Source organism: Haliotis cracherodii, unplaced genomic scaffold (assembly GCF_022045235.1).
Source record: "Haliotis cracherodii isolate W230 unplaced genomic scaffold, xgHalCrac1.p SCAF_11, whole genome shotgun sequence".
NCBI lineage: Eukaryota > Metazoa > Mollusca > Gastropoda > Lepetellida > Haliotidae > Haliotis > Haliotis cracherodii.
Window position 1 is genome coordinate 21,161,103 of NW_027266266.1, and position 72,089 is coordinate 21,233,191.

The 72,089-nt window shown below is 40.3% G+C and overlaps 4 protein-coding genes across 4 annotated transcripts; 1 reads left to right on the forward strand and 3 right to left on the reverse strand.

Moving 5' to 3' along the window:
• Positions 1–3,579: 3,579 nt before the first annotated feature.
• On the reverse strand, positions 3,580–4,495 carry LOC139455562 (uncharacterized). The gene is made up of 3 exons (XM_071237113.1): positions 4,471–4,495; positions 4,044–4,096; positions 3,580–3,837 (listed from the first exon to the last, which is right to left on the reverse strand). The coding sequence occupies exons 1-3, from the start codon at positions 4,493–4,495 to the stop codon at positions 3,580–3,582; spliced, it is 336 nt and encodes a 111-aa protein (XP_071093214.1).
• A 5,210-nt stretch (positions 4,496–9,705) lies between these two features.
• On the reverse strand, positions 9,706–10,631 carry LOC139455941 (uncharacterized). The gene is made up of 3 exons (XM_071237486.1): positions 10,607–10,631; positions 10,184–10,236; positions 9,706–9,963 (listed from the first exon to the last, which is right to left on the reverse strand). Exons 1-3 carry the CDS (start codon positions 10,629–10,631, stop codon positions 9,706–9,708), a joined length of 336 nt encoding a protein of 111 aa, XP_071093587.1.
• A 5,043-nt stretch (positions 10,632–15,674) lies between these two features.
• On the reverse strand, positions 15,675–16,635 carry LOC139455563 (uncharacterized). The gene is made up of 3 exons (XM_071237114.1): positions 16,611–16,635; positions 16,146–16,198; positions 15,675–15,932 (listed from the first exon to the last, which is right to left on the reverse strand). Exons 1-3 carry the CDS (start codon positions 16,633–16,635, stop codon positions 15,675–15,677), a joined length of 336 nt encoding a protein of 111 aa, XP_071093215.1.
• Positions 16,636–23,916: 7,281 nt separating this feature from the next.
• On the forward strand, positions 23,917–50,943 carry LOC139455564 (TLC domain-containing protein 2-like). Its single transcript, XM_071237115.1, has 4 exons — positions 23,917–24,208; positions 28,013–28,095; positions 42,254–42,336; positions 47,929–50,943. The coding sequence occupies exons 1-4, from the start codon at positions 23,991–23,993 to the stop codon at positions 48,361–48,363; spliced, it is 819 nt and encodes a 272-aa protein (XP_071093216.1). The 5' UTR covers positions 23,917–23,990; the 3' UTR covers positions 48,364–50,943.
• The last annotated feature ends 21,146 nt before the right edge of the window (positions 50,944–72,089 follow it).

Consider the following 72,089-nt stretch of genomic DNA (forward strand, 5'->3'; position numbering starts at 1 on the left):
GTGAGTAAACGCTTTATATTTTTCGTTCAATGACGTTACAATCTTTAATTTTATTTGTGTAGGCTAATAGACGGTCGGTGATTTCCCGGCGCTGTGATTTTGTCGTCTGGACAAGTGCGCGTGATTTGACCACGCGTGTTGTGACGTGTATGACGTCATGTCAAACAGCTGATGTAATGTTGTGGTTGTCTCATGGATACACGTGTTTTCGGTTTCCAAATAATAATATTTTCTTTGACTGAACTAGAAAGATCTAGTACATCACGAAAAGGAAGATTTCCACTGCGGTCGACGAGTGAAAGAGACGGTTTATCACTCGACTAACACTGTCAGAATATTTGGCACAATTTTCTAATGAGTGAGTGAGTGAGTAAGTGAGGTTTAACGCCGCTTTTAACAGTATTCCAGTTATATCGCGGCGTGTCAGCTTAGTGTGGGAGGAAAGCCCGAAGTGATGCAGGTCTTAGACGTTTACCACTTCGGTGAAACCCACGAGCACGGATATGGTGCTGACAAACCTAGAAACATAATCGGGGCGAACCGGGATTCGAACCCTAAATCATAGGTTTCTGGCGTGCCCAAGGGGTACAACTCTGCACAACGAATCGCGGCGCCTTAGACGACTGGGCCACCCGTGACCCCCTTTTAATAATGGTATATGTTGACATATGTGAACATAAGTAATGTGCATATCGTGGAGTAATGGAATGGAATGGAATGTTTTACAGTGTGAAAGCTGTCAAAATGGATCCAATATTAAACAACCGTTTTAATATTTTAGCCTCATATATTAGAATCTCGCACGGTTAAGTTTATAACACAAAGAGTAAAGTTAATTAATTAGATCTACACACAATAAATAAATAATCGACATAATTCTGAATGAATTTTTTTTTCAAGTTAAAAGTGATTTTAATTAAAAAAGATTATGTTTTGAATAGTTTTCATTATGTTTTCTTTTAACTGTGCAATATCTAAACTATCAAATACTGCAATCAGTGACATAAATATTTAGTAATAATTACTTTGTTTTGTATCCTTTGTAAGAAATAACATTTGTAAAAAGAAAATCGTGTCTAAGAGCAAAATGAATGCATTCTTGTGGGTCATTTTTCACAATTTTAAATTGTATATGTTCCCTCGAAGCTGTAGTTTAGCTAGGCCCAAAGAAAAAAAAGAAAGGCATTATAACTGAAAGCCCTTTATATTAAAATTTTTGCTAGTTATATTTTTTATGTTCAATGCAAGAATATATTTTCCTTTTATGACAAATAATTCCATTACTTTCATTGATCTACAATCATTTTCTATTTCAAACTTTTCCTTTTGTAGAATCTGATGAAATGGGAAACTGTACTGGTAATAAACTATCATGTATGTCCTTGAATGTACATGTGCATACCTAGGTGTAAATACACTTCTAAAGTCGTATCTATAAAACAATATGAAAGAAAACTTGTATTTCATGGACTGGCCATACAAGTATATATTTTTAGCAAAGGTGTGAGTGAGTGAGTTGGGTTTAACGCCGCTTTTAACAGTATTCCAGTTACATCGCGGCGTGTCAGCTTAATGTGGGAGGAAAGCTCGAAGTGATGCAGGTCTCAGACGTTTACCACTGACTGTACCGTAAGATCAATAATAATATATTGCCTTCGTTCGCCTGTGCAAGTTATCGTTTCCTTGTACGGTAAACTGACTAACGGGATCGGGTGATCAGATTCGCTGACTTGGATGATGCATGTCATCGATCCCAATTGCGTAGATCGATGCTCATGATATTAATCACTGGATTGTCTGGTCCAGACTCGAATATTTACAGACCGCCGTCATATAGCTGGAATATTGCTGAGTGCGGCGTTTAACAACAAACAAACAAACAAACAAACGATAAAAAACAATAACAACAATAATAGGTCTTTGAAAGGCATTTAGAAGTGATACACATAAGGAAGAGAATATATGGATGTTAACTTCTTTATTATGAGGAACACAACGTTTCGGAGTATATGCTTACTCCTTCATCAGCTGAAAGAATGCCATGAGGCAGAGAGCATATATATGTACATGTAAGGGCAACCAATTTCGAACATAAAGGCATTCCGATCGAACCATAAGGTCAACGACTGGTCAAATTGTGGAAGATGAACATTATCAGACTTTGGGCTTGCTATACTCTTACTATACTTCACTTTAGTGCCTATCCCTTCCTGGTGCCTGGCAGGGGGACTTTAGTTTAGTGGCTACCCCCTCCTGGTGCCTGGCAGGGGGACTTTAGTTTAGTGCCTATCCCCTCCTGGTGCCTGACAGGGGGACTTTAGTTTAGTGGCTATCCCTCCTGGTGCCTGGCAGGGGGACTTTAGTTTAGTGGCTATCCCTCCTGGTGCCTGGCAGGGGGAGTTTAGCTAAGTGGCTACTCCTACAGATGCCTGGCAGGGGCAGTTTAGCTAAGTGGCTACTCCTACTGGTGCCTGACAGGGGGACTTTAGTTTAGTGGCTATCCCTCCTGGTGCCTGGCAGGGGGACTTTAGTTTAGTGGCTATCCCTCCTGGTGCCTGGCAGGGGGACTTTAGCTTAGTGGCTACTCCTACAGATGCCTGGCAGGGGGAGTTTACCTTAGTGGCTACCCCTTCAGACTGGTCAGAAATATTATCTTTTCCCCACCGTACGGTTATCGGCATAAGACTTCTGACGTTTAGTCCGCAACAGAAGTGTTTTGTTCGAGTATTGCATATTTCTATCAACCGTGTGTCATGACGATTTAGCACTGCGCGAGAGACGAAACGACAGTGCAGATTGTCTTTCTGTTTATGATACTAATTTACAGATAATATTCAAATCTAAGATGTGGAAAGATAGCTATGATCGTTAATATTAAGACGTATAGTGTATATTTATGGGCAGGAAGTTTGTGATCAAAACAAGCCAAAAGTGATGGACAGGACACGTTCGCGTTCATAGCTGTGCCGCGATTTCTTGTCAACCAGTTCTCTTTCATGTTCGATGCATGTCATCGATCCGAATTGCGTGGATCGATGTTCATAATGTCAATCACTGGATTGTCTGGTCAAGTCTCGATTATTTACAGACCGCCGTCATATTGCTGAATACAAGCGAACCAACCAAATCCAAACATCGTGACTTGCAAAATTTCCAGGCTCTTTACCAATCTCGAATTAAATGATTATCTGCGTAAGTTAGTCCGTGTCTAAAGTCACACAGTAACATATTCAGTGGTCATTATTAATGTGTATTCGATATTTATTCGCCATGCTGTCACAGACCTAAGGAGATCTACAAACGTAGACTCCCGGACTGACAAATGAGCTTGCATAACTGTAATGTTACTGGAAGCTTTTGATTATTGGCTTGATGGCGATGATGGCGATGATGGCGTTTGATCCATGTGTAACCGGACATCTACATTTGATATAAAATACAGCAGCAAACAACCATTAGAACAACAACATGATTTACTAACGAAATAACAACCAAGTGGGAATGAAAAAAGGGAAGTTTGTTAATTCATGTGCCAAAATGTCCCCAAAAAGAAGAATTGTGAATGGTGTTAAATGTCACTTAAACGTTGTCTTTGTTGGATGTGAAGACTCTCTTGATCAGACGGATGAAGCGGGACAGCAAGGCTCTCAGGAAGGACTGGGGTGGGAGGGGTTGTGTGTCTTCCTCACTGCCAAGATCTATCTCCACAAAGTCAGTGTCAACCATAATAACGTGGCCGGTGATGTTGACAGAAACAGAGACAGGGGCTGGGTCGGGGACAGAGGTGTAGGAGGTGGGGAGGGTGGACAGGGGTTCAGGGCGGTAGACACAAGGACGCTGGAGAGGAGGTGGAAAGAGAGAAATGATGAGACAAGGGTGATAGGTAAGGTTAGTTGTGAGCTGGGTTAGGAAAGAGTGGTCAAACAGGAGAAGGATATGGAACAGCACTAGACTTAGATAGGAATCGGTTGCAAAAGCAAATACTGAGAAAATTAATGTCACGTTTTATTCTGTTTCTGTTTCTACAAGCCTAGCACACCTACTCGACGTGGGACAGGAGTGGCAGCTGGGGTGAAATCCTGGTGAAACATCCTGTCTGTATGGGGGAGAAACGAAGTGATAAGAATACGTTAAACAGTCATAATCAGGTACAAGTAAGCATGCAGACATACGTATACCATGTTTACTTGTGTGTATCGTGTTTATATTTGATACAATAAAGAATATAGTGGACATCTATCGGGGCAGAAAATGTTCATTACATTAAGTTAATTAGATATTACATAAAAACACAAGGAACACGTTTAGTACATCCAAAGAAACGTTTCAGTACGTTTATCAACGTAAAATTGTACGGGGGTGTATTCAGTTCGTTATGAACAAAAAGGACAATAAAACACATCGGCCCGTCACACCACATTAAAAAACAGATTGAAACAAAATCATCCTAAAACTGTGATATATTGGTACCTTGAACATAACTACTTGACTTCATGTTGAAAACTCAAGCGATGTTCAAAATCGAAGGTAGAAATTGATTGACAACAGAGAGATATAGCAGATGCAGTAGCAACAACAATGGCGTCGTTTTGCTGAGATCGGTAGCTAGGCAACGCTCGGCACTAACGGAAGGGCGATAACTCTCAGTTTCCTAGCATTCTTATACCGCTAGTGATGGTTGCGAGGTTGGTTACCGCAACAACAACTAACAAACAAATCTTTCATGTTCCCCCGTTTTGACAAATAACCGCTGCTTTTTTCATATGAAATGACTAAGAGTCATGTGTGATTGTTCAAACTACCTGACCGTGTGAATGAATTGTCCTAACCGTTTGACATTTTGTGGCAAAAGGAGATTTCAAAAGTGTGGCCACGACATCTAACGTGTGTCGACGCCATATTGTAAACAAATTGTGTCAAGGTCGGTTTCACATATGGTATCTCGACCCCCGTTTCTGTCGATGGTACACGCGATACAAACATAATACAATTATTGAAAACATCAGCATAACTTCTAAAATGATGAGGGGCGGTCGGGAGGCCTAGTGGTTACAGCGTTCGCTCGTCAAACGGAAGACCCGGGTTCGATCCCCGACATGGGTACAATGTGTGAAGCCCATTTCTGGTGTTCACCGCCGTGATATTGCTGGAATATTGCTAAAAGCGGCGTAAAACCATACTCACTCACTCGCTCACTCTAAAATGATTACAGCAATACCTTTTTGCATTTGGTTTAACCGCTTAAGGATACGATGTGCTGTAAAGTTCGATTTCTATTTATTTTTACTTTTATTGAATCTGTGATAATGGCGCTATGATTGGTTTGCTGAAATGGTATTATTATCCGTGAGTCTAATGTACATGGTACATGCTGTGATTGTACAAGATGGTTGACAACCAATTGTATATGTAAATATAATCAAATACACGACAGCTCGTATTTCCAACATTCTGCCATGGATATTAGATTTACAAATTATTGATGTAGAATGTACTCCCGATTGACGTATCATAATCTATTGCGAGTCTTCAACTCTTATTTGATATGTTTTCTGAAAAGTCAGCAGTGAGTAAACGCTTTATTTTTTTCGTTCAATGACGTTACAATCTTTAATTTTATTTGTGTAGGCTGATAGACGGTCGGTGATTTCCCGGCGCTGTGATTTTGTCGTCTGGACAAGTGCGCGTGATTTGACTACGCGTGTTGTGACGTGGATGACGTCATGTCAAACAGCTGATCTAATGTTGTGGTTGTCTTATGGATACACGTGTTTTCGGTTTCCAAATAATAATATTCTCTTTGACTGAACCAGAAAGATCTAGAACATCACGAAACGGAAGATTTCCACTGCGGTCGACGAGTGAAAGAGACGGTTTATCACTCGACTAACACTGTCAGATTATTTGGCACAATTTTCTAATGAGTGAGTGAGTGAGTTTGGTTTAACGCCGCTTTTAACAGTATTCCAGTTATATCGCGGCGTGTCAGCTTAATGTGGGAGGAAAGCCCGAAGTGATGCAGGTCTTAGACGTTTACCACTTCGGTGAAACCCACGAGCACGGATATGGTGCTGACAAACCTAGAAACATAATCGGGGCGAACCGGGATTCGAACCCTAAATCATAGGTTTCTGGCGTGCCCAAGGGGTACAACTCTGCACAACGAATCGCGGCGCCTTAGACGACTGGGCCACCCGTGCCTCCTTTTGGCAAAGGTCTAAAGTAGGCAGCCAAGTGAGAAATACAAGCTGAGACGAGGATGTATGTTTCCTGGTGGTCATAGCGAAGCAAATTTGTTTAGAGTTTTGAGCACATGAACTTTATATTATACATTGAACACTTCTTTAATCAAAGTAATTCATATTTTTGTAATTTTCTCTTTCACTTAATCAGGAAATTACTAATGATTGTACCGTAAGATTAATAATAATATATTGCCTTCGTTCGCCTGTGCAAGTTATCGTTTCCTTGTACGGTAAACTGACTAACGGGACCGGGTGATCAGATTTGCTGACTTGGTTGATGCATGTCATCGATCCCAATTGCGTAGATCGATGCTCATGATATTAATCACTGGATTGTCTGGTCCAGACTCGATTATTTACAGACCGCCGTCATATAGCTGGAATATTGCTGAGTGCGGCGTTAAACAACAAACAAACAAACGATAAATAACAATAACAACAATAATAGGTCTTTGAAAGGCATTTAGAAGTGATACACATAAGGAAGAGAATATATGGATGTCAACTTCTTTATTATGAGGAACACAACTTTTCGGAGTATATGCTTACTCCTTCATCAGGTGAAAGAATGCCATGAGGCAGAGAGCATATATATGTACATGTAAGGGCAACCGATTTCGAACATAAAGGCATTCCGATCGAACCATAAGGTCAACGACTGGTCAAATTGTGGAAGATGAACATTATCAGACTTTGGGCTTGCTATACTCTTACTATACCGCCTACCACTATGGGAACCAAAATCGCTAAAAATTTGAACTGGTGTTTTGCACTAATACTACTACTACTACTACTATTACTATTACTACTACTACTACTACTACTACTACTACTACAATAATAATAATAATGTGTGTACCGTTACTGCGCTAGACTCGAATTGGATCCATGTGCACTCTATTTTCATTATCCGCTACTACTATTACTACTACTACTACTACTACTACTAATAATAATGTGTGTACCGTTACTGCGCTAAACTCGAATTGGATCCATGTGCACTCGATTTTCATTATCCGCTCCCTGGGGAGTCTACAAATAATAAACGTTTACCACGGCTGTTCTGGATTATGGCCCGCTATCCTAGTTGTGTGCGGTTACAAGCAACATATCGCCACAAACATAATGTTTCGACAGTCTAAAATGAGTTAGGATGGACCATTTGATATGTAAAGAAGAATGATTGAAAAAGTTAATTTATAATGTAAAATAGGAATACTAATGTTTTGCCTTAAATTATTAATTGTTTGTTAACATGCAGGATGTCCTGAAATATCTTGTGAAAAGAGTGTTTGGTTTCTCCTTGTACAGGAATATATTACTTGTTTTGAAGCACAGATCGAAAATATATCCTGTCCCTCACACAAATCACAGCCTTCTAGAATATTTAGTGATGGGTCCTTCAGTCAGTATGGCATAAAACACAGTGCATCCATTTGGTGAAAAGAACTCTGGTTTACAGTTGACCCAGAGACTATATACCCATCGGGGTATGGTCAATGGCGCGACGAACGAAACACAGGATTAACAATAGGGGTATCCAAAGAGATTGCATGGGGTTGGGGTTGGGATTGGGATTGGGTTAGGGTTCAAGGGTACAAAACAGCTGTATCCGCTCTACTTATATTTGAATAATCAAAGGGATATTAATACGTATCCGTGATTCGATAATCTAGACATGTGTAAGGCCGGAAGCTTTCTCTTGAAACAGTACTGTGCGGACTGACGAGGTTCCCCTGTAGACGTCCTGTTGACTTTGAAATTAATGAATAATTTACTATTACCTGTTGTTAGCTTCCAGACAGTTGATGTGGCATCCCATCAAAGATAGAGAGTTGACGGGTGAGATACCCCAAATGGGTACAATATGTATATTGCTTTATTTTTGGTGGAATATTCATACAGGTAGTGGACGAGCAAACTCTCTCACTAAGGGAGTGGCTACCCCTGGCAGGGGGACTTTACCTTAGTGGCTACCCCTGGCAGGGGGAGTTTAGCTTAATGGCTACTCCTCCTGGTGCCTGGCAGGGGGAGTTTACCTTAGTGGCTATCACTCCTGGTGCCTGGCAGGGGGAGGTTAGCTAAGTGGCTACTCCTACTGGTGCCTGGCAGGGGGAGTTTACTTTAGTGGCTACCCCTCCTGGTGCCTGGCAGGGGGACTTTAGCTTAGTGGCTATCCCCTCCTGGTGCCTGGCAGGGGGACTTTAGCTTAGTGGCTATCCCCTCCTGGTGCTTGGCAGGGGGACTTTAGTTTAGTGGCTATCCCCTCCTGGTGCCAGGCAGGGGGACTTTAGTTTAGTGGCTATCCTTCCTGGTGCCTGGCAGGGGGACTTTAGCTTAGTGGCTACTCCTAAAGATGCCTGGCAGGGGGAGTTTAGCTAAGTGGCTATCCCTCCTGGTGCCTGACAGGGGGACTTTAGCTTAGTGGCTATCCCCTCCTGGTGCCTGGCAGGGGGACTTTAGCTTAGTGGCTACTCCTACAGATGCGTGGCAGGGGGAGTTTACCTTAGTGGCTACCCCTTCCGACTGGTCAGAAATATTATCTTTTCCCCACCGTACGGTTATTGGCATAAGACTTCTGACGTTTAGTCCGCAACAGAAGTGTTTTGTTCGAGTATTGCATATTTCTATCGACCGTGTGTCATGACGATTTAACACGGCGCGAGAGACGAAACGACAGTGCAGATTGTCTTTCTGTTTATGATACTGATTTACAGATAATATTCAAATCTAAGATGTGGAAAGAAAACTATGATCGGTAATATTAAGACGTATAGTGTATATTTATGGGCAGGAAGTTCATGATCAAAACAAGCCAAAAGTGATGGACAGGACACGTTCGCGTTCATAGCTGTGCCGTCATTTCTTGTCGACCAGTTCTCTTTTATGTTCGATGCATGTCATCGATCCGAATTGCGTGGATCGATGTTCATAATGTCAATCACTGGATTGTCTGGTCAAGTCTCGATTATTTACAGACCGCCGTCATATTGCTGAATACAAGCGAACCAACCAAATCCAAACATCGTGACTTGCAAAATTCCCAGGCTCTTTACCAATCTCGAATTAAATGATTATCTGCGTAAGTTAGTCCGTGTCTAAAGTCACACAGTAACATATTCAGTGGTCATTATTAATGTGTATTCGATATTTATTCGCCATGCTGTCACAGACCTAAGGAGATCTACAAATGTAGACCCCCGGACTGACAAATGAACTTGTATAACTGTAATGTCACTAGAAGCTTTTGATTATTGGCTTGATGGCGATGATGGTGTTTGATCCATGTGTAACCAGACATCTACATTTGATATAAAATACAGCAGCAAACAACCATTAGAACAATAACATGATTTACTAACGAAAGAACAACCAAGTGGGAATGAAAACAGGGAATATAGTTAATTCATGTGCCAAAATGTCCCCCAAAAGAAGAATGGTGAATGGTGTTAAATGTCACTTAAACGTTGTCTTTGTTGGAGGTGAAGACTCTCTTGATCAGACGGATGAAGCGGGACAGCAAGGCTCTCAGGAAGGACTGGGGTGGGAGGGGTTGTGTGTCTTCCTCACTGCCAAGATCTATCTCCACAAAGTCAGTGTCAACCATAATGACGTGGCCGGTGATGTTGACAGAAACACAGACAGGGGCTGGGTCGGGGACATAGGTGGAGGAGGTGGGGAGGGTGGACAGGGGTTCAGGGCGGTACACACAAGGACGCTGGAGAGGAGGTGGAAAGAGAGAAGTGATGAGACAGGGGTGATAGGTAAGGTTAGTAGTGAGCTGGATTAGGAAAGATTGGTTATACAGGAGAAGGATATGGAACAGCACTAGACTTAGACAGGAATCGGTTGCAAAAGCAAATACTGAGAAAATTAATGTCACGTGTTAAAATAGCAGTTTTATTCTGTTTCTGGTCCTACAACCCTAGCACACCTACTCGACGTGGGACAGGAGTGGAAGCAGGGGTGAAAGCCTGGTGAAACATCCTCTCTGTGTGGGGGAGAAAAGAAAGTGATAAGAATACGTTAAATAGAGAGTACATAGGAAGTCATAATCAGGTACAAGTAAGCATGTAGACATACGTATACCTATGCTTACTTGTGTGTTTTTGTATCGTGTTTATATTTGATACAATAAAGAATATAGTGGACATCTATCGGGGCAGAAAATTTACATAAAAACACAAGGAACACGTTTAGTACATCCAAAGAAATGTTTCAGTACGTTTATCAACGTAAAATTGTACGGGGTGTATTCAGTTCGTTATGAACAAAAAGGACAATAAAACACATCGGCCTGTCACACCACATTCAACAACAGATTGAAACAAAATCATCCTAAAGCTGTGATATATTGGTACCTTGATCATAACTACTTGACTGCATCTTGAAAACTCAAGCGATGTTCAAAATCGAAGGTAGAAATTGATTGACAACAGAGAGATACAGCAGATGCAGTAGCAACAACAATGGCGTCGTTTTGCTGAGATCGGTAGTTAGGCAACGCTCGGCACTAACGGAAGGGAGATAACTCTCAGTTTCCTAGCATTCTTATACCGCTAGTGATGGTTGCGAGGTTGGTTACCGCAACAACAACTAACAAACAAATCTGTCATGTTCCCCCGTTTTGACAAATAACCGCTGCTTTTTTCATATGAAATGACTAAGAGTCATGTGTGATTGCTCAAACTACCTGACCGTGTGAGTGAATTGTCCTAACCGTTTGACATTTTGTGGCAAAAGGAGATTTCAAAAGTGTGGCCACAACATCTAACGTGTGTCGACGCCATATTGTAAACAAATTGTGTCAAGGTCGGTTTCACATATGGTATCTCGACCCCCGTTTCTGTCGATGGTACACGCGATACAAACATAATACAATTATTGAAAACATCAGCATAACTTCTAAAATGATGAGGGGCGGTCGGGTAGCCTAGTGGTTACAGCGTTCGCTCGTCAAGCCGAAGACCCGGGTTTGATCCCCGACATGGGTACAATGGGTGAAGCCCATTTCTGGTGTCCCCCGCCGTGATATTGCTGGAATATTGCTTAAAGCGGCGTAAAACCATACTCACTCACTCGCTCACTCTAAAATGATTACAGCAATACCTTTTTGCATTTGGTTTAACCGCTTAAGGATACGATGTGCTGTAAAGTTCGATTTCTATTTATTTTTCCTTTTACTGAAACTGTGATAATGGCGCTATGATTGGTTTGCTGAAATGGTATTATCCGTGAGTCTAATGTACATGGTACATGCTGTGATTGTACAAGATGATTGACAACCAATTGTATATGTATATATAATCAAATACACGACAACTCGTATTTCCAACATTCTGCCATGAATATTAGATTTACAAATTATTGATGTAGAATGTACTCCCGATTAACGTATCATAATCTATTGCGAGTCTTCAACTCTTATTTGATATGTTTTCTGAAAAGTCAGCAGTGAGTAAACGCTTTATTTTTTTCGTTCAATGACGTTACAATCTTTAATTATATTTGTGTAGGCTAATAGACGGTCGGTGATTTCCCGGCGCTGTGATTTTGTCGTCTGAACAAGTGTTCGTGATTTGACCAAACAGCTGATCTAATGTTGTGGTTGTCTCATGGATACACGTGTTTTCGGTTTCCAAATAATAATATTCTCTTTGACTGAACTAGATCGATCTAGTACATCACGAAAAGGAAGATTTCCACTGCGGTCGACGAGTGAAAGAGACGGTTTATCACTCGACTAACACTGTCAGAATATTTGGCACAATTTTCTAATGAGTGAGTGAGTGAGTTCGGTTTAACGCCGCTTTTAACAATATTCCAGTTATATCGCGGCGTTTCAGCTTAATGTGGGAGGAAAGCCCGAAGTGATGCAGGTCTTAGACGTTAACCACTTCGGTGAAACCCACGAGCACGGATATGGTGCTGACAAACCTAGAAACATTATCTGGGTGAACCTGGATTCGAACCGACAATCATAGGTGACTGGCGTGCCCAAGGGACGCAACTCTGCACAGCGAATCACGGCGCCTTAGACGCCTGGGCCACCCGTGCCTCCTTTTGGCAAAGGTCTAAAGTAGGCAGCCAAGTGCGAAATACAAGCTGAGACGAGGATGTATGTTTCCTGGTGGTCACAGCGAAGCAAATTTGTTTAGAGTTTTGAGCACATGAACTTTATATTATACATTGGACACTTCTTTAATCGAAGTAATTCATATTTTTGTAATTTTCTCTTTCACTTTATCAGGAAATTACTAATGATTGTACCGTAAAATTAATAATAATATATTGCCTTCGTTCGCCTGTGCAAGTTATCGTTTCCTTGTACGGTAAACTGGCTAACGGGATCGGGTGATCATGTAGCTGACTTGGTTGATGCATGTCATCGATCCCAATTGCGTAGATCGATGCTCATGATATTAATCACTGGATTGTCTGGTCCAGACTCGAATATTTACAGACCGCCGTCATATAGCTGGAATATTGCTGAGTGCGGCGTTAAACAACAAACAAACAAACAAACAAACAAACGATAAATAACAATAACAACAATAATAGGTCTTTGAAAGGCATTTAGAAGTGATACACATAAGGAAGAGAATATATGGATGTCAACTTCTTTATTATGAGGAACACAACGTTTCGGAGTATATGCTTACTCCTTCATCAGCTGAAAGAATGCCATGAGGCAGAGAGCATATATATGTAAATGTAAGGGCAACCGATTTCGAACATAAAGGCATTCCGATCGAACCATAAGGTCAACGACTGGCCAAATTGTGGAAGATGAACATTATCAGACTTTGGGCTTGCTATACTCTTACTATACCGCCTACCACTATGGGAACCAAAATCGCTAAAAAATTGAACTGGTGATTTGCACTACTACTACTACTACTACTACTACTACTACTACAATAATAATAATAATGTGTGTACCGTTACTGCACTAGACTCGAATTGGATCCATGTGCACTCGATTTTCATTATCTGCTACTACTACTTCTACTACTACTACTACTACTACTAATAATAATAATAATAATAATGTGTGTAACGTTACTGCGCTAGACTCGAATTGGATACATGTGCACTCGATTTTCATTATCCGCTCACTGGGGAGTCTACAAATAATAAACGTTTACCACGGCTGTTCTGGATTATGGCCTGCTATCCTAGTCGTGTGCGGTTACAAGCAACATATCGCCACAAACATAATGTTTCGACAGTCTAAAATGAGTTAGGATGGACCATTTGATATGTAAAGAAGAATGATTGAAAAAGTTAATTTATAATGTAAAATAGGAATACTAATGTTTTGCCTAAAATTATTAATTGTTTGTTACCATGCAGGATGTCCTGAAATATCTTGTGAAAAGAGTGTTTGGTTTCTCCTTGTACAGGAATATATTACTTGTTTTGAAGCACAGACCGAAAATATATCCTGTCCCTCACACAAATCACAGCCTCCTAGAATATTTAGTGATGTGTCCGTCAGTATGGCATAAAACACAGTGCACCCATTTGGTGAAAAGAACTCTGGTTTACAGTTGACCCAGAGACTATATACCCATCGGGGTATGGTCAATGGCGCGACGAACGAAACACAGGATTAACAATAGGGGTATCCAAAGAGATTGCATGGGGTTGGGGTTGGGATTGGGTTAGGGTTCAAGGGTACAAAACAGCTGTATCCGCTCTACTTATATTTGAATAATCAAAGGGATATTAATACGTATCCGTGATTCGATAATCTAGACATTTGTTAGGCCGGAAGCTTTCTCTTGAAACAGTACTGTGCGGACTGACGAGGTTCCCCTGTAGACGTCCTGTTGACATTGAAATTAATGAATGATTTACTATTATCTGTAGTTAGCTTCCAGACAGTTGATGTGGCATCCCATCAAAGATAGAGAGTTGACGGGTGAGATACCCCAAATGGGTACAATATGTATATTGCTTTATGTTTGGTGGAATATTCATACAGGTAGTGGACGAGCAAACTCTCTCACTAAGGGAGTGGCTACCCCTGTCAGGGGGAGTTTACCTTAGTGGCTACCCCTGGCAGGGGGAGTTTAGCTTAGTGGCTACCCTTCCTGGTGCCTGGCAGGGGGGGGGGGGGGGGGTTTAGCTTAGTGGCTACCTCTCCTGGTGCCTGGCAGGAGGAGTTTAGCTTAGTGGCTATCACTCCTGGTGCCTGGCAGGGGGAGTTTACCTTGGTGGCTACCCCTCCTGGTGCCTGGCAGGGGGAGTTTAGCTTAGTGGCTATCACTCCTGGTGCCTGGCAGGGGGACTTTAGCTTAGTGGCTACTTCTACTGGTGCTCGCCATGGGGAGTTTACCTTAGTGGCTATCCCCTCCTGGTGCCTGGCAGGGAGACTTTAGCTTAGTGGCTACTCCTACAGATGCCTGGCAGGGGGAGTTTAGCTAAGTGGCTACTCCTACCGGTGCCTGGCAGGGGGAGTTTACCTTAGTGGCTACCCCTTCAGACTGGTCAGAAATATTTACTTTTCCCTACTGTACAGTTATCGGCATAAGACGTTTGACGTTTAGTCCGCAACGGAAGTGTTTTGTTCGAGTATTGCATATTTCTATCGACCGTGTGTCATGATGATTGAGCACGGCGCGAGAGACGAAACGACAGTGCAGATTCTCTTTCTGTTTATGATACTGATTTACAGATAATATTCAAATCTAAGATGTAGAAAGATAGCTATGATCGTTAATATTAAGACTTATAGTGTATATTTATGGGCAGGAAGTTCATGATCAAAACAAGCCAAAAGTGATGGACAGGACACGCTCGCATTCATAGCTGTGCCGTGATTTCTTGTCGACCAGTCCTCTTTCATTTTCGATGCATGTCATCGATCCCAATTGCGTGGATCGATGTTCATGATGTCAATCACCGGATTGTCTGGTCAATCCTTGATTATTTACAGACCGCCGTCATATTGCTGAATACAAGCAAACCAAACAAATCCAAACATCGTGACTGGCAAAATTCCCAGCTCTTTACCAATCTCGAATTAAATGATTATCTGCGTAAGAGTTAGTCCGTGTCTAAGTCACACAGTAACATATTCGGTGGTCATTATTGATGTGTATTCGATATTTATTCGCCATGCTGTCACAGACCTGAGGAGATCTACAAACATAGACTCCAGGACTGACAAATGAGCTTGCATAACTGTAATGTCACTGGAAGCTTTTGATTATTGGCTTGATGGCGATGATGGTGTTTGATCCATGTGTAACCAGACATCTACATTTGATATAAAATACAGCAGCAAACACCAATTAGAACAATAATATCATGATTTACTAACGAAAGAACAACCAAGTGGGAATGAAAACAGGGAATATTGTTAATTCATGTGCCAAAATGTCCCCAAAAAGAAGAATGGTGAATGGTGTTAAATGTCACTTAAACGTTGTCTTTGTTGGAGGTGAAGACTCTCTTGACCAGACGGATGAAACGGGACAGCAAGGCTCTCAGGAAGGACTGGGGTGGGAGGGGTTGTGTGTCTTCCTCACGGCCGAGATCTATCTCCACAAAGTCAATGTCAACCATAATGACGTGGCCGGTGATGTTGACAGAAACAGAGACAGGGGCTGGGTCGGGGACAGAGGTGTAGGAGGTGGGGAGGGCGGACAGGGGTTCAGGGCGATACACACAAGGACGCTGGAGGGGAGGTGGAAAGAGAGAAGTGATGAGACAAGGGTGATAGGTAAGGTTAGTTGTGAGCTAGGGGTTTTTTGTGGGTTAGGAAAGAGTGGTCATACAGGAGAAGGATATGGAACAGCACTAGACTTAGACAGGAATCGGTTGCAAAAGCAAATACTGAGAAAATTAATGTCACGTTTTATTCTGTTTCTACAAGCCTAGCACACCTACTCGACGTGGGACAGGAGTGGCAGCAGGGGTGAAATCCTGGTGAAACATCCTGTCTGTATGGGGAAGAAACGAAGAGATAAGAATACGTTAAACAGAGAGTACACAGGAAGTCATAATCAGGTACAAGTAATCATGCAGACATACGTATACCATGTTTACTTGGGTGTATTTGTATCGTGTTTATATTTGATACAATAAAGAATCTAGTGGACATCTATCGGGGCAGAAAATGTTCATTACATATGTGAGGATTAGCCATTTAAGTTAATCAGATATTACATAAAAACACAAGGATAACGTTTAGTACATCCAAAGAAACGTTTCAGTACGTTTATCAACGTAAAATTGTACGGGGTGTATTCAGTTCGTTATGAACAAAAAGGACAATAAAACACATCGGCCCGTCACACCACATTAAAAAACAGATTGAAACAAAATCATCCTAAAACTGTGATATATTGGTACCTTGAACATAACTACTTGACTTCATGTTGAAATCTCAAGCGATGTTCAAAATCGAAGGTAGAAATTGATTGACAACAGAGAGGTATAGCAGATGCAGTAGCAACAACAATGGCGTCGTTTTGCTGAGATCGGTAGCTAGGCAACGCTCGGCACTAACGGAAGGGCGATAACTCTCAGTTTCCTAGCATTCTTATACCGCTAGTGATGGTTGCAAGGTTGGTTACCGCAACAACAACTAACAAACAAATCTTTCATGTTTGCCCGTTTTGACAAATAACTGCTGCTTTTTTTTCATATGAAATGACTAAGAGTCATGTGTGATTGCTCAAACTACCTGACTGTGTGAATGAATTGCCCTAACCGTTTGACATTTTGTGGCAAAAGGAGATTTCAAAAGTGTGGCCACGACATCTAACGTGTGTCGACGCCGTATTCTAAACCAATTGTGTCAAGGTCGGTTTCACATATGGTATCTCGACCCCCGTTTCTGTCGATGGTACACGCGATACAAACATAATACAATTATTGAAAACATCAGCATAACTTCTAAAATGATGACAGCAATACCTTTTTGCATTTGGTTTAACCGCTTAAGGATACGATGTGCTGTAAAGTTCGATTTCCATTTGTTTTTCCTTTTATTGAAACTGTGATAATGGCGCTATGATTGGTTTGCTGAAATAGTATTATCCGTGAGTCTAATGAACATGACAGGCTGTGATTGTACAAGATGATTGATAACCAATTGTATATATATACATAATCAAATACACTTTATAAATCTCCTCAGAAAATTTAACATATTATCATAATATGACAACTCGTATTTCCAACATTCTGCCATGGATATTAAATGTAATTAATATTAGATTTACAAATTATTGATGTAGACTGTACTCTCGATTAACGTATGATAATCTATTGGGAGTCTTCAACTCTTATTTGATATGTTTTCAGTAAAGTCAGCAGTAAGTAAACGCTTTATTTTGGGGGGTTCAATGACGTTATTTGTGTAGGCTAATAGACGGTCGGTGATTTCCCGGCGAATATTCTCTTTGACTGAACTAGAACGATCTAGTACATCACGAACAGGAAGATTTCCACAGCGGTCGACGAGTGAAAGAGACGGTTTATCACTTGACTAGCACTGTAAGAATATTTGGCACAGTTTTCTAATGACGGTATATGTTGACATATGTGCTTTTCATATCTGTTTGACGGCTTGATATTTCAAGTAAATAATGTGCATATCGTTGAGTAATGGAATGGAATGTTTTACAGTGTGAAAACTGTCAAAATGGATCCAATATTAAACAACCGTTTTAATATTTTAGCCTCATATATTAGAATCTCGCATGGTTCAGTTTATAACACAAAGAGTAAAGGTAATTAATTAGATCTACACACAATATATAAATAATCGACATAATTCTGAATGTTTTCAAGTTAAGGGGATTTAATTTTTTTTTTTTTTTTATGTTTTGAATAGTTTTCATTATGTTTTCTTTTAACTGTGCATTATCTGAACTATCAAATACTTCGATCAGTGACATAAATATTTAGTAATAATTACTTTGTTTTGTATCCTTAGTAAGAAATAGCATTTGTAAAAAGAAAATCGTGTCTAAGAGCAAAATGAATGCATTCTGGTGGGTCAATTTTTCACAATTTTAAATTGTATATGTTCCCTCGAAGCTGTAGTTTAGCTAGGCCCCAAGAAAAAAAAGAAAGGCATAATAACTGAAAGCCCTTTATATTAAAGATTTTGCTAGTTATATTGTTTATGTTCAATGCAAGAATATATTTTCCTTTTATGACAAATAATTCCATTACTTTCATTGATCTACAATTATTTTCTATTTCAAACTTTTCCTTTTGTAGAATCTGATGAAAAGGGAAACTGTACTGGAAATAAACTATCATGTATGTCCTTGAATGTACATGTACACACCTAGGTGTAAATACACTTCTAAAGTCGTATTTATAAAACAATATGAAAGAAAACTTGTATTTCATGGACTGGCCAAGTATGTATGTTGAACAAAAGTCTAAAGTAGGCAGCCAAGTGCGAAATACAAGCTGAGACGAGGATGTATGTTTCCTGGTGGTCATAGTGAAGCAAATTTCTTTAGAGTTTTGAGCACATGAACTTTATATACATTGAACACTACTTTAATCGAAGTAATTCATATTTTTGTAATTTTCTCTTTTACTTAATCAGGAAATTACTAATAATTGTACCGTAAGATTAATAATAATATATTGCCTTCGTTCGCCTGTGCAAGTTATCTTGAACGGTAAACTGACTAACGGGATCGGGTGATCAGATTCGCTGACTTGGTTATTGAATGTTATCGATCCCAATTGCGTAGATCGATGCTCATGATATTAATCGCTGGATTGTCTGGTCCAGACTCGAATATTTACAGACCGCCGTCATGTAGCTGGAATGTTGCTGAGTGCGGCGTTAACCAACCAACCAACCAACAAAGAAGAACGTGCTTCAAACCTCTCGAAAATGGTTGATTATGATATTGCTGGATCATGGTTACCCATAATCAGCTAGATCGTACATTGTAACAGCCCGTTCGGCTCGTACTACAAGCATGGGGTACTGGGGCCTATTCTGATACCCCGCGGGGAACGGTCCAAGTACATGTGATCTGTACCAGTGCGCATCACCTTACAATTAACAAACTGATCAAAAGCGTACATATATGTATACGAACTCTAAACTCTGCTGTGAATAATTCACAAACATGCACCTGCTTCGTCTCACTTATTGTAACTTAGCCACATATCGCATGTGTGAGCTAATTTAAGGCGGACTTAATTGAGTATACATTTATTGAATACCAATGAAAGTATCAAACCAAAGATATTGATAACATGAATACCCAAAGAAAACATCAATATCCAAATATATTGATTAATGGGTAAATTCTTAATAGCTAAAAGAATTATACATATTTTTGCTTCCTGGGTGTGTTGACTTGACGCGTCTTATCAGTGGGGGAGATTGTTTGCAACAGGAATGTACAGTGCATACCAGCGGAATCCCGCCCGATGTGATTACGGTCAATACACGCACGGAAATCGCCACGCCTTGTCTTTTATTGAGTTCAAGTCCCATTTACAGGTGAGTGAGTGAGTTTGGTTTTACGCCGCTTTTAGCAATATTCCAGCAATATCACGGCGGGGGACACCAGAAATGGGCTTCACACATTCGAACGTGCGGGATTCGAACCCGGGTCTTCGGCGTGACGAGCAAATGCTTTAAGCACTATGCTACCCGACCGCCCCATTCACAGGTGAGGTTGTATGCATCAGCAGCATTAGAAATTGGCACACGTCCTGTAGTCCTTGCCAAACTGCCCAATAGTTAACGTATCTTAAGGACGAGTAGAAATTTGCCTTTTCTAAGGGGTTTGCTATATATTATAATTGTAAGGACTAGTGGACTGAAACTGTTAGTTTCAAACCGCTGTATCAGTAACATATTCCTTAAAACGTGAAGATACCCGTATGTTATCTGGACCAGTGAGATGCTGGGTCATCATGCTATTATGGTTTTGACGTGTTTGTTTAACGCCGCACTCAGCAATATTCCAGCTATATGACGGCGATCTATATATTATTGAGTCTACAATCATGTAAGTGATATCGTGAGCATCGATCCACGCAATTGGGATACATGCATCAACCAAGTCAGCGAGCCTGACCCTCCGATCTCCTTAGTCCCCTCTATCAAGACCATGCCCCAAAGCCTATAGGTTACTGGGGAGCTCTATTCTTGCCCGGCTCATGATGTCAGTCACTGGATTGTCTGGTCCTGACTCGACTATTTACAGACCGCCGTCATATAGCTGGAATATTGCCGAGTGCGGCGTTAAACAACAAACAAACAAAACAAACCAACGATAAATACCAATAACAACAATAATAACTACTACGCCTACCGCTAGCAACAATAACACCGTAATAGATCTTTGAAAGGCATTTAGAAGTTATACACATAAGGAAGAGAATATATGGATGTCAATTTCTTTATCATGAGGAACAAAAAGTTTCGGACTTACTTACTTATATTGGAGATTTAACGTGCGCTTTCCGACTGCAAGCGTATGTCGCACACGGGCCCGGCCAGGCCATTTAATGTGTTTCCAAAAAGGGGAAAAGTGAGTTTGTGCAACCCAGGAGGGGGCTTTAGGGGTTACTTATATAGTAATTTTGAAATTTTGAGATTTGGAAAGAATGCCAAGAGTGGGTGGGGGACGAACTAAGGGAGCTGTGTGTGTTGGGTGGTTATCTAATAAGGTAGTTTTGGTTTTAATATTTTATTTGGGGTTTAAATGCGACTAATTAGTCCTGTTTTTATTAGGTATATGCCTAAGGCTTTGAATTTTTCTAATTTATTTTGTGGATTTAGGATTGATTCTAGTGTAAGTCCGGTTTTAAGATTTAGGGTGGTCTGTAGTGTTGTTCGGTGTGTTTGGTAGTGTGTGCAGTGAATGAGTAGTGTTCTGGTGTTTCTTGTTGTTTGCAATGTGGGCAGTTTCCTGTTGTGTGTAGTTTAGCTATTTTACGGTGAAAAGTTTCGGAGTATATGCTTACTCCTTTATCAGGTAAAGAATGCCATGAGGCAGAGGGCACATGTACATGTAAGGTCAACAAAATTAATAAGATAACAAAAGGTGGAAAATAACAAAGGATAGAAACTAACAAGGGAGGCCAACAGATGATATAGCAAAGGGCAAATTAAAGCCAGCTATAGGTGATTCAATTTGCCCGTTGCTATGTCCATTCTTTCACCTATCAGTGCTAATTACCCAGCCTCCCGTTTGCCCAGTGTAAGTTACCTATTACTTATCTACTGGCTTCCATACTATCAGCGCTAATTACTGCAAAGTGCTGGCTTCCATGCATTGTCTATTGTTAATCACCTATCAGCGCCAATCATCTGTTGGCTTCCCTTGTTAGTTTCTACCCTTTGAAAGTTTCCACCCTTTGTTATCTTATTAATTTTGTTGTCCCTACATGTACATATACATGCTCTCTGCCTCGTGGCATACACGAAAATTGGCCAAATTGGTGTCACATTTACACGGACGGATCCTCAGATCCGACCTCCAAACACACAGGTTTCGGAGTCCATACCACACAACCAACTAAAACCACACAATCCTTCCGACTCCCAAATAACCAATCAATATTCACGGCAGAACTAATGGGCATGGCCTCAGCCCTCCATAATCAAGAATCCAAAAACCACAAAAAAATCCTAATACTTACCGACTCCCTAAGTGGACTGCAAGCCCTCCAAAACAAAAATACCAAAAACCGACCTAAATTAATAAATCAAATACTTAAAAGCTCCAACGACCTAACTAAGGCAGGCAAACAAATAACCTTCTTGTGGATCCCCTCCCACGTAGGAATATACGGTAATGAAAACGCCGATAAAGCAGCTAAACTATCCCTCAAAATCCCAGAAATAAGCTTAAACTTACCCATCTCAAAATCAGAAATTAAAAGTGTAAACAAGCAAAAAATCACGAAAAAATGGCATAACCTTTATCTAAACTCAAATAGCCAAATCAAAAAAGTGCTCAGCAAACCACTAACCAAACCAAAAATTCTCCATCCATCAAAAACAATCGACAGAGTAATCACTAAACTCCAAACAGGACACACCAACCTAAATAACCACCTAACAAAAATAAAAAAACACACTACAGGTAACTGCCCACATTGCAAACAACTAGAAACCCCAGAACACGCACTCATCCACTGCACACACTACCTCACACATCGAACCGCATTACAAACCACCCTCAATCTAAACAAGGCTCTCACTCTAGAAGCAATACTAAACCCACAAAATCAACTAGAAAACTTCAAGGCCTTAGGCGTATTCTTAATCAAAACGGAACTAATAAAACGCATCTAAAAACATAATAACCTACCAAATCAAAATCACATAAACAAACAAACATCCACCATACCCAGCTCCCTTAGTTCTCCTCCCCAACCTCATCGGCATCTATTCCAAATCTCAAAATTCCCAAATTATATATAAGCAACCCCTAAAGCCCCCTCTTAGGGTTGCACAGGCCACCTTCGCCCCTTTCGGAAACACATTAAATGGCCTGGCCGGGCCCGTGTGCGAAATACGCATCAGTCGGAAAGCGCACGTTAAATCTCCAAAGTAAGTAAGTAAGTAAGTACTCGTGGCATTCATTCACCCGATGAAGGAGTAAGCATAATTATACTCCGAAACGTTGTGTCCCTCGTAATAAAGAAGTTGACATCCATATATTCTCTTCAATAACACCATAATACTAATGGCCATTGTCATGATGATGAGGATAGGGATGATAATGATGATGGTGATAATATTATATAATGATAAATGTATTTTCATTAATATTCACTATTAGGTCAATCTTATATCGCCTTGTATGCAGTTCTAACAGGCGGCTTTTACATTTTGTTGTAAGAGGCGACTAACGGGATCGGGTGGTCAGGCTCGCTGACTTGGTTGATGCATGTCATCGATCCCAATTGCGTGGATCGATGCTCATGATATCAATCACTGGATTGTCTGATCCAGACTCGATTGTTTAAAGACCGCCGTCATATAGCTGGAATATTGCTGAGTGCGGCGTTAAACTAACAAACAAAACATTTTGTAACCTTATTTAATTTGGACATAAAAATCGTCCTCTCCAATATATGCACACGTGTTACATTGCATACTATAATAGCAACAGTGAGAGAGTGTATACAAAGACAATAAACACACAATTTGAGTAATTAAAATATGACGATTTTGCTAGCAATATGGAATACGATCACATATGCGGACTCTTCTGTGATGAATAAGAACTTAAAATGCGGAGTGTCATTATATCTGATGATTAATTATGAATAATATAACACATGATAATTAAACAACGCATACTTCGTATGACTAATGCATGTCAGGACGACTCAAGTGACATGGAATTATAGATAGCGGCTCGACCAGCGAACAGCCAAAAGAAGGCGTGGTCTTTTCACATACTTTGCCTCCTTTCGCCTACGCATTGCCTTGGGAAATCAGATCACATGCATGGCGTTTTCTCAAATAAAATTTTCAAAGTACCTTTACAACGACTGCTTAAAAAAATTAAATCGATCTAATTACATGCCGTGCAACAACTTGATTAAACATAGACCATAAACACAAGGAAAGTCCAACATTTGTATATGACACTGCACATGGCAACGATCGTTTGTGTTATAAGCGACATGGTCACGTGACACTCCGCTCGAAGCATTTCGTTCCGGTGTTTTTCGTTTGTAGTTGAGGAAGAACTGTTAGGATATTAAACGAAAATGGCCATTTTTAATGACAGGTTACCAGATAATCCTAATTTAGATATTCGCTATGGCTATTCCATGATGATATCGACCATACTTTTCTTTTTTATTGTCAACTTGGTGATCAGCTTCGTCGGTGCACCCAAATCTGTTCAAGAAGATGCGTGGAAATGGAGAAATTTACTAGTTTCGTGGGTGCACGCCTTGATATGCTCTGTGTGGGATCTAAGCAGGTAAGATTGACTGTGCGTTTGACCGCTTTTGTTGATAATGCCACTAGTCCTACAGATATCAGATCTGTTAGTTGAATAGATTTCTAAACTTCGGTTCGTCAGTCGACAGTATCGATTGCCAGGCGCAACAAGTTCAAAGTGTTAGCTAGAACTTCACGTCTAGCCTTTTATCAAAGACAACCGAATTCATTGTAATTTTGTAAGCTGTTCTGTAAAATAATGTAGTATTATTAACCCGTGTTTATCAGAAATCTGTCCATACTAATATAATGCTTCAAGCAATAATAATAATTGTCAGAAACGCGCACCTGTAGGTCAAGGAACAGGAAGTTGTTTATTTGAAAACACTTTGACAGGTGTATTATTTACATCGGTCATTTAGCCTAGCGTGTGGATATTTGATGAACGCCAAACAGATAAATAAAAGAATTAACTGCTTGACAAGTTTCTTTGTATAAGGACTTACTAATCACTGCGTTGTGAATTATCTGTTGATTATAGTGATTGATGTATTTTGGTATTGATTGATATTGGTGATATATGTTGGTATTGATGTGGGTGGTATATTTTGGTATTGATATGGGTGATATATGTTGGTATTGATATGGGTGATATATGTTGGTATTGATGTGGGTGATATATCTCATAATTGAGTATCAATATCATCTGACATTGACATTCAAATTACATGATTCAGTTGAACATGTTTGTAATTTATATAAGATTGATATGTATCATTGTTATGCTTTAATAATTTCCACCATGAGATTCTAGGTTAAAATTGGTCTCTATGGCTACCTATGCTTGTGGTAAGAAACCTCAACTGGATCAGGTAGTAGAGACCCATGAAGATCCGGGGTAGAATAGGTCTTTAACAACCCGTAAAAGGGGACTCACAGGATCGGGTGGTCAGGCTCACTGGCTTGGTTGATGCATGTGATCGAATCCCAATTGCATGGATCGATGCTCATGAAATCAATCACTGGATTGTCTGGTCCAGACTCGATTACAGGTTGCCATCATAAATCTGGAATTCAAATTGCTGGTTAAACAGACAAGCCTTGGTTATCGGGTAACCCTTCGACTAGCGGTTCAGAATCAGAAGTTCATGATTTGGATGCAGTCCTCACAACATTGCTGTCTTTTTGTTCAACCTTTTATTTGGAAAAAGAAATGAATAGTGTCTTAAAACCCTTACACTCTCTTTGCATTTTTGTGTAAGCCAATCGTAGCAACATGAATAAGGGCATGTTGTTTGTGTTGGGTAGTGCAATTGGCACATTTACCATGTTTACTTCCAAACCTCCCCACGTCCATATCTTGTATCCTGCTCCCGAAACGGGTTGTTCATGAATGTGATGCAGCTTCCCGTGTAACATGTCATATATGCACAGTGTCCATTTCCGATCTTAACACGTACCCTCAAGTGCAGGATGTAGAGTAAGATGATGTTGTGAAATAGTGCTTGTAATGCTTGCAATATGAGATTCTTTTGTATTGGAAACCTGCTGATCGTTGCACTACTATGAGTAAATATTATAACCATGACAACTGTTGATTAAGAGATGTTGAGAGAATGTAGAAATCCAAGCTGTGGTGTCAAACTTCGATGTGTAGATTCCCTGTTTGTGTCAAACTCTTAACCTGGTCCCAGCAAACTCTTACTTTCTTATTGCTATTTTAACCCAGAAGTGTCAAATTCCCGGATGTCTTGAAGTCATTGTATAGTCCCAATAGTTTAAACTAAAGATAATCATGATCAATTAAACTCACAAGTTACAATTTGTATCAAGTATTACATTGTATCATCATGATAAGGACACACAGGAAACTGTTTATTTCCTATTACATAATTGGCGTCGCTTGGGCATGCCAGAAACCTATGATTGTGGGTTCGAATCCCGGTTAGCCCCGATTACGTTTCTAGGTTTGTCAGGACTATACCCATGCTCGTGGGTTTCACCGACGTGGTAAACTTCTGAGACCTGCATCACTTCGGGCTTTCCTCCCACATTAAGCTGACACGCCACAATACAACTGGAATAGCGACGTTAAACACCACTCACTCAATTATTACAAAATTGCATGATTTGGTAGACAGTGGGGTTCAACTGCAGTATCTTACATTAATTAGATACCTGCACACAGTTCGCCAATGGGCAGTACAGTTGTCAAAGGTGCTGCAGTTCGTGATGCAGTTCGTGATGCAGAGTTGTCTCCCTTAGATGTGCCAGGATCATATGAGCATGTGTTTGGATTGCTCTTATAATGATACTTGATTGTCAGCGGCTTAGAACATCACATTTTGGGAGAATATGAATTCTGCGTGCAATGGAAGAACCTGTTTCCTTTGATCCAGGAACTGTATTGGGCATGGTGGCATATGAGACAGTATACATTGATTTTGACATGTTTATTGTAGCTGTTCACATTAGTGTATTGTAATTAATTGTAAAGGATTAGCTGTCCATGACATTTAGTTCATAGCTTTCCATTTCACGGGAACGAAAGTCAAGCTGTGCTTTTAATCACAGTGTACTTGTACCATCATGTTTACAACTGAAACCTGGTACACCAGTCGGAACACACCACACACTGGCCCACAAGCAAACCTCCCACCACTGCTGTTGTCTGCTGAACAGGTCATGGAGATCCACAATCTTAACTGTCAGGTCGTCATGTAGTTGAGGTCCAGTCCACATGCACAAATGGTGGTGATGGCTCATTCAAAAGAGCAGGGCCCTACATCTTTACTTTACTCCCAGCTGAAGACTCACTTCTTCAAGGGGCGGTCGGGTAGCCTAGTGGTTAAAGTGTTAGCTCATCACGCCGAAGACCCGGGTTCGATTCCCGACATTGGTACAATGTGTGAAGCCCATTTCTGGTGTCCCCCGCTGTGATATTGCTGAAAGCGGCGTAAAAACTCACTCACTCCCTCACTGCTTCAAGATTGCCTTTAATGTGTGATGTATGCAAGTTTGAGACATGGCAGACAAGCGTCTCTTACTTGGGTCTCTGCTTAAGTTTCAGTGACAGTGACAAAAGTGGTTTGCATAGTTGGATCCAGAGGAGGTGTCCGGGGGCCGGACCCCTCCCTTTGAAAACCAAGTGTAGTATGTTGTAGACAGTAAAATTATCTGAGAGAGGATTTTGATATTTTGGACCCCTCCCTTTTAAAAATGCTTGATCTTCCCTTATTTTGGGCGGTGTTAGCTGGAATGTCAGCTGTCACCCTGGCCTCTTGCCTATGCAGCAATTCAATTCCCATAACTCTGTGCAGAAATTTAATTTGGCCTGTTTTTGCACTTTTTTCCTTTTTTTGTTATCAAAAAAGTATTATCTTACATGAAGAAAGACACAAATGGTATCATATATTCATTATGTTTGTATTAATGTACTTTTGAAAAATAATTAACAGTAATCTTGACTTAGAAAGGGAAAATGTTTAAAAAAAAAAAAGGGGGGGGGGTAATTTCATCTGGTAACTGCAAACTTCATATGTTGAATTTTTTTTATAAAACTTACATCATTAGAATCGCAAATACTTAAAGAACACTATAACAAAATTTTGTTCAGTTATTTTCGCCAACTTCTATACATGACACGTGGCGAAAAATAATATCAAAAGCAGGAGAAATGTGTTGGAATTGGAGGAGGGCAAGCTGTTCATGTGCGTTCAAGGGAGGTAACCGAGTGTGGCTTATTTACCATCAGCTGATCAGCGCGATATGTATGTTTGCTGGTAGGTATTGCAGTAAATGCTTGCTGGCCAGCTCTGTCTGACTGTGTGTGTTTCTGTTACAGTTTCATCCTGTACCCGGAGATGTTCGAGGACCTGCTGGTCTACAGCAACTACTACCAGTACTACCTGGTGGCCTTCTCCACAGGTAAGTACATGCAGATACCATGGCTGGGTAGTGGAGCTTTAAAATGTACCATATTCGACATAATAAGCACCCAGGACGCTCTCAAAATTAGAAATAGGGGGCTCTTATTAGAATATTATTTGGGTGAAAAACAACAGAGTTGAAAGATCATAAATTTCATGGTTTATGCTGACAGCCTGAAATGTTTATATACAACATAAATTTTTCCAGAATTTAATTTCCCATAATTAAGGATGCATATAACACACAAGTGCGAATTCTACTAGAATAAATAAGTCTTGTGTACATTGATCAATCGGAAGGGGTGCTAATAGGGATTGTTCACTAGCCAATATATAAGCAAATATCGCTGTGGGCGCTAATAAGAGTGGGGCGCATATTACGTCGAATACAGTATCACAACATTTTGCGATGGACATGTCTGTATTGTGATAGATCTCATGATATACTGTATGATTCTAAATTTTCAATTCAGAAGCAATCTGCAGCATGAATGTATGAATTGAAGTTCATAAACGGAACAAAACAAGATGCTGGTAGCACATAGTGTTTTCTCAAATATAAATCTTATCCGCATATTATGTATATTCTGAACCCTAAGTATTCAACAGTTTCATTACAACGAGACCCGTGAGGATCCGGGTTAGAATAGGTCTCCACCAACCTTTGCTTGCCAGCGACTATGCTTGTCAAAAGAGGCGACTAATGGGATCAGGTGGTCAGGCTTGCTGACTTGGTTGATACATGTCATCGATCCCAATTGCATGGATTGATGCTCATGATATTAATCACTGGATTATCTTGTCCAGCCTCGATTTACAGACCACCGTCATATAGCTGTACTATCGCTGAGTGTGGCGTTAAACAACAAACCAACCAACCAACGTATCATGGAAAGAATGAACTTCAATTTACTGATCTACCAATATTTCCACACACCCTTAGTAAGTACAAGTGGAAAACATGGATTGACCCTATCAGTTCAGCTCATCTGGCCTGCAGTGAACTGTCTAATAACTTACAGTCATAATATAGTGAAAAGGAGGGAAAAGATTTACAATGGCAAAAACAGTTTGTGGGAATTGCCACACTGTTTTTGACTCATCTGACGTGTAATGGGTCGTCAAAATTATTACCTTTAGCTGCAAGAAAAAGGTAAAATGTGCTCAGGAAAACACAGTTGGTGGGAATTACCACACTGTTTTTGACTCCCCTGGGCCCCGTTCCACAAAGCGATCTTAGCGCTACGATTGTCGTAAGTCAGTGTTAAAGAATGGGAGTTACGATCGACTTAGCGCTAAGATCACTTTGTGGAACGGGGCCCTGAACTGTAATGAGCCCTATAAGTGTAATACTGGTAACCGGTTTAATGGTGTAAGGGCAAGCTGGCTACCGAGCATCCATTGATAGGTCATAGAAGATGAAATGAAAAACAACTTTCAGTTGGATTCATGGAACATGTTTACTTTCAGAAGATCCTTTTGAAGTGAAATGAATAGAAACAATGTATGATGATTCATATTTAAAATATGGGTAGACACTTTCTGTCTCAACCAGGGATCCGGAAATATTTTTTGGCCAATCGGACATTTGCATATATAGTGTTCCCTCGCTATCACTAATATAGCACTACCTCAGTTATAGCGTGCGGTATCACTTATGTTTGTAATATATGGGTACAATGTGTGAAGCCCATTTCTGGTGTCCCCTGCTGTGATGTTGCTGGAATGTTTTATTTAAAATTTCATTCATTATTGTTTACATTAATTTTGGCGAAATCGTGTGTGAAGTGATTGGTAGATCGCACTACTCACCGTTATTTACAGCAACCACAGTCAGATTACCGTTATCGATGCCTTGAAACGAACTTAAGTTAGCAGAGAGTGGATACATATATCATAAATGCCATACTTACAATCATTAAAAGTCATATTTGTGGCAATGTGACTATTATATGTCAACGTAACGTTTTCGCAATCGAAATACATGTAGCGCGGGAAGTCCCTATCGTGACTTGTCAAATTAGTCCATCCGTAAATTTGTGCCACAAACAACATCAAAGGTAGTACATGAAAGAAACTTTTATTACATACAAATATTTACATACAAATAATTGGCAAAATGTGGGGGCTGCCTTGGTTGCCTATGTGAGACCCTGGGGTCGAGGTGACCTGGGTAAGATGACTGAATGTCCTGGGGTCTTAGATACCCAGACTTGTGTAGCCGTGGGAGGGATATGCCGGTCCTGGGGTCCCTAGAGGTAAGCTGGTCCTGGGTCGTGCTGACCGGGCGGTACCGATTACTACCGAAATAGCGTAATGTTCTTTGGGGGCCACAAGCCTTCCACGCAGTGTGTAAGGAGTGGCTTGTGACGCCGAGGCAGACACAGAAGATAAAATATATACATACTGTATTTGACGTAATAAGCACCCAGGGCGCTCTCAAAATTACAAATAGTAGGCTCTTATTAGAATATTATTTTGGTGGAAAAAACAGAGTTGAAGATAAATTTTGTGGTTTATGCAGACAGCCTGAAATGTTTATGTAAGACAGATATATTTTTCCAGAATTTAATTGCCCATAAAGTGAGTGAGTGAGTATGGTTTTACACCGCTTTTAGCAATTTTCCAGCAATATCACGGTGGGGAACACCAGAAATGGGCTTCACACATTGTACCCATGTCGGGAATCGAACCCGTCAATGACGAGCGAACGCTTTAACCACTAGGCTACCCGACCGCCCCTTTGCTTGAAGGAAGTTCTTTGGTGTATATTATAGAATTTTCACTTCATTTACTCGGCAGGTGCAACGATGCTTCTGATTGTTTTAATAGAATTCAGTTGTAAGTGTGAGGGCCCTTTCCAAATACTGCCGCATGTATTACTGTAAAAACGCCAGTGGTCTACCTGAGCTTGGTTTCGTTGCTAGGATTTGATGTGCTGTCAGGGTGCATATAACACACGATTGCGTATTGTACGCGAATATAAAAGTCTTGTGTACATTGACCAATCGGAAGGGGTGCTAATTGGGATTGTTCACTAGACAATATCCTAGCAAATGTCGCTGTGGGCGCATATTAGAGCAGGGCGCTTATTACGTCGAATATGGTATATACATATACAAGCCTGATATATGACTATGGAATGCATGACAATACAATTCTAGTACAAGCGGATCCAGAAACCACATACATGATACACACGATACACACGATACATGAAGCAATGAAATAGAGGAGCTAAGGGGTGGTTGGAGGGTAACAACATGGGTAAGTGGCTTGAAACAATGGAGAAAGTAACCTCGTGCGAGGCTGATGGGTTAATAAAGGTAAACACTCTGATGTCATGTCCGTCTTACTGGGCATGCCCAGACTGTTTGGAAGTGCATTGTGGGAAGTAATTACTGTAACATGATCCAGACGGAATGAAACAAATTTAGATGATAGAGGTTTAACAAATCGTGTTGATTATAAAAGTAATGAGGTGACTGACCTGTAATTGGTAGATTAAATATGAACGAGTAAGTACTGTTGTTTCACATACTAAAATATTAAACAACCATTATATCCTGCAATTGCAGTCAGCTGTACCAAAGTGTTACGCTTATGTAGCTTATAATTTTAGATATATATGGTAAAAGTTGCAACTAAAATAACCCAATTTTGGAATATATTATTCCTGATAAAACAATAATTTCAGATACAGTTTCTTCCGACCATTGCATCAAAATACTTTGAAGTTGTATCATTGGGTACTTTTGAACTGAACCACCGGTAGATCGTGGTAGATTGGGAGCGAACTTATGTACAGCTGATTGCTATTTCTGGCTTAGTTTACGAGAAAATACACACAGTAATCTTAATCTCTGCATAAAAATAATGCCTTGGAGAGCAGGAAATACAATTTAAATGGTAAATCATCATTTCTAGTGATGTTTTATATCAAATTTCATACTTTTATTTACGAAGCTTGTTATACCTGTTCGTTGACCTCAATTCTCTGAAGGGATAGATACACGACATGTTTAAAAGCCCACAACACTTGATAGACACATAGATCTAATATATACTACTATTTCAACCTATCAGGATGTAGGTCAGTGTGGATGTGCTGATTGATGTTGACCAAATTTTAAAATGGCCCGTTTGCACTATTTCAAATTAGACATTTTGCAGTCACAATCGGACAAGTCTGGCGCACTTGTCCCTGGTCTCAATGATGTCCTGCTGAGTGAGCTGGAGCAGATCCCAGTGAATATGTAGAGACATTCATGGTCTACAACTCAATGAATATGTGGGGACATAGGTGGTACTATATCAAGCATACACATGATATATCATGATCATGCATATCTCAAGTATAAAAATGTATAAATCAAGTATATATCATGTATATATCATGTATATGCATGATTTATCATCATGATAATGTGTGTCTGAAGTTTATATTATCATGATTATATGTCGTGTATATCTCATGTATATATTGTGTATACATGGTATAATCATGATAATGGAAGTATATCAATCATGATCATGTATATATCATGTTTATATCATCATTATCATTATCATGTTTATATCCAAGTATATATGATGATGATATATACGTGATCATGATGATCATGTGATGATACATATCTCCAAGTATATATCATGTATGTCTGTGTGTGTATCGTGTGCATGACAATTGTAACAATTAAGGGTGTAACCACGTAGATCCTGAAACAGTTCCAATTACTGATGATTTACAGTGATTTTAGGTGCAGGCCTGAACTTTTCTTTCAATGGTGTCAGAACTACTCATAAACAGCGTATTTGCATAAAATACCCCCCAAAAATATTTAAAACCCAACTACTATGAATTAACTTGTGTACAGAAACACATGCATTCAAATTATAAAAACAGCACGCTTAAATACCCAATGAAGCTTTTTCAGAGTGCAAAGGAGCTAATTTTCAAAACACAATTACAAGCTATTTTACTTTCCAAGTGAACATTGTCAAGCCTATATATTTAGAACAGTTATATTCATCTAAAACATTATTTCATTTTTTTAAAATCTTAAAATGTTCACTAATTTTCGGAAAAAAACGAATAGAGTGATGAATAGATGAGTGAAAAAATATTGGTTACCCAATGATAAATGTAATAACCCAATTAAAATAGAAACCATGGAGTAAAATCTCAATTGCTCAAAAAGGGGATATGGGGCTCTGGTTATTAACGTTTTGTGACCATGGCGGCCAAAAAGTAGTTCTTGTGAAAATGTATGTAAAAAAACCTGCTGATTTTACTGTAATTCTCCAACACGTTTGCAGTTTCAGAAAAAAATCAATGTTATCTGAACCACAACGTTATTATTATGCCTTATCTAAGCATGGGAAGTAACATGATAAGTATGATAAGAAGGGGCTTTCTGCACTGCTGGGGTTAAGGAGTGCTGCGTCGGCAGTCTTTTTTTGTCACCACAACCACAACTGTTACCATGGCTGGTAAAACAAAACCTTGGCGAATTGTTATAAAACATGCGATTGTGTCATTATTGATTTCCTAATACATTGATCAGTCAGTGTGTCCCAGACAACTAGTTATTGATCTTTTTGATCTTTGGAGGACTCTAGGTGATCAGTTGGCAAGCATACATTGAGATTCCGGGGGCAAAATAGGTAACCTGGACCCTTGCTTGCTACACCATGGAGATTCCTGGGCAGAATAGGTCCCCAACAGCCTCGCTTGGCACGCCATGGAGATTCCTGGGCAGAATAGGTCCCCAGCACCCTCGCTTGCCACCCCATGGAGATTCCTGGGCAGAATAGGTCCCCAGCACCCTCACTTGCCACCCCATGGAGATTCCCAGCACCCTCGCTTGGCACGCCATGGATATTCCATGGCAGAATAGGTCCCCAGCACCCTCGCTTGGCACGCCATGGATATTCCATGGCAGAATAGGTCCCCAGCACCCTCGCTTGGCACGCCATGGATATTCCATGGCAGAATAGGTCCCCAGCACCCTCGCTTGGCACGCCATGGATATTCCATGGCAGAATAGGTCCCCAGCACCCTCGCCACACCAATGGGGATTGTGGGGCAGAATAGGTCGCCAGCACCCTTTCTTGCCAGCCCATGTAGATTCCATGGCAGAATAGGTCCCCAGCAGTCTTGCTTGCCAACCCATGGAGATTCCAGGGCAGAGTAGGTCCCCAGCACCCTCGCATGGCACGCCATGGATATTCCATGGCAGAATAGCTTCCTTGCACCCTTTGCTTTAATGTTGGATAAGATACGTATAACAACATTCACTCCCTTACTGGCTGTTGACCCTCCGGTTAGTATACCCATCATAAGCATGTAAGACAGGTGGATATTATTGGACGACGCTCAAGGACCTGCAGCGATAGAAGCTAACATCTACTAGTCCTTATAATAATAACATATAGCAAAACCCTTAAAAATGGTAAATTTCTACTAGTACTTATGATACCTTAACTATTGGGCAGTTTGGCAAGGACTATAGGACTAGTGCCAATTTCAAATGCTGACTAGTGGTTACTGATAAGTAAGGGCAGCTGACAAGACCAACTATGAATGCGGACAAGGGGAAATGCCTCTCTTTAATTAGACATGCTATGTGCAATATAAAGATCAAAGCTATGTCATGAAACATGACCTATAAACAACAGTAAGGACCAATTAACTCTGTGTTCAGTGTAGTTTTACACCCAATATGCCCTTGGAGTTGTGCTCTAAAACATTGGTATAAATAAATCATTGAAATGCTTCAACTTGTTCAAAGCCTTGAAGGTCAAGGTCTCTAATTAGCAGCCCTGTGAGTACAGTGCAGATTGGAAATTAGCACTAGCCTGTTGTTTTGTTAATATTAAATGTACACTAGGGGTTTGTAGAATTTCAAACATTTTGGAGGGACATTGCTATACAATGTTTTCACTATTCGGGGGAGTAGGTGTTCTTAATTAATTTCCTTCCCTGGTAGTGTAAGACCCGTGAAGATTCCGGGGTATAATAGGTCTTCAGCAACCCATGCTTCCCGTAAGAGGCGACTATGCTTGTTGTACGAGGCTACCAACAAGATCGAGTGGTCAGGCTCGCTGACTTGGTTGATGCATGTCTTCGTATCAAAATTGCGTGGATCGATGCTCATGATATCAATCACTGGATTGTCTGGCCCCAACTCGATTATTTACAGACCGCCATCATATAGCTGGAATATAGCTGAGTGTGGCGTTAACCACAAACCAACAACCTGGTAGTGTAGTGTTGATGGATTAAGAGTAATTAAGACCAGGCAAAATTCATCTTGTTAATGTACAAATTTGGAAGGAATGGTGACATTTCCTCGTGGGTACCATTTGTTCCTGCTTATGTAGATAGCAACTAAACTAAATAAAACTTAATTTCCATCCAGGACCTGTTTTCATTGTTGGGTTTAGCTTACCTAAATACTTTTACTTAAATCCGTCCAATAAATGGTAACAATTTTAACCTGTTTAGGACAGTTTGTATGACAGTTATCTTATAAAGTCCTTGGACCTGTTACACAAAGTGATCTTTGCTCTACAACGGTCGTAAGCCTATGTTATAGTATAGGAGTTATGATTATCTTAGTGCTGTGATGGCCTTGTGAGACGGGGCCCTGACATCATACTTTGTAGTTTGAACTTTGGATATCAAATTATGAACACATCATAATAATTATATCATGACCTTATTTTCTTACACATCTGTGGGTGAGAAATCCACAGAAGATAACTGTGATATTGAATTCTAGGTCTGTGATTGGCTACATCATGGTGATGACCTAAGGTCAGATTATTATGATGGAATATATTAATTCATTGATAAGTTTCTTGAGGTTTAGTCGAATTCACATCTCTGTGTCGAATGGTTTTACAGTGTTCAATAACTGTTCTTTCGTCTAATTTAATTCGCATTATCATCATTGCCTTGACAAGCCACAGATATGTCTGAAACCTTTTTGTGGAGGCTCACGTTGATAGGGCTTCAACATGTTCAATGAGTCCAAACTTTTCGTGTCAAGTATCTGAGGGTAGAACTCGTCTCCTGCACGAGTACCTGATAATAGGAATCTTTTGATAACGCTGTTAGCTTTATGAATAAGATTTACGTCTATAGGCTTTTGTAACTTACTTAAATAAACCCACCTGTGTGTTAGATTTTGATTATCCTAACTTTCTGGGCCATGTTGACCTTTAGACGATGTACAAGGCAATTGAAAACTATTTGCGGAAGTCTAATGAGAATGTGCCTGTTAACATATGCTTGTATGTGGTTGGATAACTAACAGAACACTCATCCAATGAAATTACAGAACAGAAGAAATACTATCAATGCTATTCTATATTTACACCAGCTCTCTTTTAGGGTGTGTATGAAATTGATTACTATACTAATGACTGTCAGATACCATTTTTAAAAAAAACCCTTAACTTACTCGCTTTCACTCATTAGATACATTTCGAAACAATTAAATAAATGGTATCTTGCAGACACTCGTGTGGTAATTTCTAGGTATCATTCCCAGCCCTTGTTTTAAGAGTAACATTTCAGTAAATCGTTCCCACACAGATCAACCTTGCTTTACAGGGTTCAAAACATCTTCCAGAGGCAAGAGAGTTAACTGACTTCAAAAGTCCAGTTTCCACCCTTGCCGAACTAGACTTGAATTTCTGGACTTGATGGTAGCGCCCCCTGTGGCTATTACGAGTTATGTCCCTTCTATGCCTTTCCTATGGACCAATCAGATTCCACCTCTCGTATCACTTGTATTTGCTTCAAACAAAATGGTGACGCCTGATCAAGACGATCTGATCGATAATCAAGATCTATGTTTTGAAAAATTGGGTCTTACATCGCGAAGTGCATCAAATCTCGTGAGCACCGTGATTAAAAACATGAATAGATTTGGAAAATATCTGTTGACGAGTTGGCGGTGCATATGATTTGCAAATCCTGCAATCGACCGAAATCTGCATGACAGTTTACGAACCGGATGTCGATTTCATTGGGCAATTGTGATTGGACTATGCATAGACTTGTTAGACCATAACTCCATAATAACAGCTTAGTTCGGCAAGGGTGGAAACTGGACTTTTATAGTCAGTCAACTCACTTGCCACGAAGAGGGAAGATGAGATCAACCTTGCTTTGCAGGGTTCAAAATTGCTTGAATAAAAGGGCTAATGCAGGCCTCAATGTATCATGTGTAAGTAGCTTGACATAAGTTGCACCAGGAGCATGTTGACATAAACACTGAGTTGCACCATACAAAACCAGGTTGCACCCTGGACCCATACATTTATTTAAATAATCATACTCTCAGATCTCTGATGACTATCATCATTTTAGTACAATTAGTAACTTATTGTTACAGTACTTGTGTGGCAGTGTCATCAATGGCAACCATCTTCAGAGCTCAAGATAACTTTTTAAGCAATTGAGTTTTTACTCAAAGGTTTCTATTTTAATTTATACATTGGTATAATGTGTGAAGCCCATTTCTGGTGTCCCCCTGCCGTGATATTGCTGAAATATTGCTAAAAGCGGCGTAAAGCCATACTCACTCACTCGCTCATTAATGGCAACCATCTTAAATTGCATAATGATTATCTTTTGTTGGATAATCTAAAGATCATAACATGAAGCAGTGTTCAATTTCAGTGATAGTTGAAACTACTAAATCTTGAAGTACCCAGTTTGTTGATGTCAAGCCCAAACATTACAAATAACACACAACAAAACGATAAGTCACGTAGTATGGTAATATCCTGATTAACTTTCGAGTTATTGGGTATGTTCAAAGATCGTTGTTGTGTAGACAAGAAAGGGTTAGTCAGACACAAATTGGATTTGCAGAGCTCCAGATAAGCTGCGTATCTGTGTGAAATACGCATCAGAAATGCAGAAATATGCAGTAAAATATAATCCAAGCGTATCAAATACGCAACGAACATTACAGATACGCTACAAAAATAAAACGTGTACGTATCATCAAAATATTGTGAAGTAACCCTGCGTATTCGAATAGCAAATCAGCAACTTATTTTGAAATTATAAACGGGCATTCCGTCAACCTTGCCAAACTCCACGATGACAGTCACATCATGATCATTTGCCATCACACTTTCTTGTGGAAGTATCGTGGTATTTTTGAGTCCTATAAAGCTATCAAACCCACACGACACCAGTTTGCAGGGACTAGATGAATAGTGTTTTTAAATGTATAACTTAAATACCCACGTGTAAAAACTAGTGGGTAACAGAAATTTGAATACGCAGATAGAATTACTGATACCCAATGATTTTAAAATGCATGGGTAAAATACCCACAACACCAAAAGCTTATCTGGAGCTATGTTTTTGGGTTATAAGGTAGTGAGTTGCCACTGTGCCAGCATTAAACAGAATAGATGCTGCTCTCTAAAAGACTCTGGGTTAATGGCTTGATATATTTAATAGAAGCCTGGGCATCTAATATAGGAAATATGGTACCCCTGCTTTATCTGTGGGTGTGTTGCCATAGACTGTGGTACACAAAAGTCTTGTGGAGCAGTCTATGCAGGGACTCAGTGCCTTCAGGTTATTGAGGCAAGGCTTGAAAGCCGTCACCCCTCCAGTTCAGTTAATTGGAACGCTCCTAGGTGATCTAGGCCTTAGTACTTTGGAATTCCCCTTTGAAGGTAAACATGACTGAGGTTGCTATGGGTGCAGAAGAGCATGTGTATTTCTCTATTGAATAACTCAAGGTCTCAGGCTCCAGAACATATACCTGTCATATTGGAGAGAATCTTTTAAGGATGACTGGCTCTATTGAGTAACACAAGATTGAGATAGGAGAACGTAACTGTCATTATGAAAAAGAATCTGTATAGATTACTGTTTACAAATAATTCTTGTGAATACCCTACCTCTATTACATCATAACCATAAATTCATGTTTATGCGGAGAACCACACTAAAATTTTAAATATAATTTCAACAGACGTCCTCTTCACTGCCAACTTATCTAATAGTTGTGTGGGGAAACAATTTCCCTCACATTTGAGTGTCTAAACAAAATTAGTTCCATGAAATCCAAGTGTACATTAATCATGTTAATGTTAAAACTAATGTATATATGAAAAATGACAACCAACTAGCAACTAAAAAATAATGAAATGTTCAAACCATAGAGACATGTAACAGATGTGTTATATTTAGCATAGTTAGATCTACAGGTGACAGCCGTACATAGGATTCTACAATACTACTCACAAGAGGTTAAGCACAACCTTATTCTTTCATGTTACTATAGTTAATCCAATCTCATTATAATCAAATCTAAGTTCCCACTATGCTAAACAAAGATCTGAGGACATCCCATTAAGGGTTATGTCAGAACGACCTTTCATCCAATCAATCAGAGCGTCACTTACCAGATCATGAAAGTGACTGTTGGAATGTGTTTTCTAATCATGCAACCACGAAATATTTAACACGGGGTATTCCGAACAACAGTTACTGGTTTTATGATTATATCCATACAATCAAGGCCATCTATAAGCCATTCCAGAATGTTCTTCTTATAAGTTTAATTTTTTTAATCGAGAATACGTCAAAATATGTTTTGAAGCGTAGTCGCCAGTTTGAAACTAGTGTTGTAAAGCTCGAGAAAGCTGCCTTCTGAATGGCTAATGTTGATTTCTTGTCAGTCATTTCATTGGTCGGTCAAAATTCGTGAATGGTCGTTCTGACGTGACCCGTAATGGAATGTCCTCAGATCTTTGTGTAGCAGTAGTGAAAACTAAGATCTGATTGTAATGAGATTGTAGTTAATCTGTCATGCTAGAATAGTTCTTTTGAGTGGTATACATCAGTCAGGCCAAGCTTATATGTGAATTATCCGGCATTTGGTGTTAGGGACATTTTAGTGCAGTGGCTTGTGTTAATATTTGGAGTGAGTTATCTACCTGCATCAAGAAAGTCCAAAGTACTGTTAATGCTAGAACATTTTCTTATAATTATTATCAATAAATTGCAAGTGATTGTATGTCATTTATTTAGCTAACCAGGCCATTTTTTGTGTGTTTGTAACTTTGTATTAATCCTTACAAAATTAGGCCACACCCACTACCGGATGACTGTTTCCTGTTTGGCTGCTAATACAATGGGCGGGGCTTTTGATACATCACTGTGTAGAATGGTGTCACTGATTCCCTATTGTGTCTGACAGCTGTTTGTGTTCATAGTTAAATGACAGTTTGTGAAGTTATTAACACATCTTGTGTAGTCTCTGTCATTGGATTTTGACTTGCTCTCAGCACAGTTTGGTTGTCTCAGAATTGCAAACAAGTGTGGATTTCAAAGGTTGCGGTGCTTATGATTGAAAAAGAGATGTGTATAATCCACCATTAGATCCAGATCAGTCTGGTGGTGAACTGGTGCCTTTTGATGATTTGGGATATATTTTTGGACTTATTCTGCTTCTTTCCAGAGCAGAACTTCAAAACCGTTGAATATTTCATGATGAAACATGCCATACAGATCAGTCTAGTGGTGAACTGGTGCCTTTTGATGATTGGGGATATATTTTTGGACTTATTCTGTTTCTTTCCAGAGCAGAACTTCAAAACCGTTGAATATTTCATGATGAAACATGCCATACAGATCAGTCTTGTGGTGAACTGGTGCCTTTTGATGATTTGGGATATATTTTTGGACTTATTCTGCTTCTTTCCAGAGCAGAACTTCAAAACCGTTGAATATTTCATGATGAAACATGCCATACAGATCAGTCTAGTGGTGAACTGGTGCCTTTTGATGATTGAGGATACTGTATAAACAACAGTTATAAATGTAGTTCGTTATAAGTATATATACAGCATACATAGGGCAAATGCCTGGAACCATAAAACATAGTTTGTTATATCCACCAGTTGGTTATAAGCGTGTTCATTATATATGTAATTTACTCTTTTTATTTTTTTGTTTTCATGATGACAAGTTAGAGTTTACTGAAAATGAAGGTAGTAGCAAAACTCCAAAAACTGTTTAATATTTCTTGATGAGTGAGTGAGTATGGTTTTAGCCGCTTTTAGCAATATTCTAGCAACATCACGGCGGGGGACACCAGAAATGGGCTTCACACATTGTACATTTCTTTATGAAACTTGGTATACAGATCAGTCTAGTGGTAAACTGGTACATATTACTCAGCATGATCAGGCCTCAGACAGCAATTAAATTCCTTCTTTTCTATCTACGGTGACATGACAGCCCACCATAATTATTATCGGTCATAGGCCGTTGTCCTGTTGCATGCTTACCAACCTGCCACTTGTCACTTAATACACAAAGTTTTGGCCTGCATTGACCAGCCCCCTTTCGCGGTAACCACACAGAGTGGCCTTCAACTTGGGGGTCAAGTCATGGGAGGCTGGAATCAATACCTTCACAGCATGTGGCTAACAAAAAATTGGCAACATACTACAATGTCTGATCTTTCATTTAAGCTATCACAAGTCACTCTAAAACAATTGGCACAGCCTGAACAGCCCATTTGAACAGGGCACTATATTCTCCTATTTTCCTTCCGGTTCATGGTAAAACTTAGGAGGGATAACTGTGGTCTGAGGCCATCAGTTGCCGTCATAGATACAGGGGAGATAACTACGTGAGATAATAAATCACTTCCACATTTCCTCAGTTTTTCCTATCAATTTCAAGGTGAAACAACATTTGTGAATGAATTTAAAGGTTAAACAATACAAAAAATTACAAAACCCTTTTTCACCTAATATACCGGTGTGGTGGTAAGCATACAAAATATTGCTATTCATAAACAAAATGAATATTACAAAGTAGACACAATTAATGGATAACAACTTTTTTTTTAATTACTGTAAAGGCAACGTTTCGGTATGGATCCTTATACCATTGTCAAACAAGAAAACGGATAAGGATGTATACTAAAACATCGCCTCTACAGTAATTAAAGAAGTTGTTGTCAATAAATTATGTCTACTTTGTCATCCATCAACTATTAAGTACTGCCTATCAAACAATTCAGACATGAATATTGCTATTGTTTGTATCGTGTGTATGTACACCTCTGACACCTACAATGGTTTCTCTCCTACAGGTTACTTCACATACGACTTCTTGGACATGATCTACAACAACAAGATCTTCAAGATGTGGGAGGTCACACTTCACCATTTAGCTGTGAGTCACACTCCATCATCCTGCCTGTAGCTCTTGGATGGGTTGGGATGGGGGTAGGGGAATGATCCAGGTAGGAGTGGATCATTCGTTTGGGATTTGGGCAGGAGCTGTCATCTAGCCTTCCCTGGGGAAACCTGTGGGAATTCTCCTTCAGAATGGTCTAGTGGTCTAGTGGTAGAGTGTCGGCCCGGAGAACAGAAGGTTGTGTGTTTGATTTCCGGCCACGTCATACCAAAAGTTGTTAAAAGATGGTACTTGTTGTTGCCCTGCCTGGCACTTGCCATTCAGGGGCTAAAACAAGGACTGGTCTTCTCGGAGTCAGTATTCTGTGTCTGAGTGGGGAATTCATGTTAAACTGCAACATGGTATCTCAGTGGGCCAGTACTATAAAATTGTCATCAGTCCGGGCTAGTACAAGCAGCCACACACACGTGCATGCATGTCTCTAGATAAGTGCAATAATCTTGAACGTGAAGTTAAACCCCATTCTACCTCACCTCTGGTTCATAATAGGTCCCAAGTTTGTCTTATTGGCCAGTGGAATGAGGATCAAAAGCTCTAGCACTATAATTTGTAATTTTTACTAACATTTATTTGGATAGGTCATCCCTGTGGGGTATCCTGGGCTGGATAGGTCATCCTTGTGGGATATCCTGGGCTGGATAGGTCATCCCTGTGGGGTATCCTGGGCTGGATAGGTCATCCTCGTTGGGTATCCTGGACTGGATAGGTCATTCTTGTGGAATATCCTGGACTGGATAGGTCGTCCTTGTTGGGTATCCTGGGCTGGATAGGTCATCCTTGGGGTATCCTGGACTGGTTAGGTCATCCTTGTGGGGTATCCTGGGCTGGATAGGTCATCCTTGTCGGGTATCCTGGACTGGATAGGTCATCCTTGCACGGTATCCTGGGCTGGTAAAGTCATCCTTGTGGGATATCATGGACTGCATAAGTCATCCTTGTCGGGTATCCTGGGCTGGATAGGTCATCTTCGTGGGGTATCCTGGACTGGATAGGTCATCCTTGTGGGATATCCTGGACTGGATAGGTCATCCTTGTGGGGTATCCTGGACTGGATAGGTCATTCTTGTGCGGTATCCTGGGCTGGTAAAGTCATCCTTGTGGGATGTCCTGGACTGAATAAGTCATCCTTGTGGGGTATCCTGGGCTGGTAATTTCATCCTTATGGGGTATCCTGGGCTGGATAGGTCATCCTTGTGGGGTATCCTGGGCTGGATAAGTCATCCTTGTGGGATATCCTGGGCTGGATAGTTCATCCTTGGGGTATCCTGGGCTGGATAGGTCATCCTTGTCGGGTATCCTGGACTTGATAGGCCATCCTTGTGGGGTATCCTGGGCTGGATAAGTCATCCTTGTGGGATATCCTGGGCTGGATAGTTCATCCTTGGGGTATCCTGGGCTGGATAGGTCATCCTTGTCGGGTATCCTGGACTTGATAGGCCATCCTTGTGGGGTATCCTGGGCTGGATAAGTCATCCTTGTGGGATATCCTGGGCTGGATAGTTCATCCTTGGGGTATCCTGGGCTGGATAGGTCATCCTTGTCGGGTATCCTGGACTTGATAGGCCATCCTTGTCGGGTATCCTGGGCTGGATAGGTCATCCTTGTGGGGTATCCTGGGCTGGTAATTTCATCCTTGTGGGATATCCTGGACTGGATAGGTCATCCTTGTCAGGTATCCTGAACTGGAAAGGTCATCCCTGTGGGATATCCTGGACTGGATAGGTCATCCTCGTTGGCCATCCTGGGCTGGATAGGTCATCCTTGGGGTATCCTGGACTGGATAGTCATCCTTGTCAGGTATCCTGGGCTGGTAAAGTCATCCTTGTGGGATGTCCTGGACTGAATAAGTCATCCTTGTGGGGTATCCTGGGCTGGTAATTTCATCCTTATGGGGTATCCTGGGCTGGATAGGTCATCCTTGTGGGGTATCCTGGGCTGGATAAGTCATCCTTGTGGGATATCCTGGGCTGGATAGTTCATCCTTGGGGTATCCTGGGCTGGATAGGTCATCCTTGTCGGGTATCCTGGACTTGATAGGCCATCCTTGTGGGGTATCCTGGGCTGGATAAGTCATCCTTGTGGGATATCCTGGGCTGGATAGTTCATCCTTGGGGTATCCTGGGCTGGATAGGTCATCCTTGTCGGGTATCCTGGACTTGATAGGCCATCCTTGTCGGGTATCCTGGGCTGGATAGGTCATCCTTGTGGGGTATCCTGGGCTGGTAATTTCATCCTTGTGGGATATCCTGGACTGGATAGGTCATCCTTGTCAGGTATCCTGAACTGGAAAGGTCATCCCTGTGGGATATCCTGGACTGGATAGGTCATCCTCGTTGGCCATCCTGGGCTGGATAGGTCATCCTTGGGGTATCCTGGACTGGATAGTCATCCTTGTCAGGTATCCTGGGCTGGATAGGTCATCGTTGGGGTATCCTGGACTGGATAGGTCATCCTCGTTGGCCATCCTGGACTGGATAGGTCGTCTTTGTCAGGTATCCTGGGCTGGATAGGTCATCCTTGGGGTATCCTGGACTGGATAGGTCATCCTCGTTGGCCATCCTGGACTGGATAGGTCGTCCTTGTTGGGTATCCTGGGCTGGATAGGTCATCCTTGGGGTATCCTGGACTGGATAGGTCATCCTCGTTGGCCATCCTGGACTGGATAGGTCGTCCTTGTTGGGTATCCTGGGCTGGATAGGTCATCCTTGGGGTATCCTGGACTGGTTAGGTCATCCTTGTGGGGTATCCTGGGCTGGATAGGTCATCCTTGTTGGGTATCCTGGGCTGGTAATTTCATCCTTGTGGGGTATCCTGGGCTGGATAGGTCATCCTTGTTGGGTATCCTGGACTGGATAGGTCATCCTTGTGGGATATCCCCATCTGGATACCCATCAATATCCCATGCTTGTCTGAGAGGTGTCTTATATGAGGATCAAATGGTTACAATGTTGCCACCTGACTGAGAGTGTGTCATCTTAGATTTGTATCCTGATTGTGTTGATTGCTGCTTGTGGATTGCTGCTGCTCTTGTAGAATTCCAGGGTGCAGTTAGCCATGAAAATGATGGATACTTTGTTGCCAGTGTATCCCTGGACCAACACTTTGTCCCAGATATGACATCTTATTTATTAATATGTCCATGAAAATAAATTATAGCTAAATCCAGTGGAGCACAGAACAATGCTAAAAGAGTGAGTTGGATTCATTTATATATCTATTTCCTTGGGTCTGGGTCACCTCTCATGTCTGATTCGCAGTCAGACAATGAACAGTTTTTGACCCTTCTGGTTCCAAGAAATCATTGCTGTATAACCATGTTAACCATTGCTTGAAAATGCGATATATCACCCAGTGCAGTTGAGATAGCATCAGTCTTCACAGACATCAACAGTGTTCCCACTGTCTTTGGAAACTGCCAGTCATGGTGGACTGGCAACTCTAAAAATTACCAGTCCCTTCTAATATTTGTCAGTCCCAACTTTCAACAAATAAAAAAAACGTATGAAATTTTCACTGTTTAAGTTCCTTTATGTCATGTTCAATGCAATGACATCATCTCTGCAGTAACTTAGTTAGATCTACACGTCATTCACACAAAATTCAGTCACAAGTTTCCTTTTTTTTTGGTGAATATTTTGTGGCGAAGTCTAAAATATGTACAGTGGTCCCTCGCTACAACGCTACCAATGGGGTCCAAATAATTGGTGGGCGTTATAGACGATGAGCCGTTTAACCGAGGCCGAGGCGGGGGAGCACGGAGCGCGCTCGGCCAATCTCACGATCTTCGCCTTGTCTCGCACATTGCAATGATACAAGTTGTTTACCGTTCATAGTGTAAAAATATATATCCATTATGTTTTCGCCGTTTGTTATTATTTACAAGCCTTAACTGTCACATTCAATGTGAATGTAGTCTACTTATATGAAAATATCGATCGTTAATGGTAGTAACAGACGCTATGAGTGAAGAGCCAATCACAATTCATTACACAAGTAAAGAGTGATTCAGTGGCATTGATTGGTCATGTTGCTTAAAATACGGAAAACGAGAGTTTTGACCAGCACTGTGCGCATTCATACACATTCATGCAAATATAGATACACATTCAAGCCAGATTAATTGGTTTGATACAGTTACTTGATCCGAATCAAAAGGAATGACCGCCGTTTTTTGACAGCAACTACATGTGAGTTGACAGTGTCGCCTCAGATTGTATTGCCCACTAATTAAGAATATAAACTTCGCTTGTGGTTCTCTTTTATTGCATGCATGCGGTTCTAAGATCAAAGGATGTATAGTGTGAAAAGTTAACTAGTAGAACAATTGTATTTCTGGGACTTGCCACGGATGTTTTCAAACAGATTATTAGAACTCCATTCAACGATAAACGGTTGATTATGCAATGGGAAGCGTTATGTGCAAATGAACAACGAACAACAATACAATCAAGGCTGTGTAAAACTCTCAGTATTAAAAGTTTACATAAATTTTGGGAGCCATGCGATACTGCGCGTAGTAACCGAGGTAGCGCTTTATCGAAGAGCCCAATAGCGAGGGATCACTGTATTACCGTATTCGACATATTAAATGCCAAGGAGGCTCTCAATATTTGAAGTAGGGGGCTCTTATTGGAATGTTATTTTGGTGGGGAAAAAAACAGTTTATATACGACATATATTTTTCCAGAGTGTAATTGCACATAATTAAGGGTGCATATAACACATGAGTGTGTATTATACGCGAATAAATAAGTCTTGTGTACATTGAACAATCAGAAGGGGTGCTAATTAGGATTGTTCACTTGCCAGTATATTAGCAAATATCGCTGTGGGCGCTTATTAGAACGGGCACTAATTACGTCAAATACAGTAAACCTCGAAGCAAGGCAAACTTTTCTTTCTTGCACTAAAAATAGACAAGGGGAAACCCTGATGGTAAAAGAAAAGCAAACTTTGTTAAAATAATATACTATATGAACACTGCTGTTGTTTTGTTCAACAACAAAGATTTATAAGATACTTTATTTGCTGGTTCACAGGGACTGGCAGTCACAAGCCTAATTTTACTGGTGAAAAACTGGTAATTACCGGTAAACAGGAACACTAAATGTTCATCAGAGATTTATCCATGATGCCAAACTAAGTACTGTTGCCAGGCAGTTGGGAAAAAATCATTATTATTCTGTTCAAATTGCTGGTGAAATACAAGTCACCAGTACAAAGTCATAATCAAGTAACATCTGTTGCAACAATATAACATGAATAGGGAAATTTGTAATTCGTATTTGGGAATATTTACTGACATTTGCTGCTGACCTGGTGCCTTTCAACAGGCCCAGATAAGCCCCTGTTCAATTTTGAGTGTATGGTCCAAACAAGGTGTTATGTCTGTATTTGAAATAAGTCAATTTTATATCAAGTATGCACAACTTAACTGAAAATCAAATAGTTGTTGTTTAGTATGCACATAATCATGGTAACATTTCATCAATGGGATACATAAATATTGAAGTGCCAGTCAGTAACCATGGTTACCAAAACAAATCAAATTAATTTCTGTTTTTGCAGGTGATCTCTATGTTCTGGTATAACATGCATCACCGGGTGGCTATAGCTTTCAACATGGTGGCGCTGCTGGCTGAAGTCAACTCATTCTGGCTACACTCCAGGAAGCTGCTGCAGATGATCCAAATGAAATTTGAACACTGGTTCTACAAAGCCGTTGCCTTCATGAACCTTGTAACATTTGCCATATTCCGAGGAGCGTCCCTGGTGTCCATTACCGTGGCGATGTGCTTCTGGTACCAGCGGGTGACTGCTCTTTATTACTTCAGCTTGGGGTCGGCCATGTTTGTCATGAATGTTATAAACCCCATTCTCTTCTGGAGGCTTCTGAAGAGCGATTTTCTACGGAAAAGGCGGCCGGAACATAAAGCGGAAAAATTTGCAGTCAACGGCCATGGGAATAACAATGTGAAGGTCATGCATCAACATGTGAACTGATGGTTGAAAATGCAGTATTTTAATATCGTAATGTTTGTATGATATTCATGTGTCAAAATGGACTATTTTCTATTTCATGATTTTTTTTTTACCATTGTGAATTGCACGTCTGGTTTTTATCTCATGTGCCATGATGTGCCATGATGTGCCATGATGTGCCCAGGAGTCGGTGAAGGCAAGGGCCATGAGTTCCATTAGTTTAATGTTGGTAGTAAGGTGTTAGGGAGGTGTGAGGGATTCCCTTTGCATCTGATACTGTTATAAAACTCCAGGGCTCGAGACCTCATACAAATGTGAAAAACTAAGAAATGATTTGTGGTGCTAATTCATAGAACACAACCCGCAAATGATTGTTTTTAAAACTTTTAGAGCTCTTCTGGTTTCATTCAAGTAAAGGTATTTTAAGTGATATTTTGCTCTCAGCAATTTTTTCACCAAATTACCTTCAGCCATTTACTGACTTTTAAGCATTTTAATGGTGTTTTTAAAAGAGAATTGACCTTCTACATGTTATAGTACACTACACACAGAAACAATAGCAGTAAGCTGTCAGTGTATTCGAATAAGAAATCATTGACTGATGGAAGTTGCATCGTAAATGTCTTCAGTGGAGATGTGAATTGTAATCTCATTAAAATCAGATCTTTTACTCCGATAAGATGCCTCTCTGCATCAAGATCTCACAAACTGTCCACAGGAGGTTGCATCTGTTGAACCTTGAGCGAACTTTGACCTTCCAACCTAAATAGAGGATGTATGAGTTCTTGAGCTTATCAGATGTTAGCTTTCTAAAATGATTCAGCTTTATTTCAGTTACGAAATTTTGATTTTATTTTAACAAAAGAAACCATAGAACACAAATGTTCCATCTATCTTACATCCTTTTGGGTGTTGATGCCATGGCACTCAGAAATGATATATAATACAATATAATACCACAGCCTTTATTTTATTCCATTTGGAACTTACTGTTTATGTTAATTTTTTATATACAGAAATCAGATATTAGTTTTTCTGAATACTTCAATTGCTCGTACCAATAATTTTGAGCCTCAACACTGATTGGCTGATAAGAAGGATCCTGTGGAGGGGTAGTCAGATTTTCTCGCAGAGTGTTGTCGTATTGGAGTAACCGATCTGAGTATTAAGGAACTGATGTCATTTGTAGTGTGCTCCTCAGGACCTGGTCGTGTCTGTACCTTCTACATTTAATAAGACCTGTCTGACTGTGTGCTTTAAGATCATCTATTTATTTACTGCTTTTTATATGAATATATTGGTATTTTCATAACTGTATTTCATGACTTTCATTGTTTTGAAAAATGTTGACATATCATATTCAAGTCAGGAAATAATTCTTCTGGGTAATTTCAGTGTGTGAAGACAGTTCTCTGCATGTGGTTGTATTGTTGATCTCTAGATACATTCGTGCTGCTGCTTCCTTCGTCTTGAACTCAACTAGATGTTTGCAAGTATTAGTTGGTCCACAGGGTGGGGAAAATGATTGCATGAACACAACTGACTGATGACATTGTCCTCACGTCAATCCAGGCATTTTATTCCTGCCATTACTTTTTTTACGTTTAGTACATTTGTGTAATTTGATTACCGTATTCGATGTAATAAGCGCCCAGGGCGCCCTCAAAATTAGAAATGGGTGGCTCTTATTTTGGTGAAAAAAAAACAAAGTTGAAAGATAAATTTAGTGGTTTATGCTGACAGCCTGAAGTGTTTATGTACGACAGATTTATTTTTCCGGAATTTAATTTCCCATAATTAAGGGTGCATATAACACACAAGTGCGTATTATACATGAATATATAAGTCATGTTTACATTGATCAATCCGAAGGGGTGCTAATTGGGATTGTTCACTTGCCAATATATTAGCAAATGTCGCCGTGGGCGCTTATTACGTCAATGGCATTTTGTTGTTATCATGGATACAGGGGAGATAAAATGACTTCTAAGTTCCGCCATTCTGTCAATCAATTTCGAAAGGGAAACATCCTTTGTAAATGAATTTCTTTGTAGATTTTAGGTTAAACAATACAAATAATAACAAGACTTGTTATGCTGTATTTTTTTATCCAATATGCCAGAACATAGAAAAAATATTGCAATCTGAAGCACAATCACCGTTATTTTTCATACATCCATTTTTTTAGTTTCATGTTCATTATCCCACTCCCTTGAAATATTTATTAGGCAGAAATTAATTTTTGGAGTTTAGTCTAGTCATGAACATGAGTAAGTGACAAGGTTCATAAATTGGCATAGGCTGACATTTCAGGCTACTGTCGTCTTGTTTCCCGGCATTTTGCTGCAGTCTTTGAAATGCTACTCCCAAGAAGGGCCCAACAACTGTTGAATGTTGTGTGTTTAAGTGGATTTAAACAGAAAAACCATGATCAAACCAAGATTGTTTTGTGCCTATACAATGCTGACATATTTTTCTATAAACATAATTAAATATTTCTTCCCAAATGAAGAAATAAATGCTTCTATTATTGTTGAAGTTCTTGCAACACAGGTGCTTTCTTCATGTTGGGATATATGTGTAGAATATTTTCTTTCAGAGTTAGTTCATTATATATATATATATATATATATATATATATATTCTTAAAGTACAATATTTTAAGCATGTTAACAATTTGTACGTCATGAAATTAATGATGAAAGAGATATCAAAATAAGTATATTTGAGGAAATTTCTGTGGTGTCCAAGGACATTTAATTGTTATGTCCAAAGATACTTCTTGTGGTTTCTAAGGATACTTCTTGTGTGTCTGATAATTCCTGTGTGTCCACGGAAACTTCCTGTGTGTCCAAGGATACTTCCTGTGTGTCCGAGGAAACTTCCTGTGTGTCCGAGGAAACTTCCTGTGTGTCCGAGGATACGTCCTGTGTGTCCTGTGTGTCCAAGGAAACTTCCTGTGTGTCCAAGGATACTTCCTGTGTGTCCAAGGAAACTTCCTGTGTGTCCGAGGAAACTTCCTGTGTGTCCGAGGAAACGTCGGAAACCTCCTGTGTGTCCGGGGATACTTCCTGTGTGTCCGAGGATACTTCCTGTCTGTCCGAGGATACTTCCTGTGTGTCCGAGGAAACCTCCGGTGTGTCCAAGGATACTTCCTGTGTGTCCAAGGGTACTTCCTGTGTGTCCGAGGAAACTTCCTGTGTGTCCGAGGAAACTTCCTGTGTGTCCGAGGAAACTTCCGGTGTGTCCGAGGAAACTTCCTGTGTGTCCGAGGATACTTCCTGTGTGTCCGAGGATACTTCATGTGTGTCCAAGGATACTTCCTGTGTGTCCAAGGATACTTTCTGTGTGTCCAAGGTTCGAGACTCCACATGTCCTTGGATTCTGACTCTATATCTCAAATGCCAAGTCTGAGGATCTTCAGAAGTAAATATACTTCGTGTGGTTATTCAAAGATTTACAGTATATATTTTCTCTGGTTATCAAAGTACCAAAATATCAAATTAAAAAAGATGATGGATCTTGGTAGGATTTGATAATTTTCTGCTTTTAGGTTTAACAATAAGGAGTTCTCTGTTCCCATGCACAGATGTATCCTGTCATCTGAATGACTGCACAACATATAGTTCAGGAGAGAAAGCTGGCCAACATGGTTGAAAACAAGTTGTTTTTATATATTGTTTTGTCTAGCTACTGTTGATCAGTACTATGTCAGAGTATACTTCTCTTCAAAATAAATCTCCCCTCAATTTTAACAATCGCGGACATCTGTCTTGTTCTGTACAAATAGTATGCCGCCAAGATGGCGACCACGACTCTGGATGTTCATTCCTTCCTTTAGATTGAGGGGTATTTGTTTTGGAGCAGTAGTGTACCGCATTCAGAGGATATGTTAGATAGTAATGCAGTATTTCGTGCATGTGCTTTTTTTATTAGCTGAATCTGATGTATAATCATTGTTACCGTGGTTACTTGCTCCAGGAGAAGGGTAACAAAGGTCAAGGTCAGGAAGAAAAAAAACGCCCCAACCCCTATTTGGGTTTCTAGATTTCCTGAACTGTCCAGTGGTTAATTTGTGTTGATTCAGGGGCCTGTTCACAGTGACTATGGTAGTGCCACTTCTGTCCTATCAACATGCCATGGCAGCTTTTGAAACATTATTTGCCATGGTTACGTTACTGAAGTTTATTTGGATTAATATTATTGTGGTCAAATCTTTAAGTATTTGAAATAACTGATATAAATATATGTGAATGAGCACAGTAAATAACATTAACAAAATATGTTTACTGGGTTTTAATTCCATTGAAACAATTTGTATATTCTCATATTTGTGATGCTGATAAATATTTGTTTGGGCAGGTTTTGCTTTCCGATTTCCTGTTACCATGGTTACTTGTAGATAGAGGTAGAATTGTGTACAAATTATGTCTATACTTATCATGATGAGGTTGATCCTTGGTAAAAATATTTGTCTTATGATTGCTGAATTCAGTACAGCCGCGCCATAATTCTATCTTTCAGGGATGATTGTTCTGTATTTGTCATGAGAGAACCAAAATGAAGTCCTTAGTGTCAGTGTTGTTCTAGTCACGTTCAGACTTGAAGGTATATTTCTCTGTTGTAAAATGTCTCAGTGGAAGATGGCGCCTGAGCTGATTTATTTGTTAATTTGAAAATCATAACTTTCCTACTGAACGTTCTTGTCCATTTTTGGGTATCACAAGAGCAGTGATTTAATTGAAATTCTTGTTCTTGTTATATATTTTATTGAGGACAGTATGTGTGGTTTGAGCATGTGATGCTGTTATTGAATGTAAAGCAAACTGATGAAGAGACATGTTATGAAATGGCCGTTGTCATACGCTAATCTAAATGACTAATTTATTAAATGATCACCTGCCTGGCTTGCTGTGTTCTCCAACGACTGTTCATGTTCACATCTTGTAGAAACAATTGAGTCTTGATTATAAGTTTTATTTTTTTTATGAACTAAAAAAAATTTGAATTGAGAATTTCAGAAAAAAATCATTTCTTCGACCTTATTTCCTTCATTGTCAATATCTTGCATATATTTTCAGTATGCAATTTCTTGAAGTGACATACATGTTCTTGTGGAACATGGCCTTCCACACTAATAGACCAGTAAGTGTATTTAGAAAAATATGTAGCACACAATGATATGGGAGAAGTTTCCAAGACTGCACATTTATGAAATTGATCAAATCTCTGACGAAGAATAATTTTTTATCATAAATATACTGAAAGCTTGAACTGTTTCTAAAATATCTAAAATACCATATTCGTTGTAATAAGTGCCCAGGGCGCTCTCAATATTAGAAATAGGGGGCTCTTTTTATAATATTATTTTGGTGAAAAAAACAGAGTTGAAAGATAAATTTTTTGGTTTATGCTGACAGCCTCAAATGTTTATATACGACTGATATATTTTTCCAGGATTTAATTGCCCATGATTAAGGGTGCATATAACACACAAGTGCGTATTATACATGAATGAATAATTCTTGTGTACATTGATCAATCAGCACATGATCAGAAGGGGTGCTAATTGGGATTGTTCACTAGCCAATATTTAGCAAATATCGCTGTGGGAGCGGGGCGAGGCGCTTATTACGTCGAATATGGTATACATCATTGTCATGAGGTATGTTTCTATGGTGTTCAGCATATTCAATGTAGAACTGACACGGTGCTGGCAAATATCAACATATTGTATACCAATTTGAACACCTTTTAACATAAAAGACCGAAGGCCCAGTATACTATTTTCTTATTCCTACCACAGGGTATGGATTGAAGTGATGTAGGTAATGTGATAAGTGGAAATGTTTGTACCCTTGTACAATAATCATGTCTTTTTTCAAAAGGAACTAATGTTGATGTTAGTGTTTTGCTAACAAAATATTTAATACATTTACGAGAATGTTGCTTTTTAAAAAGATCAATATATTGTATTGAAAAATGAATGGTTAGTTTATTGTTGAAATATTTTGAAAAATGTTAACTTATTCATTGCCAGTGTGTTAATTTTTCAAAATTTATGTACATATGTACATGTATATACAATAACAACTGAATTTCAGTTTGTAAATCTTTACTTTGATGTGCCTTTGAAATATTAAAAAATCTATATATTGATTACCCAATGTTGCAATAATCAAAATATATTGAATGTTGTTTATGTGAAATGTAGGAGTTTAAGATAATGTAGGTGTGTGTTCAGTGTTGTTAAGTGAAACTTTCATTAAGGCCTTGATTCACTATGTTGTGTCATACTGCTCAAACATTAAGCAGTATAAATATACTATTCACCTTTTGATAGGGATAATTAGTCTTATTGAAATATACACTTGGTGACCGCGTTCAGCAGCTTGACTCCTGAGAGGTTTTAGGGCTTTGGTCCTGCCCCACACTGAAGCACATGTACCACGTGGTGTCTCCTTAGGCAAGTGACTTTGTTCGAAATGTGCCTCTGTTCACCCAGCAGTGTGTGGGTACCCGGTAGGATGTGAGCCTCATGGGCAGCTTGGGTTGTATACTCCCCAGAGACTCATAAACCGTTCAATATTTTTTCATGAAACTTTGAAGGTTTGTCAGGTACATGCTGAACTGGTGCCTTTTGCTATTTAGAAATTTTAGAAATGTTTATTTTTTACGTTTCCATGGCAGCAAGATGGACTTACGTTCTGTGAGGGTAGGGTTCGTTTACAGAGCATAACTCATAAACCATTCAATATTTTTTCATGAAACTTTGCAGGTTTGTCAGGTACATGCTGAACTGGTGCCTTTTGTTATTTAGAAATTATAGACATTTTTATTTTTTACATTTCCATGGCAACAAGATGGACTTAGATTTCAAACTCTTCTTTTTTTTACAATTTCCATGACAAGTTCCACCTCGGTTAAAAAAATTAGGGTTTGCTTAGATTTAATTATGTCATAAATTCTGCAACAGGGGCGGGGAATAGAATATAGCCACGTTAGTGTCAAACTCTTGTTTACACTTGATATCACTTGAGAATCAGTTTTGCGTATCAAGGAAAGAGACCTGTATCCCTATCGCAAGTGGAGTTGTATATAGTTCATGTCCATTCTTTTGTGGATCAAATGAGACCGTGAACCGTTTTGTGATCGGATATGCAGGGTTCATCAAATACACTGGCCTGCTTGATAAATACCATGCTTCTTTTCCAGTGTACCGTACCTCCATTCTGTTAGGATACTGTAAATCATGAAATTAATGCATCTCCAAAAGAATACGACCGCTGAACCCTCGCCAAAAATGAGACTCAATATGAATGCGACAGCCCCCTCCTCTCTTACTTACTTACTTATATCGGAGATTTTACGTGCACTCCTCTCAAGCATCAGTGAGTGAGTGAATATGGTTTTACGCCGCTTTTAGCAATATTCCAGCAATATCATGGCGGGGGACACCAGAAATGGGCTTCACACATTGTACCCATGTCGGGAATCGAACCTGGGTCTTCAGCGTGACGAGCGAACGCTTTAACCACTAGGCTACCCGACCGCCCCTCAAGCATCAGTGGATTTATATCCTAAGAAAATGTCTTCTGTCAGGTTTACAGGAGAATCCTCACCTTAATCCAACCTTACATTAATCCAATCACACACCAAATAGCACCGCTTATTAGCGCCGAGTAGAGTACTTCCTCTGAAACAATACATGCGCGCTGGCTCGTGTCAGCCTTTGACGCAGTCGGAAAGAACAAAGACACCGTGTTGGATGGGTGGTGTCTGTCTGGACTTGCAGGTGTGATCAGTGATGACATAAGTGAGTAGAACTCTATATAGGTTAATATTCTGCTGTGTGTGATGTAAATAGGTCTTCGAACTAATATCTTTTAGTTGTCTTTAAGAAATAATATTGATGTGAAGAAGCTTGTATGAGCTGGCACATCATGATGCTTACATGGCATTTAGAAGTTGGATATATGCTGATAACAAGATGATGCATGAACGTTTTTGTTACAATTTTAGTGATTTTTCTGTGTTAATCAAACACTCTAAGACTGTTGAGACCATTGAAACTCATATTTTTCCATAACTCAGCCATTTTTATATCTGTGTGAAATTTGGTATACAGCAAGCATGTGGTTTTCAGAATAACATATATTATGATTTTTGGCATTTTGATATTTAATCCAGTCGGGAATATAATATAATATTTTCATGTGCGTGTTAGCAGTTTAAAGACCTTTGCACTTTTACCATGCTGTGAATTGTCTTCTTCTCTGATATATCTTGACTGATGAAGCTGAAATTTGGCATTGAGGTTCTTCTGGGCACACAACGCTTAAATGTGGTGTAAGCGACGTAATAAGGTTGTTCTGTGCATCACCATTTGCACTCAGCATTCTTGTCGTAAACATTGTTGCAGAGGTACTTTTCTACTCTTTTCCCCAAGAACCTTTTGTTCATACCAGTATGTAACCGAATAAACAGTTGTGTATCAACCTGGGAACCAAGGCTATAAATTTTTTTTAGCCTTGCATTATAGTTTTTTAAAGAATGTTTAAATTTGTATACACTTGAAGGCTGGCGAGGTGTGCTGTAGGTTGATTAAACTGGATACAGGATAACTGCTAAACAAACTGTAGAAAAATATCAGCGTGACAGTTGATGTGCATACTTTGTGTGATCAGGAACATCCACAGAGATGGAAGGGGCTGCCAGGTTAGAGCAGGGCACCGATCTTAGCGCTACGACTATCGTAAGTCTTTATTAAAGTATGGGAGTTACGATAACCTTACCACTAAGATTAATATGTAAACAGTGGAAAACTGATGTGAAAAGCTATAGTGCATGCATATGGTCAGTGTGATGCAGTGACAAGTACGTGGTGATCATGATGACCTCACTATGCATGTCGTCACACTGTGTTGCAGGTGCTTATTTCATGGAAATTGTTGAATTGGTTGAACATAACCCCTACTGTCACAAGACACAATGTTCATGCCAGTTTTTCTTAATTTTGTTTAGCAATAGAAATGTAATATTTCAGTACAAACATGATGAAATGTGCCTTCCGAAAATTTCAGAATTTATTTTTAAACATTTATATTTCTATAGGCTTTGCCATGTTTGCCAACTCCTTAAAATGTGTTTTTCTGAATATATTTTATAAGAACTTTATAGTAGATGGGAGAACAGAACATATTGTCAAGGAATAGTTGAGAACTTCAGAGCAGAATCAATTGTTTTTTAGATATGTACTGTAGGTTGGTATAATGTAAGGAATAGATTTGTTCCATTGTGGGGATTTTCTGTGTGAAATGTGATTTTCCGTAATAACATCAACTGCTGATCATAGTGAGGTATTTCCAGTCTTTACAGGGGCCATTGAGTACTTGTGAGCTTCCATAGTCTTTCATTATGGTGTTAGAGCAAGGGAGGTAATTTGATAAAGGGAGACAACTCTTAAGTCACTGGTTCAAATTCATGTGCTTGATGGACTTTGAGTTTTACTCACAAAATCAAAATGAAATGAAAATTTAGATTTAAATTTATTTTAAATTAAGGTTTAACTCACTATTAACTTGATTAACATTAAAAGTTGCATCTTTCACCCTTTAATTTCAAAAATTATTTTGATGTCCATGGTATCAAAAAATGAAAAAAGATTTTCAAAGGATATAAAACATGAAACTGTATAAATTATTTTTTTATGTCTAAGGATGTCAATATAGTTATGATCCTGTGCAGAATGAAAATAACACTCTCAAGAGGACAAAGAAATTCCAGTATTTTATATGTTTGATCAACTTTCTTATGATATTCCAGTTCATCGCCAATATTTCATTGCCTTGTGTGAATGTGGTGAAGTTTTGAAAATGAATCCAGTTATAGAGATGTTTGATATTTCCTCTTAGATGAAAAATGAATCAAATTTGCTTTTAATCACAGTTAAAATCATATTAGTATGAGTGTGTAATATATGTACAAAACAACTTTATTCATATGTCAGATATTTCATCCACAAACTAAAGAAAACTTCGTTATATTGTATATTTCCTTTGTGAATTTGCCTTACTAGAATATAGACCATGTTTACCGTGTTTACCATGTTTACTGGCCACTGTGTTATTCATCCCGTTCATCATATAGGTAGAATATAGCAGACAGTGGTTTATAACAACATTCACTCACTGATAGAAAAATATACTGATTTAGCAATGTTCCAGCAATGTCATTTTGCCCATGTGGGAAATCAAAACTAGACCTTTGACTTGAGGAACGAATGCTAACTACCGCCAGAATGGAACGACAATATGAGACTGATGTGTTGGTCACCATGAGGGTACAAAGATATATGACATGTACCCGGTATATGCTCCCTAACCATGCCTAACATCTGTTCCCTTATTAACTAACATCAGCATATCTGTTTTCAAGACTTTTAGTTTTTTCAGAAAGCTGTCATGGTATCTACGTGTAGCAGGTCCAGACAAGCATTTTTTAGTTTTTGATACTTTTGTAACGTTTGAACCAGACTATAAAACTTTGAGAATTCGTGATTAGTTTGTGAGGTCATGTATGCATGTTAAATAAGTCATGAATTTTCAATGATTTAGATGAGAACAAACAATCACCATGTAACTTCAACTTTGCTGAATAAAATATATTGCTTTGTAGGTCAGGCCATTGTAGTCTAGTGGTGGTGTACCTGCTTTTTCTCTGTGTTATGTAGAATAGTCATAATGTTTAGTAAAGCATCATTTACATGCTTGTATTTATGGTTGATGATATTATTTCTGAATATGTAGTTGGGTCATTCTGTATTCTGAATATTGCATATTCCCTCAAGATGTCATGTTTCCTTTAAGGTGTTGATGTATGAAAAACGTTACCATGGTTACTGAAAAACTTTTGTAGAAAATAATGTTTAAGAATGTTAAGGGGGGATTTCTAAAAAAAAATAATTGAACTTTTAGATTTGAGTTTGGTTCCATGGAACAAGACCTCTGATAGGTCACTTTGTAGATGTTTTACATGGTTTACTGTCTGTGTTTAAAAGCATGGATATATTTGCAGAAGAAGTATCAGTAAGCTGTATGTATTAGTTATCTAAATAAGGAACTGTTTATAAAGATATTTAATTTTTTTTTAATTTAATATTTTTCTTAAGGCCTTATCATTTATTTCATAAATAATTCTGTTGTCATTTTCATGTGCAATTAAATCAGAATATTGATTTTTATGACTGGATCTTTTTGAGAATATTTCTTTTCACTTTTGGATAAAGCAAGTCATTCTAACTATCCTGTTTGTGTTGAGGTGTTAGGAATTTGTTTTATGTATTTTATTAAGATTCATATTGTATTCAGTATATCTGCAGGTCTCTCATATACATGCAGGTTAGATGGGTGACGATTGAAGTGGTTTTCATACACAGTTCAGAATCAGGTCTTAATGCCTGTGTATAGCTGTCTGATGCTGGGGCCATTGTTTCTTGTGCTTCATTTGGAATATGTTAGTCACAGTATGGTTATATATGTTTTAGTCACATTTCGTGTGCTGCCTTAAAATATGAAGTAATTAAAGGAGTTGACGCCACTATCAGTTCAGTGCTTGGTAGAATTGATAGAGGTTGGTTCACAGTATCCGTTAATGTGTAACCTTGGGCTTTCTGTAGGTCATATGAACAGACCTAGTTTTCCAATATTGATGGGACAACTTCAGTCAATAGCAATAATTAAGGTAAAACATGATTTCATAATGGACATGTTTTTTTAATTTTACATCAAAATACCCCCACCCATCTCACCACTGAATCATTATTCTAAGAAGTATCTAAATTCATGAATCTTGATATCATAGGTGCTCTGTATCCCTGTACTTCCTAGCAATAATTACCTTAATTCGTAAGTCTTGATCTTTCCTTTGTGTCCAGGGCTGAAGTTGACTCTGATGATCTTCAGATCTTCCGTTGCTGCTGTATGATATGAGATGTATATTTTTGCTCAACTTGTAATAAATGCATGAAACTTATTTTATATAAAATATTTAGCATGTGCTATGTGCAGTTCTTGTCGCTGAACAGCTTGTATTTTAAGTTGTATTTCTTATGTGGAGTTATGAGCTGTGTACAAATCTCTCTGTATATTTCTGTCAAATAAAGTATATGTGTCTTTCCTACTACTGTGTCTTGATGAGTTGTGTCCCTTTGGTGCCAGACAGGATTTGCTGGTGGTTGGGTCATCTTATGATTTTGGGTCTGTCAGCACAACTCCTGTTGGTATCAACCTGGTGGTTGATCTCCAGGACCTGCATCACTTGGAGCTTTCAAACTCACTCACTCACTCACTCACTCACTCACTCACTCTCACTCAGCTGCCTTTTGATTGGTCATTCCATTGGTCGGTCAAAGTTCGCGCAAGGTCGGTCTAATGTGACCTGCAATGGGATCTCCTCAGGTCTTTGTTAAGCGGCAGCGAGAACTAAGATCTGATTTTAATGAGATTGCTCGCTCACTCACTCTCTCACTCACTCACTCTCACTCACTCACTCACTCACTCACTCACTCACTCGATTCCTTACAGGCCATCCTTAACAAACAGTTCCACGCATTTGTATGGTGAAGATCTGGATTAGAATAGGTCTTCAGCACCACATGCTTGTCGTAAATGGTGACCGGGTGGTCAGACTCGCTGATTTGGTTGATGCATGTCATCGATCCCAATTGTTTGCAGACCGCAGTCATGTAGCTAGAATATTCCTGCAACAAACCAACCAACCAGCATTTATTTGTTCTAACCGCACGTAAAATATCTGATGAAACGTAACATCAGCATCTCGTTGAAATTGTTGTCCATCAAATCAAGGGAGGAAACTCATGAGGGCATGTCCAAGGTTTGCGCGCACATGCAATAAAACACAGTCACACCTTGATATATTATTTGATAAGAGCGACACACATCAGAAACACATTATTTGTAGCTGGCGATGCTTGCTGTCGTTGCGCTGTTAAAATAATATTAGTTAAACGTCGAAGACCTGCATCACTTCGGATTTTCCTCTCACACGGCGTCCCCTGCCGTGATAGTGCTGGAATATTGCTAAAAGCGGCGTGAAACCATACTCACTCACTCTCATATTAAGTTGACACGCCATGATAAAACTGTATAAACTGCTGCACTGTTCAAGGCTGTGTAAACCACAACTCATCCATAATAGGTGAGGTGAGGTGCAATGGGGATTAACGTCGCGTCCAAGATTATTTCACTTATACAGCGACGTGCATGTACGTGTGTGTGTGTGTGTGTGTGTGTGTGTGTTGCTGCTTGTACTAGTCCGGACTGATGCCGATTTATAGTGCTAGCTCACTGAGATACCATGCCGCAGTTTAACATGAATACCCCATTCAGACACAGTATACTGACTCCGAGCCGACCAGTCCTTAATGCCGAGCGCCTGACAGGGTAACAACAAGTACCATCTTTTAACGTCTTTTGGTATGACGCGGGCGGGGATCGAACCCCGGCCACTATCTTAGGTCTGCGAAAGCGGTGTGTGAAGACTCTGGTACGTCAAACCATTTAACAATTTGAATAGGTCAAACACTGTAGGAACTGTTCTTTCTGCTATTACCTGTATCCCATGGCGATCCCGGGTAAGGAAGGTCCCCCAACAACCTATGCTGGTCATAAATGCATTGAGTAGTCGGGCTCGCTGACGTAGTTGATGCATGTCATTGTATCCTAATTGCGTGGATCCATGCTCATAACTCACTGGTTGTCTGGTCCAGAGTCGATTATTTACAGGCCGCCGTCATATAGATGGAATATTGCTGAGTGCGGCGCTAAACAACAAACACTACTACTACTACTACTACTACTACTACTACTAGTATTTACCCGTGAAGATCCGGCATAAAATAGGTCTTCAGCAACCCATGGAAGTCGTAAGAGGCGACTAACGGGATCGGGTGGTCAGGCTCACTGACTTGGTTGATCCATTTTACGTATGCCATAAACGTATATAGATGCTCATGATATCAATCACTGGAGTGTATTACTACTGGGCGGTGGGATAGCCTAGTGGTTAAGCGTTCACTCCATGCGTCGAAGACCCGTGTTCGATTCCCCACAAGGGTACACTGTGTGAGGCAATTCCTGATCTCCCCCCGCCTTAATATTGCTCAGATATTGCTAAAATGGCGTCAAACCATAATCACCCACTCATTACCACTAGTGGGTGCACGGGTGGCCCAGTCGTCTAAGGCGCCGTGATTCGCTGTGCAGAGTTGCGTACCTTGGACACGCCAGAAACCTATGATTGTGAGTTCGAATCCCGGTTCGCCCCGATTATGTTTCTAGGTTTGTCAGCACCATACCCGTGCTCGTGGGTTTCACCGAAGTGGTAAACGTCTGAGACCTGCATCACTTCGGGCTTTCCTCCCACATTAAGCTGACACTGGAATACTGTTAAAAGCGGTGTTAAACCCAACTCACTCACTCACTCACTCACTACCACTACTACTATTCAACAACTGCGTGATACGAGATAACGACTATCGCCCTTTAATGTTCGAAGCTAAAGTAAACAATGTCGCTGTGACACACCCGCCAAGGGTTACACAACTGTGACATAATACACGAGTAGAACACAGCGCTTTTATCTGACAGATACAAGGTACAACCTTATTAAACAATGCAATACGCCCACTCGCCCAAGAAGGAAGCCCTGTAACCCTCGCCACATACAACCCGTACCTTTGTTATGTTTACAGTGAGCGAGTGGATCAATTCTTCAACATTGTTTTTTTAAGTGTTCGTTTGTTGTCAACAATATTCCAGCTGTATGACGGCGGTCTGTAACCAATCGAGTCTTGACCAGACAATGCAGTGATTGACATCATGAGCATCGATCTACACAGTTGGCATACGATGACATGCATCAACCAAGTCAGCGAACCTGACCACCCGATCCCGTTAGTCGCCTCTTACGAAAAGCATGGGTTCTAACCCGGACTTGAAATCACGTTTATGTTTGTTTGTTTGTTTGTTTGTTTTTTAAGTGAGTGACTTTGGTGTAATGCCAATTTAAACAGAATTCCATCGATGTTACTGAAAGGTATGACTGTACGATTATGGGATTATTAGAAAATTACGAGTTAGCGAGTGAGTATGGTTTTACGCCGCTTTTAGCAATATTCCAGCAATACCACGGCGGGGGACACCAGAAATGGACTTCACACATTGTACCCATGTCGGGAATCGAACCCGGGTCTTCGGCGAGACGAGCTAACGCTTTAACCACTAGGCTACCCGACCGCCCAGAAAATTACGACATTGAGACGGCAGTCCCTTATAAATGAAGGTGTAAGCTATTTGTCAAAATCCTTTATATTATCGTATCGTCAAGATTAGATAAACGGGTTCCTTGTGTGTTATCGATTATCGATTTGTGTGTAGGTTGGTTGGAATTCTTTTATGGCAAGAATGTGTTGCCGAAGACCAATTCTACCCCGGATCTTCACGGGTCGATTTGTGTGTGAGAATGGAGGTGTGGGTGTGTGGGTAGGGTAGTTCATTTCGGGGGCGGGGGTATGTCCCCCCTCCCCGTTTCCTCTTTTGAAAATAACCTTATATGATAACATGAGGCACTGACTAAATTTTATTGTAATACCCGTAATATTGTACAGTGACACCCCTATTTGTCTTTCGCCTGAGTGAATGTTTTACGACCCAATATTGCTGCTGTACAATGAACCCGATCCGTGAAGATCCGGGGTAGAAAAGGTCTTCAGCAACCCATGCTTGCTGTAAAAGGCGACTTGCTTGTCGCAACAGGCGACTAACGGGATCGGGTGGTCAGGCTCGCTGACTTGGTTGATACATGACATCGATCCCAATTACGTGGGTCGATGCTCATGATGTCAATCACTGGATTGTCTGGTCCAGACTCGATTGTTTTATAGACCGCATATAGCTGGAATATTGCTGAGTGCTGCTGTCCCCCCACGCACACTCTTCAAAGAGATTTCACCGTGGCAAATATACACAAGTAGGTCATGTCTAAATTAGCAACGATTTATAAACATAAAAAAGCTGCTTACATAACGATGCAATGAAACTGAACCGGATAACGGTTAAAACTTGTCAAATATGCCAAAAAAGTGACTTTATTCCAGTTTATGCAAATCATAAGCTCGTCAAACTATGACCCTTGATCATAAACCTGATATCATATTTTAAAACACGTCTCACAATCCCGGTTTCGTGTTTAAGCACAGCTCACCCGCACGTTGTGAGCAGTTTTAATGTCAAGCTTTCAAACTGTGGAATGTCAACAAGCTCGTTTGCGTAACGTTGCACGAATTAATCTTCCTGACCTCGTAACTAACACTGTTACAATCGCCCACGTTCATCGTTTAACACGCCGAGCCTTCTTACGTAACTTCTGAGTATAAGTACCACGTGAAGGTTTACATGAGCCTTCTTAGGGTCGTAATGATGGCTCGGGGCTACCCGCGATTCGGGTAAGATAATGAACCCGAATTGATTGGCGGAGCGAGTTGTGACATCATTACGTGCGCTTGGGGCGTTATTACGTGGAGTTACTGCGAATACACGCTTCGTGGGGAGTCGGAGATGCGCAACATAATCTCTTTTCTCTTTGAATATCGGTGAGCATTGGGGCAAGTGTGGCTGTAGTCTGTTACGTGTGTAAATAGACTCCTTAAATGTAATTTAGATCCGAGGATGTGTTAGACGATAATGACACGACTAGAGCGAGTCCAAATTTACTACCCGGGTACCCGCTCCCCTATTACCATACCCTACCCGGGTACCCACTATCGGTCTCGGGAGGGGCGCTCGGGTAGCCTAGTGGTTAAAGCGTTAGCTCGTCACGCCGAAGACCCGGGTTCGATTCCCGACATGGGTACAATGTGTGAAGCCCATTTCAGGTGTCCCCCGCCGTGATATTGCTGGAATATTTCTAAAAGCGGCGTAAAACCATACTCACTCACTCACTCTAGGTCTCGGGGGATGCCTTAAATTGTCTGATTGGAAACTGTCTTTGCATAGCCCTTGCAAAGCGTATTTAGATACATGTATTAAACAATCTGGTCATGCATACACTGAAGTTGACTTAAGTTATATCTGTATTCAACCATCTGAAAAATCAGAAGGAATGGGCGCATAGTCAGAAAGAAATGCGAACATTAGTGACTTGTAATATAATCATAGAGTTCCAGATAATTTTAGTCATTAGACAATATATCACGTGACTAACCACGGGTCCGGGTAGTCCAGTGGGTACCCGGGTCCTACTCAGTACCCGAGTTACCCGTCCCAGTCCTAGACACGACTCTTTCCTTCTGCTGCTGCCACCATCACTTCCACCACTCCTGCGTCTTACTTGTTTGTCCAGTCTTATAATTAGACTTATAACGTTTGTTTGTTTGTTGAACAGCACACTCACTATATGACGGTGGTCTGTAAATAATCAAGTCTGGACCAGACAATCCAGTGATTGACATCATGAGCATCGATCCATGCAATTGGAAACCATGACATGCATCAACATGCAAGTCAGCGAGCCTGACCACCCGATCACTGGATTGTCTGGTCCAGACTCGATTATTCGCAGACCGCCGTCATACAGCTGGAATATTCCTGCGTTAAACAACAAACAAACAAAACAATACGTCTGTGGCAATGCCATAGTAAGATCTGCCATAGTCCTGCTCCATGACCGTGGAATATAGTTATTTTGTGAAAAAAATAAATCTAGAAATGCATACAAAAGCAAGTCTAGCCAGCTCAAGCAAGATCTATTAGCATAGAGAATTTTTATTTTATTTTTAGAGCCAAGAAGGATATTGTGTGATGTAAGATTTCAGAGACTTAATGTTAGTGTAGATCTGCCATAGATTGGAACAATATCGGGGAGTCTGTGTCACAAGTCTGAAACCTGCCGTTGATAGGAGTCTCACAGATCTTTGTGGAAGTAGCAAACATTCACTGCTAGGGCTGGGACGACTCCAAGTTTACTACCCGGGTATCCAACCCCCTATTACCCGACCCTACCCGGGTACCCTCTGTAGGTCTCAAGAGATAGGTACAAAATGTCCAATTGGGCATTTTCTTACCATAGCATTGGCAAAACGCATTTAGATACATGTATTAAACAATCTGGTCATGCATACACTGAATTTGACTCAAGTTATATCTTTATTCAAAGATATGAAAAGTCAGAATGAATGGGTGCATAGTCAGAAAGAAATACGAACATTAGTGACTTGTAGTGAAACCATAGAGTTCTAGATACGTTTTTGTCTTTAAACGATATTATCACGTGAATAACCACGGGTCCGAGTAGTCCTGTGTGTACCCGGGTCCTACTTAGTACCCAACCGACCCGGGTACCCGAGTTACCCGTCCCAGCCCTATTCACTGCTCGCAAAATACTCGTCCGACAGAAATGTATCTCCATAACCGAGGTCCAGAACGAGGCTTTCACTCCCGTGCAATTAATGGGTATGGATGCCATGGTTGACCCTGGCGTATCTGACAGCGTGGTGTTATTTGTCCTGCATTGTTGAGACGACCGCCGGTTGCTATCTTTGTGTTACATTTTTAATCAGTAATCATGCTAATCTGGAACAACAAAGGCTTGACTCTCACCGGTCATCCTGGTGCTTCCTTAAAGTGAGGTTACGTCTAATGGACATTATTTCAGTTTTATCATAAAATACGCATGCACGCACGCACACACAGTCACACACATATAAGTTAAAACAATCAACTCAAACGCAGTGTATAGTTAAAATAAAGTAAAATAAATGAACCCTTTCACAGCCGAGCGCTTTCAGCTTCAACGAGCCCATTCAGGCCATACATAGCGGGTAATGCTTGTCAGGGGTAGGTTTTGGTTTGGTTTGTTGTTTTACGCCGCACTCACCAATATTCCAGCTATATGACGGCGGTCATGTTCTGTCCCGGGTCTCCGTGGGACCTCATCTATCCCAGATCTCCGAGTGGATCTGTTATGCCCCGGATCTCCGAGTGGATCTGTTCGTTCCCGGATGTCCGTGTAGATCTATTATGCCCTGGGTTTCCGAGTGGATCTATTCTTTCCCGGATCTCCGAGTGGATCTATTCCATCCCTTGTTTCCGTGTGGATCTATTCTAATCCGAGTCTCCGTGTTGATCTATTCCACCCCGGGCCGCGTGCATTACGAAAACCTGAATAGTTGATGTGTTTGTCTTAGTGAGTGTACGGAGATCTTTTGGATTATTGGGATTTTTGTTTGAGATCAGCATTGTTTATAATGTTATGGCCTCATACCCAAACACAAACAGGTGCTCAATTACTATTTTAAAATAAATATAAATAACGACACTTGCATGTAAGAAAGGGGCACATTCTTTCTTTCCCTACAATGCGGGGCATATGTTAATTAATTTCGGTAAGACATTATAGGACATATTATGTAGATATACTGAGCAGCAAAAGAAACGCAAGTCTGACATTCTTTTCATGTTTTGGAACAAGAGACAAACGCGATGGTGTCAAATCACATATTTTTAGAGAAAACTGCCAGTATAAGAGACAAACGTGGTGGTTACATTGTCATTAAAGAAGTTTTCATAGGAGCACAGAGCGCGCAAAGGGAGATAACCTTCGTAAAGAAATCTGACAGTCTCCTCAGTAGCGGGTATGGCCGCCTTGGGCTGACACACAGGTGGCACAACGTCGCCATACGGAGCTAACAAGGGTCTGTGAGAAAGCCCGAGGACCTACGGTTGTAGTTGAAAGCTCCCCAAACCATCACACTTCCTCCACCCCATCTGTCAGCCTGAATGGCACAGCAATCAGCGTAACGTTCACTACGGCGACGCCAAACACGTCCACGACCGTCAGCATGAGAAAGATGGTATCGAGACGCGTCCGAAAAGACAACTTGGCGCCACTGAGCACGTCGTCAACGGTCATGTTGCCGGCCCCACTGTAAACGTCGCCGACGTTTTTGTGACAAATTTGTTCCCACATAAGGACGTCGCCGGTGGAGTTGATCAGCGTGGAGACGTCGTCGCATCGTGTCTGCTGTTACTGCTCCCCATGGCCCCTGAACTACAGCGGCTGTTCTTGTTGCTGCTTCAGCCTCGTACCTGAGAGGCGTGACCCTTATAAAGCGATCTTGTGCAGGGGTTGTAACTCGGGGTCGGCCAGAACGTGGTCGATCCCCAACGGACTCTGTTTTTTTTCTGTGACGTTGTGAAAGTCTTGTGATTGCGACGAGATGACATCCAAACTGTGGCTTCAGCAGTTGCAGAGTTTCCGGCCTGCAACATTCCAAGGGCATTCCTATTTTACACCGGATCATGACTGCATGTGCAAACTTCTTGGTTTGGGTTGATTGTGTTTGTTTTAGTGTGCATGTGTGGAAAATATGCCATATAGCATGAGTGAGTGTGGTTTTACGCCGCTTTTAGCAATATTCCAGCAAAATATGCCGAAGCCCCGGGCTCGATTCCTCACATGGTCAAAGCCCATTTCTGGTGTCCCCCCGCTGATATTGCTGCAATATTGCTAAAAGCGGCGTAAAACCATACTCACTCACTCTCGATAGTACAGGGGGCGCGGGTGGCCCAGTCGTCTAAGGCGCCGCATTTCGATGTGCAGAGTTGGGCCCTTAAGAACGCCAGAAACCCTTGATTGTGGGTTCGAATCCCGGTTCGCCCCGATTATGTTTTTAGGTTTGTAAGCACCATACCAGGGCTCGTAGGTTTCGTCAAAGTGGTAAACGTGCATCACATCCTTTCCTATCGCATTTAACAAACATTCCATGATATAGCTAGAATACTGTTCAAAGCGGCGTTAACTCCAACTCACTCACTCACTCACTCTTGATTGTAGAATACACCCAGGTCAAGACCACCAGTGGACACTATTAAGGAGTCACGTGCCTCGAGCTGACAGAACTAATCGATACACATACACAAACTGTCATTGCCTCGTAAATAAACTGATAACAGTTTGCTACAGGTGTTCTGAAGTAATGTTTCATGACAAGGTGATATATATATATATGGCACCCAAACCAATGATATCGTTAAGTACACGGAATCAGCCCGTTGAAGCACAGGGCCATGTGACTAATACTCTATACTAACAAACTGAGGTGAGGTGAAATGGAGTTTAACGTCGCGTTTAAGATTTTTACACTTATATAGCGACGTGCGTGCGCGTTTGTGTGTGGCTTCTTGTACATGTCCAGCCTATTACCGGTTTTATAGTGCTAGTGTGAGTGGGTGAGTGAGTATGGTTTTACGCCGGCTTTAGCAATATCACGACAGGGGACACCAGAAAGGGGCTTTACACATTGTATGGGGAATCGAACCCGGGCCTTCGGCATGATGGGCGAACGCTTTAACCACCTGGCTAACCATCACCCTAGTTGGTATAGAATATTAGTAACATGGTTCTGTGGGTGAGGAGACGCTGAGACACTAACCTAATATTCCCATATTACACACTATTAATGATGCGCAGAATATACGAACATAAGGATACTTTTCTGTTACAAGAGTAATTTTATAGGTGAATTGATTCTGATTATATACATTACATGTCGTGTCCATATTACCTTGTCTGGTATAGAATCCCGGTTCGCCCCGGTTATGTTTCTAGGTTTGTCAGCACCATACCCGTGCTCGTGGGTTTCACCGAAGTGGTAAACGTCTGCGACCTGCATCGCTTCAGGCTTTTCTCCCACTTTAAGCTAACACGTAGTCTAAGATACGTGTATAGTCTGTGAAATATTGTATAGCACAATACATTTCTGTCTTCCAAAATAAAAACAAATAATATTCCTGATGCTGATTTCATAAAAGCTGGCTAGGCTTTTATATAATTCTAGATTGGATTTGTCTTTATGAAATACATATACTCCACGTGACCAGCTGAGAGGCCATGATATAACCGGAATATTGTTCAAAGCAACGTTAAACCCAACTCACTCACTCACTCTTTATATAAGGATAATCTACACAATACACTCCTTCGACTGTGCATTCAATACAACTGAAAACATAAATCGCAATTCACTTCCGATCAATCCTTATTATCATTTACAAATCCAGCATCCTGTTATTAAATTTCTATTAAATTCTCTTCACTCACGCCCGTTGCGTTTTCAAAGGTCAACAGTAACGTAATCTCACTAGCTTCGTAAGGTCAGAGGTCATCGGTCTAATCCATTGTTAATTGCAAGGAGGGTGGGGCAGCCTCTTTAAACACACTTAGTGTTGTACTTGTGTAGTGATAGAATAAACCAATTTGTTCACCGTTTACTCTAGATGTCACTGTGTGTCTTGATACCACCGTTAGTGGGCGACGCAGGCGTAAACGTCATTATTTACTCGCCACAAGCCCTGAATTACTGAATTAGTGAAGTGGACAGTACAGTGGCTACAGCCCCTTCCAAACATACCTAATCCGAGATACATTGAACAGTACTGGTGTGTTCTGATAGTATCAAACTTTATATCGGGGTGGTCTGGAAGCCTTAAGGAACGCGTGCACACTCATCACTCCGAATATAACAAATCCAAGATACATTGAACAGTACTAGTGTGTTCTGATAGCATCAACCATTATATCGGGGTGGTCTGGAAGTCGTAAGGTACGCGTGCACGCTCATCACTCCGAATATAACAAATCCGAGATACATTGAACAGTACTGGTGTGTTCTGATAGCATCAAACATTATTTCGGGGTGGTCTGGAAACCTTTGGGTAAGCGTACACGATCGTCACGCCAAAGTTGTGACAATTGTCTAACTGAGCATCAAGCTGTGACAATTGTCCTAGCTTAACATAGAGATGTGACAATTGTCCTAGCTGAGCATAAAGTTGTGACAATTGTCCTAGCTGAGCAAAAAGATGTGACAATTGTCCTAGCTGAGCATAAAGAGGTGACAATTGTCCTAGCTGAGCATAAAGTTGTGATGATTGTCCTAGCTAAGCATAAAGATGTGACAATTGTCCTAGCTGAGCATAAATATGTGAAAATCGTCCTAGCTTAACATAAAGATGTGACAATTGTCCTAGCTGAGCATAAAGTTGTGACAATTGTCCTAGCTTAACATAAAGATGTGACAATTGTCCTAGCTGACAATAAAGATGTGACAATTGTCCTAGCTGACAATAAAGATGCATCCATACCCAATATGCATCCATGAATTCTCTTTTTCATTTCTAGTTTGTTTCATGTTTAGCTAAAATGAAGCATGGATGTATATTGTCATTCCCTCGGGAGATTATTCATAAACTCACGCTCTCCTGAAACACTCTCAAACCTAATATGAAATAAAGATGAAGAAGATAATAAATGAAAAGAGACAGAGATAAATTATGCAATATAGAAAGAAAAAAGGAACAAATATTTAGGGGGGAGGGGGGAGTGTAAGGAGGTGCCGCTCCTGTGACCAAGCATCAGTAGTCGATCCTATCACGGGGGTACATGGAGACCAGCAGGTGCGCGGACTCCCCCTCAGGGCAAGTACACGGATGTCTAACATCTTTATCTCCTGTTTGACTTCGAAGTCACGGTTTCCACGCCCCAGGGTCGCCCAGCTTTCACAGAGGTCACAAAGCACTGTCGGTTTATACACTAGCCTGGATAAGACGCCTCTGCTTGCCTAAACACAGGTGTCATGGGGCGAACTCCCAGGGCAAATACTTGCAAAG

Bases quoted from the DNA above. Each gene is read 5' to 3' on its own strand.
- LOC139455562 (XM_071237113.1), bottom strand. From the start codon at position 4,495: ATGAAGTCAAGTAGTTATGTTCAAG. The intron at 4,097-4,470 runs GTACCAATATAT...TCCCCCATACAG, and splicing joins GTCAAGTAGTTATGTTCAAG to ACAGGATGTTTCACCAGGAT. The intron at 3,838-4,043 runs GTAGGTGTGCTA...CCTCCTCTCCAG, and splicing joins CCACTCCTGTCCCACGTCGA to CGTCCTTGTGTCTACCGCCC.
- LOC139455941 (XM_071237486.1), bottom strand. From the start codon at position 10,631: ATGCAGTCAAGTAGTTATGATCAAG. The intron at 10,237-10,606 runs GTACCAATATAT...TCCCCCACACAG, and splicing joins GTCAAGTAGTTATGATCAAG to AGAGGATGTTTCACCAGGCT. The intron at 9,964-10,183 runs GTAGGTGTGCTA...CCTCCTCTCCAG, and splicing joins CCACTCCTGTCCCACGTCGA to CGTCCTTGTGTGTACCGCCC.
- LOC139455563 (XM_071237114.1), bottom strand. From the start codon at position 16,635: ATGAAGTCAAGTAGTTATGTTCAAG. The intron at 16,199-16,610 runs GTACCAATATAT...TTCCCCATACAG, and splicing joins GTCAAGTAGTTATGTTCAAG to ACAGGATGTTTCACCAGGAT. The intron at 15,933-16,145 runs GTAGGTGTGCTA...CCTCCCCTCCAG, and splicing joins CCACTCCTGTCCCACGTCGA to CGTCCTTGTGTGTATCGCCC.
- LOC139455564 (XM_071237115.1), top strand. From the start codon at position 23,991: ATGGCCATTTTTAATGACAGGTTACCAGATAATCCTAATTTAGATATT. The intron at 24,209-28,012 runs GTAAGATTGACT...TTTCTGTTACAG, and splicing joins TCTGTGTGGGATCTAAGCAG to TTTCATCCTGTACCCGGAGA. The intron at 42,337-47,928 runs GTGAGTCACACT...CTGTTTTTGCAG, and splicing joins TCACACTTCACCATTTAGCT to GTGATCTCTATGTTCTGGTA.